This window comes from Schistocerca gregaria, chromosome 8 (assembly GCF_023897955.1).
Source record: "Schistocerca gregaria isolate iqSchGreg1 chromosome 8, iqSchGreg1.2, whole genome shotgun sequence".
NCBI classification, from domain to species: Eukaryota; Metazoa; Arthropoda; class Insecta; order Orthoptera; family Acrididae; genus Schistocerca; species Schistocerca gregaria.
Genome location: NC_064927.1, coordinates 100086660 through 100158748, shown reverse-complemented (window position 1 = coordinate 100158748; position 72089 = coordinate 100086660). Strand labels below are relative to the sequence as shown.

General features: G+C 56.3%; 1 protein-coding gene across 1 annotated transcript; it reads right to left on the bottom strand.

The window, feature by feature from the left end:
• Positions 1 to 36309: 36309 nt before the first annotated feature.
• On the bottom strand, positions 36310 to 56064 carry LOC126285047 (uncharacterized). The gene is made up of 3 exons (XM_049984370.1): positions 54929 to 56064; positions 54021 to 54463; positions 36310 to 36446 (listed from the first exon to the last, which is right to left on the bottom strand). Exons 1-3 carry the CDS (start codon positions 56062 to 56064, stop codon positions 36310 to 36312), a joined length of 1716 nt encoding a protein of 571 aa, XP_049840327.1.
• Between the last annotated feature and the right edge of the window lie 16025 nt (positions 56065 to 72089).

Sequence of the window (72089 nt, the reverse complement as noted above, 5' to 3'; positions counted from 1 at the left end):
AATAGGTAAAAATAAAATACACTTTATAACACCAACCGCGCGCCGCCGCCCACGCCCGCCAACGACCCCACAATCCAACCACCGCGGCACGCAAACACCATCCACACATGAAACAAACAAACGCCAGCAAGCAAGACAGACAGACAGACAACAAGGCAACCGACCGACCACGACACGACAATCAACACCTTCCCGACGTGCTTTGATGGCCCTGAGAAGGGCCGTTTTTGTTTTTTGTCCGGGACCGCGCGACAGCCTCTGGTTGCGCGCCGGCCACCAGGCGACGGTGTCAACCGCCAACCCTTCCCTGCCCTTTCTACTTCTTCTTCTTGGGCGAAGCCTTCGCCTTAGACGGCGTCGCCGTCGCCTTCTTCGGGCGCGGCGCCTTCGGCTTCTTCGTCGGAACCTTGGCGGCCTTCTTCGCCTTCGACGGCGACTTGGCCTTGGCCGGCTTGGCCGCAGCCGCCTTCTTCGCACCCGCGGGAGCGGCCGACGCCGCAGACGCCTTCTTGGCGGCGCCCGCCTTCCGACCGGTCGCCGCCTTCACGCCGCCAGCCTTCTTTGCGCCGGCCGCACGGGCCCCCTTCTTCTCCTTGCTGGCCGGAGCGGCGCGCTTCTTCTTCGCACCACCGCCGCCACCACGAGCCTTGCCGCCCTCGGCCGCCCCGCCGCCGGCGCCGGCAAGCTTGAAAGAGCCCGACGCGCCCTTCCCCTTCGTCTGCACCAGCTCGCCAGCCACGACGGCCGACTTGAGGTACTTCTTGATAAAGGGCGCCAGCTTCTCCGCGTCCAGCTTGTAGTGCGCGGCAATGTACTTCTTGATCGCCTGCAGCGACGACCCGCCGCGCTCCTTCAGACTCTTGATGGCGGCCGTCACCATCTCAGAGGTGCGCGGGTGCGCAGGCTTGGCGCGCGGCTTCTTCGCAGACGACGCAGACTTGGCCTTCTTCGTAGTGCCGGTGGCGGCGGGTGCCGCGGCAGTCTCGTTCGTAGCCGCCTGGTCTGCCATCTTTTGCCTGTTCTCTTTTCTTTTTTCCCCTTGGTTTCGCTTCCTTCTCTCCTTCGACGACGCACAACAGCGAGGGGCGCGCAGCAGAGAATAGCCGCGCACGCGCCTGGCCCAGCCAGTGTCGCGGGCGGGCGCGGACGGCCGAGAGAGCGGCCGCCACTCGGCGCGCCGCTGCGCCGCCGCGCCGCGCCTCCCGCGCTTGCTACCGCCCAACGTCCGACAGCCTGCGCGGAGCAGCCCCCAACCTGCGCCGCAACCACCCGCGCCATTCAAACCACCGAGGATGGGGCTACACACACCGACACCACGGTCGCCAACCAGTCGCCGCGGCGGCGCCGCAAACCACGGCCAAACTGCAGCCACCGCGCGCCACAGCCTGGGTCGGCCCGCCGAGAATCGCCGCCCCCGCCCAAATGCCGCCCCCACAGCCCCAGCCGACGACCCGCCACAATGGCCAAACCTTCGTCAAAACTCCCACACCGTCGCCGCGGCAGCCCGGCCACCGCGGCCGGCGCCACAGCCACACGAGCCGAGTCGTGCGGCGATGACGGCCGTGCACAAACGCACCTCCGCCGCCGATCGCGTTCCGCCGTTTTCCCGATCGGCCCGCAGCCGTCGGGCCACGGCCGCGGGCCGTCCTCCTCCTCTCGCCTCGCCCGCCAACACCCACAGCCCTTCCAACAAAATTTTTTTTCTTTTTTCTTTTTTTTTTTACTTTTTTACGATCGCCGCCTGCGCAACATGGCACCGGCCGACGGAGCGCCAACCCCCCCGCCACAGGCGAAAACAAAACAACGATAAACAAACAAACAAAATAAATTACCAGCCAGCCCCAACTACAGACACACCGAATCTGCCCTCACAGCCGACCTTACACGCCTCAACGTCAAAACAAAGGTGGTTTCTTTCTTTCAACCGTTACCTTACCTTAGGTTACGTCAGGTTAGGCTAAGAAGGCGTCAGGGTTAGGTTAAGCGTTGACGTGACGTCACGTCTTAACGTAGGCGTTAAGCTAAGGTTGCGGTCACGTACGTTAGGTTAAGGCGACTTGGGGGTTGGCCTAAGAGCTTAGGTTAGGTTACGTTAGTTTAGGTTAGGTTAGGTGGCTGCGTTAAGGGCTTAAAGAAGTTTAGTTTAGGAGGTTAAGGCGTCGAGGCGGCCGCACCCCCTTAGCTGCTGCGGCTCGGCCACGCCACGCCACGCCACGCCACGCTTTGGGGTTTCATAAGGTCGCGCGGCGGGTCGTCGGCACGCCGCAAAGGACAAAACTGCAAGACGACGTCGAAAAACAAACAACAGGTAAAAAATAAATAAGTAAAATAAACGACGCCGACAGGCGGGGGGATCAGCAGAACGAGCAGATTCCGGAGAGCGAACGAGACACGCACGCACGCACGCACGCACACACACAAACCCCCCCGAGCCGAGAGAGCACAGCACCACCACGTGTCGGCCTCCGCTCACCCGACTCGGCTGGGCTGGGCTGGCGGCCGGGCCGGATGCACGTACACGTACGGCTACAGCCACTACCCGTACACAGCCGCTCTTCACGCAACACCAGCCAAATGGCGCGCCCGCGGCTCGTCGCGGTCGCGGTCGCGGTCGCGGTCGCGGTCGCAACGCCACGCCGGCACACTTTCGGCACCACCGTTTTCGCGCGCACCGCAAACAAAACGCAGCCGACACACACAGAAAAAAAAAAAAAAAAAAAAAAAAACAGAGCGCGAGACGGGCGGCGGCGCACCTTTCGCCAGCCGGCAGGCAATCGACTCGCCCAGTACGACAAACGCGCACGCCACCCCACCCACCAACCAACCAACCAACCAACCAGTCGTCGTCGTCGTCGTCGTCGTCGTCGTCGTCGTCGTCCCGAAATCAAACAAACTCTCAAAAGCACAGCCCCTGCTGCCAACGGACGCAGGGCGCCACGCAGCTCCCTTCCCGCCACACTCGATTCGCAGCGCAACTCACCCGGCACACCGTCAAACGACGGGCTGGGCTCGCCGCATCGCCGCAACCTACACACCTTCCCCGCCACGACGCACAGCCCCACCAGACGCCCGTGCCGCAACGACACTACTGCACTACCACTACCGCACTACTCCTCTCGCCCTTGCCATACACGACACAACACGCCAAAAAATGAAAATCCAAATACAAACAAAAACACCGCCACCACGACCCAAACACATGCACGGCGCGCCAACACACGCGAGGCAAGGCACGCAGCAAACGGCGTCCCCTCCGCGTCGCGCCATCAACCTACACACACAAGGCAACCAACAACAGCCAGCCAGCCAGCCAGCCAGCCCCACTCTCACGCCGCAAAAACAGAAAACACACCGAAACCGCCAAACGCCACACACCTCTCGGCATCCGTTTCGCACACAACGACGCGACGCACATACATCATCACGGGCTACGCACGCACACCGCGACCCACTTTTTTACGACGCCCTCGGCAGAGCACACGTGCCCACGCCCACACACAGTCGACACAACGACGCAGCGCGCAGCAGACGCGGCCGCAACACATACCTCCCCGACGACGCGCCAACACCGCCAGCCACTGCTCACTCGCCCAAGCAACCCGTGCACACAACTGCCACACGCGTCCACCACGCCGCCGCCAACCACCCGCCCGCCAGGGGGCGCTCACGTCCGCGACAACAGCGCGGCACCGCCGGACCGGACCGGACCGGGCCGGGCCGGGCCGAGCCGAGCCGGGCCGGGCCGCCGCCTCCTCTCCACTCGGCACGCCACGTCCTGCTTGCAAAACACATGGCTCGTCCCTCTGTACACACAACGCGCCTGCCTGCGGTCGCCGCCGGCATCTATCTACCTGCGCATCGGAGCCAGGCCGGCAAGCCCACACTTAAATAATGCACTTCAACCAGCCAAACAAACCCACTCTTCCTTTCTTTGCACAGCGCATGCAACAGCAGCCCCAGGAGCCGGGCCCGCCGCCAGCGTCTCCTCCTCCTCCTCCTCCTCCTCCTCCTCCTCCTCCTCCTCCTCTGGGCACAGCCAGCCAGCCGTTCCCACCGCCCCGCCCCTGCTCTGCAGAACAAGAAAAAACGAAAAAGTACCAACACACGCACCCAAAGCGTAAGCCAGACAAGACCAGCCTCTCCAAGGCCACACACACGCAAAAAAAAAACAAAAAAAAACAAAAACACTACAACAAAATAAAATAAAAAAGAAAAAGCAAGCTGTCGCCTCGCCCCCGCCTGTCCCCCCCACCACATTCGCCCCCTCCGCTTGTTTTCCTTTCTACAATTTCCCTCTTTTCCGCCCAATATCCCGCCGCGGTTTACGGGCACCGGCCGATTTTGCGCCCGCCCACATGTGTGCCTACTCCCCACCACCATTCCCTCCGCAGCCCGCTTTTCCCCCCTCCCTGCCCACACCGCACCACACCGACGGTGCTGACGTCGACACGCACCCAAGACAGGGGCCACGACCGTCTTTTTTCCTGGGCCCATCCCCGCACCGCACCGCACCTCCTTCCAATCAACGCTGTGGCGCCTGTGTCCGCGCGAGACGCGTGCGCGCCGCCTCTCTCAACATCCGTCCGCCGTCCGCCGTCCGCCGGCCGGCCCGTTTTTCGGCCCCCAGGCCATCCCGTCAACCACCACTGCCACTGCCCCTGCCCCTGCCCGCCCCGCACCACACCACACACCGCTGCTTGCCCTGGCCGTTGCCACCAAAGGCGCCAACCGCAGCCCGCGCGCGCCAGAAAGAGATGGCAAAACTACAGGGACCCAGCCGACCGACGAAAATCAGAGCAATTGGCCGGGAGGATCAAAAAGAGAGCTCCGAAAACCACCGTAGCGAGGCGTGGGAGGAAACGTTACGAGAAGCAGAAAGGGACCAGGAAAAATTCTGGAAATTTCTTAAAACTCGTAAACTAAACACGAAACATCTACATCTACATGGGGAAGGAACGACCCCACAGACCGAGCTGAAGCACTGGCGGATTCACTAGAAAGGCAATTCCAAGCACCAGAAGCGGTACATGACGAAACTGATGACCACCAGGAAATGGTACTCAGAAGGGTAAAACCGCATCCTAAGTGCCCCGATCAGAACATCTTTCACAATCCAATAAACGCAGAAACCCCATATCTTATCACATCGCAAACACACACACATCCTAAGAAGGCATCAGGCCCAGATTCCATCAAACCGCAACTACTACATCACCTACCTCCAGCAACTATCAATTATCTATCTAACATCAATATATAATGCTTGCTTCAGACTAAACTACTTGGAAACAGGCCCGAGTCATCACATTACCAAAGCCAAACAAGGACTTATTATTTCCGCAAAACTATAGGCCAACTTCCTTGGAAAGGTTCTCGGAAAGCTCATTCAAACTGAACTGAAGAAATTCAATTCTTAAAGGATAACAACATAATCATCCCACAACAATTCCGATTCCGCGAAGAACACAGCACCACCCACCAGGTGACCAGACTAGTCGAGCACATATGTCAGGCCAGAAACATTAGACACAGTACTCGAGCAGTCCTGCTTGACATTGGAAAAGCATTCGGATAACGCCTTATCTACAAGCTCCACCAGTACAACTGCCCCATCCACATTATTGCTTCTTTTCTCCGCAACAGAGCATTCTATGTCCATGTACCAGGAGCGGCAAGTAACACTAGATCCATAGAGGCTGGAGTCCCGCAAGGCTCAGTGCTGGGGCCCATTCTCTACTCAATATACACAAACAAACAGCTGGGAGGACACTTGTCACTATTTGCAGACGACACTGCAGTCTACCGCAGCAGTTCTAACCTGCAATATAGAGTCACAAAAATAGAGCAACACCTACAATCCATCCAGAAATGGGCTAACCAATGGAAACAAAAAAAACAATAAACGCGGAGAAAACCCAAGCAATACAATACGATTCACATTCAAAAAGAATACCTCCTAACCTGCATATACGCCTCAGAAATGACAATCTTCCATGGTCAGGCACAATAAAGTATCTAGGCATCAAGCTGGACAAGAGGTTGACATTTAGAGACCATGTTACACACGTTTGTAACAAGGCTGCAGCAGCAATATTCAGACTGTACCCAATCGTCAAAGGAAACAGAATAAATATGCGCGCCAAAAAGAAAATCTTCAAAACCGTCATAGGAACCAGCCATCACTTACGGCTCTGAAAATCTGGTCAATGGCCGCAGACACCAACATAACAAGAGTAAAAAAGGGTGCAGAACAAATACTTCAGAATTGCTGCTGATGCCGGCCGGTACCAGACAAACCGAGACATATACACAAACCATAACATACTCAAAATCCCGGAAATCATCCAAAGAAAAATCCATAAAATTTTTATTTTTCCACCAAACCACGGATTCGAACCACCCACTCATCAGAAATCTGGGACAAAATCCACCCGACCCAAGAACGACATTTCCCATCACGACAAAACACCACAAACTACAACATACCATGATAAACAAAAATAAAATAAAAACACCATAACACTCACTTAAACAACAAACATCTACACACACACACACCCAAGAGACCCTATCATCCCATCATTTTGTTACCCAACATAATCAGACATAAGGCAGGGATCAAGGACAGATCCGGTCCTTCGAGTACAGGGGGTAAAAAATACCCATCAGACCAGCTCTCTCTCTCTCTCTCTCTCTCCTCCTCGCTTCTCCGTGCCGACGCTGCCCCGCACACGCGTTCGCGTTCGGCCGACACCACACGACAGGTCTTTGGGGCCCCGCCACTGCGCACACGCACGCCTCCTCCTCTTCCTTAGTTCTTTTTCGCTTTTCTTTTCTCCCCCGCCCCCCGCTCTCACCGCCACATCATCCCGCAACCCTTGGGGGATGTTTCCCAACATCAACGCGCCCCAATTCCACTCTCTGCCCGTGCCGCACTCTCCACTTTGCTTCCCCCCGTCCCCTACACACACGACTACCGAAACCCCGGTTGACACACCTTCTCGTAGGACAGGGGTGCGTGCGTGCGTTGTCTTGACGGTGACAGCAACAGCAACGGATCCGTCCATCCCATTCCCCCCCCCCCACTCGGCAAGGGGGGCACACACGAACGCGAAAGAAAGGGCAGGGCAGGGCAACTATCTCGTACACATTCTTCCTCAGAACCCACATATCACATCAACGAACGGGAGGCCAATTGCGGACTCAGCCGTGTCAGGCAAATCCAACCCAACCAACACCTCCCACGGAAACCCTGACACTGATCCAGCAGTACGTCCACATACATCGCCACACCAAATACGGGTGACGAGTGAGCAACAAATGGAACAATACACAACAAGGCTGACCTAATAAAAACTGCACGTCACGTCATACCTTCCAGACAGACGCAGTTCCGACGGGACGGCGGAACCGTATACATACCTTTCAGCCACAACAACCGACCGACTGGACACGCCCGCGTCTCCAGCCAGCCAACCACCAGGGCCACACAGCCCGCAAGTTTCAGCGTCAACACTTCTTAACATACGTTTCAAACTTTTCAATACATTGCCACACACACACACACACACACCCCACGAAAAGCGTCAACCTCTCTCACACTGGATACACTCAACACTTTTTGTCGGCGGAGCTTGAGGCCAACGGTTGACACACCCCCACCGGCCACACAGGTTTCCCTTTGAAAATTGCAGTGACGGAGACGCGGCATTACGAGAGGGTTGTTTCCGAGAGCGCGAGCTGGACGGAGCTGCGGCGGCGCCGCCGCCGCCGCCGCCGCCGCCGCCGCCGCCGCCGAGGGGTAATGAACGCACGCGATGCCGCATGACAGCCCATCACCCAAAGTTTCACCCACAACTGCACAGGTCGCACCCCCTTTTCGCGCCATACTAGTGTCGATCGTCAATTACAGCTCACGGTGTTCGCATTTGCCACTTGACGGGGGGGGAAAACAAAACAAACATCTGACACGCCATGTGTTTCTCTCTCTGTTATATCTAGGTCATTGGGCAGCCACTGTAAAAAATAATATTTTTACGACATGGTTGGGTAAGTGATTTAAAGACAACAATTGTGGGTCACACACCATAGACCATTTCGATAGTGTTCTTGTTCTTCTCTTTTTCCTTTTTTTATCGCTCAATTGAAATAAAACCTGGGGATGATGCAATGCTGCGATATGGCACAACCGTCGTCCATTGTACACAACTCGGGAACAAAAAGAAACCAATTCAGGGAACGTTCGTTCCTTCACAACGTTTCTTTCAACGCACTTGGTCTTTACCATCCTGTATTCAAACACATTTTCCTTTCATCAAAACTAGGGCATTTCCATAACAGTTTGTTTCCGTTTCTGTGAGCACAATACTGCTTCTTCGACGTCATTTCACCATCTTAACTAGACAAACAACAAAATAGGAAAACAGCCTTGAGAACCCCGTCCACCTAATTTCAGTTAGCACGGCATCCAAGATTCTTTTCCGGGGAGTGCGGTGCAGCTGACGCTGCTCAGACCATATACCGTCGCCAGTCTCACTGCACACCTCCGACACCACGGGAACGCTCACCGTCCCGTTGCCCTACACTGGCGTTTCTTTTCAACCCCCCACACTATTCCTCGCTCCCCGGACATTCGACCGATCACAAAGTGCAACCTCTCCTTACCGTCGGGTGCCCCTCTTCATCCCCGGGGCGCCAACAAAAAAAAAAAAAAAAAAAAAAAAATAAACCACTCAACTGAGCGGAAAATACACGTACATCCAGAATGACGACACCGCCTCCACAAACAAAAACCAGACGTCAGACGTCAGGTCGAAAGAGGGCACCGTACGTCGTGGCGCGTGGTCTCCTAACTCACCTCGCGCGTACAAATACAATACAATACAATGCGTGTCTCCTCACGTTCACACACACCTCCACGCTCCACTTTTACGTCGCCCAACCAACCAACTAACTTAACCCACCCGCTCGGCGTAGAAGCAGCTGTAGGCGGCAACGTGTTGTTTCTCACCCTCGCCACCAACGGTGTGACATCCGACAATCGCGGTTTGCTTTCCTTCCTTTCCGTTCCACACCTCCGGCCATACCATACCAAAAAAAAAATATATCAAACAAGCCAACTCCAGCGATCCGCCCCCCTAACACCAACACGTCTCGAAACACCCACGCCCACGACCCGGCTGTGGCTAAAGTGCGTATCCCAACGTCACACCAAAACCAAAGGCGCCGGCGCCGCACCACAGCTACAGCTGTGCCGCCGTCCACCCGCTCACAACAACAACAACAATTCCGCCCTTCCCGCAAAGGCATTTTGGTGGCCCTGAAAAGGGCCGTTTTTTTCTTTTCTTCGCCGCGCCGCGGACGAGCCTCCTATTTCCAAGAGCCACCTCCTTACTTGGAGCTCGTGTACTTGGTCACCGCCTTCGTGCCCTCGCTCACCGCGTGCTTGGCCAGCTCGCCAGGCAGCAAGAGCCGCACAGCGGTCTGGATCTCGCGGGACGTGATGGTCGAGCGCTTGTTGTAGTGCGCCAGGCGAGAAGCCTCGGCCGCAATGCGCTCGAAAATGTCGTTCACGAAGCTGTTCATGATGCTCATCGCCTTCGAAGAGATGCCCGTGTCAGGGTGCACCTGCTTCAGCACCTTGTAGATGTAGATGGCATAGCTCTCCTTCCTCTTGCGCTTCTTCTTCTTGTCGCCCTTCGAAATGTTCTTCTGCGCCTTGCCAGCCTTCTTGGCGGCTTTCCCGCTAGTCTTGGGCGGCATCACGAACAAACAGGCAGGCAGGCAGGCACGCGCAGTCAGTCAGTCAAGCGCTCCGCTCCAGTCAGCGTCTCCCCACACAGTGGCACCCGCCGCACGCCGCCGCCGCACCTTTACCAGCTCGCCCTGCTGCGGCCGCCGACCAATGGGGCGCGCGCGCAACCGGCCGCCACACCCGAGCCCATAAAGGACCCCCACCCCGCCGGCGCCGGCACGCGTCACTCCACGACACACGGGCACAGCGCGCTGAGCCGCCGTAGCGAGAGGACGCTCTGGCTCTGCGCTGCGCATTGTCTCGCCCGCGCCTTTGTTCACGCATGCCTTTGTCAAGGCACGCGGGTCGACGGCGGCCACGTGGCAAAAACTGCAGCTAACGACTCGCTTGCGAGTGCGGTTAGCGGCAGAATTGTGTGTTATCTCGGCTGCGAATCAAATCGATTCAGTAATCGATTTGTGCCGCGCCTAGGGTCCGCTAGGGCAAGCCGTGAGTCAGGACCCCCTTCACGTGGGACCAGTCCGCGCTCACTCGACTAGTATTTCTTCCCCTATTTCCCACCTCGTGATGGAAGTAGAAAACGCAGCGTCGGATGCGGCGGGACCGGTTCGAGCGGCCCCGCTCACAGCCGAGAATCTCACACCCAAGCAGGTGTACAAATTCATGAAGCGTCTGATGTCGCCTCACGACTATCCAGGACGCGCTGCCGACGAGCGAGCGGAACGCAGAATGCAGATGCACCTCGTTTCTATCGGCTGCGTGGCCAGAGAAGACGTGAGAGTGCCGCCGGGAGCCCCGCCAGGCGTGTCGATAGAAGACGACACTGTCCTGCCAGGGGCGGCCCCGATGGGTGATGCGCCACCAGTCGCAGTTATTGAAGAAACTGCTGCACTGCTGGTTGCCCCTCCGGTCTCTTCCGAGCAAGAGGCCACTACAGCAACGGACACTGTCCCGCCAGGCGTGATGAAAGAAGTTGTCACTGTCCTGCCGGTCGACGCCGGCACCCACAGGGAAGAGGACATTGTAGAAGCCAATCTTGGCGATCTACTGGAAGCGATGGATACATCTCACCCCTCACGAAAGAGGCCTGCGGCCACGGAGGAGGATGACCCCTCCACCTCTTCTCAGTCCTTTCACAGGGGGAGCCTGAAGAAGAAGATGGCAGACGATCCTGCCCCCACAGAAGCAGACCAGGCGACAGAGGATGGGTTTGTCGTCCCGAAGCGGCGACACACTGCTCGGGCCAAACGGCTCGAGACAGTGCAGCCGCTTCCCACGACAAACTCGTTCGTCGACGCCGACGAAGCAGAGGACATGGAGGCCACTGAACCACCTAAAAGGCGGGCACCCGCCCCCCCACCGATTACTGTCTCATGGAAGGAAACCTACAAGTCCTTCCTCAACAAGTTCGAGTCAGTAGCGACCGCTGCCAAGGTCAGGTGTGTCGGGCGAGACCTTTACCGGGTCTCGATCGGCACAATGGAGGAATACAGGGCAGCAATGAAGATTATAGAGACTGAGAAGCTCCACTGCTTCACGCACAACGCGGAGCCAGTGAAGCAGCTGAAGGTGGTCTTCCGCCACCTCCCGCTGCGAATGGAGACTTCTCATCTGAAAGACGAGCTGGCGGGGCTCGGCTACATGGCCAGCTCCGTCACAATTATGAAGTCACCCAGAACGCGACGAGACATGCCACTCTTCCTAGTTGTCCTCCCGGACAACTTCCAAAATAGGAAGATATTCCAACTTCAGATGGTGGCACGGATTGGGGTGGAAGTGGAGCCACTCAAGGCCAAGGGGAGGCGCGCCCAGTGCTTCTCCTGCCAAGGCCTTGACCACGTGGCGCGCTATTGCTCCATGCCGCCGCGATGCGTCAAGTGCGCCGACTCCCACCAGAGCCGGGACTGCACTAAGAAACGAGAGGAGGCACCTAAATGCTGCAACTGTAGCGAGCCACATGTGGCGAGCTACAGAGGCTGCAGTGCATTCAGAAGACGCCCTCGGCAACAAGGCCGCGCAGCACCAGCAAGGAAGGTGCAACCTGGCACCAGCTACGTCTCTGCCACCAAGGGAGAGGCAGCTAGCGCCAACAAGGAACGACAAGTGGCCTTTCCAACACCTCCGCACAAGGACTCGACCGAGTCCACGCCTGCCATCGTTGCGCCTGCCCCGCCGGCCGATCAGGCTGACACCCAGGCCGACCACCACAAGGGACGACGACAAACTGCCCGTCCCCCCACCACTCCCATGCCCCAGCTAGCTGGGCGTGTGGCCTGGCGAACGGATGCGGTCGCAACGCCGCGCCCTGCCGCCCCCGCACACGCACCTGCACCCATGGCGGCACCCTCACCTCCCTCAGGAACAGAAGCTGCAGACCTGGGAGCCCTGTTGAGCTCCCTCTCTGCCCTGCTTCAGCAACTGCCAGTGCTCGTCACGGCAGTAACGGGGGCCCTCCAGGCCGCTACCGTCGCCAATAGTCCACTCCATGGATAATCCGCACATCCACGGGTTGACCGTTTGCGAGTTCAATGCAAACAGCCTGTTCCCCCAGCAGGGAGAGTTTCGGCAGTTCATGCAGGACGAGGCCATCGACCTGTGCCTGGTCTGTGAAACTCACCTGAAGCCGGGGGTCCACGTCAAAGTAGCAAACTATGTTTGCTACCGAAACGACAGGCCAACAGCTGGTGGGGGCACCGCCATATATGTGCGCTCCTCACTTCGGCACCACCAGGTACAACTCCCAGACCTGGCCACCATGGAAGCCACCGGAGTCACTGTCACCTCAGCAGCTGGGCAGATCACTTTCGTGGCTGTGTACAGGCCACCCAGAGGAAATCTCCTGGAGGCGGACGTTGACGCGCTGCTGGCGGTTGGGGGGAGGGTCTTCATTGCGGGTGACTTCAATGCGAAGCACCCGGAATGGAACTCCCGCCTCACGAACGTCAGTGGCCGTCGACTTCTCCGCGCCGCCCAGCGGAACGACGCCCTAGTCGTGGGACCACGTGAACACACCATATATCCGGCCAGGGGACGGTCGGACGTGCTCGATGTCGCCGTCATCAAGGGCATCGGGCACCACACGACCGCATCCACAAGGTGTGCGCTGTCGTCCGACCATCTACCGGTGGTCTTCGGAATAGACGTCGCCGGAGCCACGCTGCCACCACGCCGTCAAACATACCGACGCATGGACTGTGACCGGTTTCGGGATACCATCCTGGAATCGATCACAAACTCCCCTGACCCTAATACAGTGGGAGCAGATGAGGCCCTGCGGGTCTTCTCGCGCCAGCTGCTGGAAGCAGCAGATGCAGCCTCCTCTCCCCAGCCACAAGGGCCCAGGGACCTCTCCCGCAGTCTACCACCTCCCATCCGAGAGGCAATCAGGGAGAAGAACAGACTGTTCCGGGAGTGGCAGCTAACCCGCCAACCCGCAACGAAGAAGCGCCTAAACCGCATGCGGAGAGAAATCAAAGCTGCGGCGGAAGCACACAGGAACCGCGTCTGGTCGGACTTCGTCGCCTCCCTGAACCCAGAGGACGGCAGTATCTGGCGCACTGTAAAAACATTCCTGCGCAGACGACAACGCATGCCACCGCTCACGGTCGGGCAAGACGTCATCTCCAGCCCCGACGGTAAAGCAGGCGCCCTGGCGGACCATTTCGAGGCGTCATTCACCCCGGTGGATGACAACCTAGACGAGAATCACCTCCACCAGGTTGAAGAACAGCTCCCAGTGTTCCTGGAAGCCAGAGACGAAAGGGACGAAATTGACCCCATCTCAGAGGAGGAAGTGGCCGCACAGCTGAAGGTGCTCAACACCAGGAAGGCTGGTGGGGCTGATGGCGTCACCAACCATCTATTGAAGAACCTGCCAGAGGGGGCTCATCTGCTCCTGGCAGGCATCTTCAACCAGGTCCTTCGCTCTGGGGTCTACCCCTCTGTATGGAAACATGCAGAGGTGGTGGCTATCCCCAAGGCAAACAAGGACCCACGAGAAGCCGCCAACTACAGACCCATCAGTCTGCTGCCAGCACTTTCCAAGGTGTTTGAGCGCCTCTACGCCAGGCGCCTGCTTCGCCACGTAACGGCGGAGGGAATAATCCCGGATGAACAGTTCGGTTTTAGGAGGGGACATTCCACAGTTCACCAGCTGATGCGGCTAGTGGAAGAGGCCATGCGCGCCCTGGAGACGCGGGAATTCCTCGGGGCGGTGTTCCTTGACGTCTCCAGAGCGTTCGACTCCGTGTGGCACGACGGCCTCGTGTACAAACTCTTTGTGCACGGGGTACCGACGTCACACGGGGTCCTCCTCCGGTCGTACCTGGCAGACAGGACTTTCCACGTCCGACTGGACGATGGAACCTCCACACATCGACCCATCCGTGCTGGGGTGCCGCAGGGGTCCGTTCTTGGCCCCCTGCTGTACTCCATTTTCACCGCCGATGCTCCGCGCGTGGCGCCGGTGAAGTTGGCACTATACGCCGACGACACTGCGCTCTTCGTGCGGAGCATGAATGCGGTGCAGATGCGTCGGCAGCTCCAGCGAGGCTGTGAGGCCCTTGGTGCATGGTCGACCAAGTGGCGCCTTAAGCAGAATGCTGCGAAGAGCCAGGCAGTGGTGTTCACACGAAGACCACTGCCACCTGATCTACCACCAGTGATCATCATGGGAAGCCCCGTCCCATGGAGTAAGACTGGCCGCTACCTGGGAGTCACCCTAGACCGAAAGATGACATGGAAGCCACATATAGAGGACGTCAGGGGCAGAGCAATAGGGCGCCTACGCGTTCTGTACCCTCTGCTCAATCCGTCGTCTGCCCTGCCTCCCCATCACGGCATCACGCTGTACCTGGCACTGGTACGTCCAGTGCTGGAATACGCGGCCGTGGTGTGGGGCAATGCAGCCGACACTCACATCAACAGGCTGCAGAGGGTGCAGAACCGGGCGCTCAAGCTTGCCCTGCGCCTGCCGAGGCGGTACTCGACTGCTCGTCTACACGAGCAGACAGGAATCCCCCTCCTCCGCGACCGAATCAGACAGTCGGCGCGGTTGTTCTACGAGCGGGCCGAACGGTCCAACAACCGGCTCATTAGGAACCTGGGCCACCCTATTCACCACAGGCCAACAACGCGCTGGCCTGACCTTTTGCGGGTGTAAAACCCCGCAACAGAGCCAGGACATCATCCCCAGCTATCAACCTGAGGCCCATTCACAAAGAGAGGAAGCCATTTCCCAAATAACTAGGTTAACGCAGGAATAGCAACGTATGCTTAGCCTGCAACCCCACGAGTCAGGGCAGACTCGTAAGGTAATTGGCAGTGGCAGTGGCAGTGGCGCCGGCACGCACTCCGCTGCTCGACTCGCTGCGGCTCGCACCGTTTGGGGCGTTGTGCTTTTCTTTCTCGCTTCTTTCCAAACTAGCCCATCGCCATGTCCGGACGCGGAAAGGGAGGCAAAGTCAAGGGCAAGTCAAAGTCCCGCTCAAGCAGGGCTGGGCTCCAGTTCCCGGTCGGCAGAATCCACCGCCTCCTGCGCAAGGGAAACTACGCCGAGCGCGTCGGCGCCGGGGCGCCCGTCTACCTCGCCGCCGTCATGGAGTACCTCGCGGCTGAGGTGCTCGAGCTGGCCGGAAACGCGGCCCGCGACAACAAGAAGACGCGCATCATCCCGCGCCACCTGCAGCTCGCCATACGCAACGACGAGGAGCTCAACAAGCTCTTGTCGGGCGTCACCATCGCACAGGGAGGTGTCCTGCCCAACATCCAGGCCGTCCTGCTGCCAAAGAAGACCGAGAAGAAGGCCTAAAAGAGAGACAGCGCAATCGGCACCGCCGCGTGCTCCCTTGGCACGCAGCGCGCCATTTGCCGCCTCGGCTCAAAAACAAAACACAATCGGCCCTTTTCAGGGCCACCACACAAACCTACGTCCAAAGCAGAATTCCAGTCGTTCGTCGCACCACTTTTTTTTTTTCTGTCTCTCTCTTTCTGTGTACGGTTTTTCCTTCTTACACACACAGGCGCCGCCATCTTGTACACACGTACTTGGCCACCTCCTCCACTCCACTCCACTCCACGCACGCACAGTCTCGCGACCATTAACCAGCACACGTGGCGCACAACAACACACCTCAAAAATAACCCCTCGGCACTCAGCCGCGCCGCGACACACAGCCCATCCACCGACAAGAAGCATACAAGCAAAGAGGGAGGGAGGGGAAGGAAGGAAGGAAGGAAGGAAGGAAGGAGCTCACACAACGCAAGGGGACGCTTCCTTCCCTCCCAACCGCACCGCACACCACGTCAAAAAAACTCCAAACAAAACTAAAAGGCCAAGTAGACTAAAAAGGAAAAGAAAAAAAAAAAAAAAACCAGCAACACAGACTCTTTCGCACTTTTCAACTTCCGAACACTGTGGTGGCCCTGAAAAGGGCCGTTTTTCAATCTCTCTTTCTTTCCTTTCCTTTCCTTTCCTTTCCTTCGGTCTCACACCGCCTAACCGCCGAAACCGTACAGGGTGCGCCCCTGCCTCTTCAGGGCGTACACCACGTCCATGGCCGTCACAGTCTTGCGCTTGGCGTGCTCAGTGTACGTCACCGCGTCGCGGATCACGTTCTCCAGGAACACCTTCAGCACTCCGCGCGTCTCCTCGTAGATCAGACCAGAGATGCGCTTCACGCCGCCCCTGCGCGCCAGGCGGCGGATCGCGGGCTTCGTGATGCCCTGGATGTTGTCGCGCAACACCTTGCGGTGCCGCTTGGCGCCACCCTTGCCGAGCCCTTTCCTCCCTTGCCGCGGCCTGTCATTCTTCTTCTTCAAGCGTCTCAACCACAATAATATAAAAAAACAGAAAGCAAGGCAAGCTCCTCACCCGGCGCTAGCGAGTCGGCTACGGTTGTGGCGCCCAGCGCGCGCGCCGCCCCCCTATATAGACTCTGGGGCCCCGCGGCCCGCCCTCCCCTCCCCCCACCACCGCGCACCGAGGGCATATAAGCGCAGCACCCGGGGCGCGCGGGCCCGTTGTCAAGGCAGCACCGGACGCCGTCGCGCACGCATATCCTCCACGCCGCATCCGCATCCGTAGTAGCCATGGCCCGGACAAAGCAAACGGCCCGAAAGTCCACCGGCGGAAAGGCGCCGCGCAAACAGCTCGCCACCAAGGCGGCGAGGAAGAGCGCGCCCGCCACCGGCGGCGTCAAGAAGCCCCACCGCTACAGGCCGGGCACCGTCGCCCTGCGAGAAATCAGGCGCTACCAGAAGAGCACAGAGCTGCTCATCCGCAAGCTGCCATTCCAGCGCCTAGTGCGCGAGATCGCCCAGGACTTCAAGACCGACCTGCGCTTCCAGAGCTCCGCAGTCATGGCCCTGCAGGAGGCCAGCGAGGCCTACCTCGTCGGCCTCTTCGAAGACACCAACCTGTGCGCAATCCACGCCAAGCGAGTCACCATCATGCCCAAGGACATCCAGCTCGCGCGCCGCATCCGCGGCGAGCGCGCCTAAACCCGCACACCGCCAAACAAACAAAACGGCCCTTTTCAGGGCCACTAACGTCTCTCCGTCGCGAGCAAAACTTTGTCGGTCGCAACGACTAGTTCCCCACTCACTCTCCAGTCCAGTCGTCCCACCCCCGGCCCGGCGCCGCCGTTTCCAAAAAAAAAAGAAGAATAAAAGCACCGCACCGGCCGAGCCAAGTCGCAAGCGTCAATAGCGCCACGGCACAAAACGTGACGCCCGGAAAGCAAAGCAAAGCAAAAAAGACTATTCCAAAACCACCACCAAGACAAACAAACAAACAAGCGCGGCGCAAGATAAATAGGTAAAAATAAAATACACTTTATAACACCAACCGCGCGCCGCCGCCCACGCCCGCCAACGACCCCACAATCCAACCACCGCGGCACGCAAACACCATCCACACATGAAACAAACAAACGCCAGCAAGCAAGACAGACAGACAGACAACAAGGCAACCGACCGACCACGACACGACAATCAACACCTTCCCGACGTGCTTTGATGGCCCTGAGAAGGGCCGTTTTTGTTTTTTGTCCGGGACCGCGCGACAGCCTCTGGTTGCGCGCCGGCCACCAGGCGACGGTGTCAACCGCCAACCCTTCCCTGCCCTTTCTACTTCTTCTTCTTGGGCGAAGCCTTCGCCTTAGACGGCGTCGCCGTCGCCTTCTTCGGGCGCGGCGCCTTCGGCTTCTTCGTCGGAACCTTGGCGGCCTTCTTCGCCTTCGACGGCGACTTGGCCTTGGCCGGCTTGGCCGCAGCCGCCTTCTTCGCACCCGCGGGAGCGGCCGACGCCGCAGACGCCTTCTTGGCGGCGCCCGCCTTCCGACCGGTCGCCGCCTTCACGCCGCCAGCCTTCTTTGCGCCGGCCGCACGGGCCCCCTTCTTCTCCTTGCTGGCCGGAGCGGCGCGCTTCTTCTTCGCACCACCGCCGCCACCACGAGCCTTGCCGCCCTCGGCCGCCCCGCCGCCGGCGCCGGCAAGCTTGAAAGTGCCCGACGCGCCCTTCCCCTTCGTCTGCACCAGCTCGCCAGCCACGACGGCCGACTTGAGGTACTTCTTGATAAAGGGCGCCAGCTTCTCCGCGTCCAGCTTGTAGTGCGCGGCAATGTACTTCTTGATCGCCTGCAGCGACGACCCGCCGCGCTCCTTCAGACTCTTGATGGCGGCCGTCACCATCTCAGAGGTGCGCGGGTGCGCAGGCTTGGCGCGCGGCTTCTTCGCAGACGACGCAGACTTGGCCTTCTTCGTAGTGCCGGTGGCGGCGGGTGCCGCGGCAGTCTCGTTCGTAGCCGCCTGGTCTGCCATCTTTTGCCTGTTCTCTTTTCTTTTTTCCCCTTGGTTTCGCTTCCTTCTCTCCTTCGACGACGCACAACAGCGAGGGGCGCGCAGCAGAGAATAGCCGCGCACGCGCCTGGCCCAGCCAGTGTCGCGGGCGGGCGCGGACGGCCGAGAGAGCGGCCGCCACTCGGCGCGCCGCCGCGTCGCCGCGCCGCGCCTCCCGCGCTTGCTACCGCCCAACGTCCGACAGCCTGCGCGGAGCAGCCCCCAACCTGCGCCGCAACCACCCGCGCCATTCAAACCACCGAGGATGGGGCTACACACACCGACACCACGGTCGCCAACCAGTCGCCGCGGCGGCGCCGCAAACCACGGCCAAACTGCAGCCACCGCGCGCCACAGCCTGGGTCGGCCCGCCGAGAATCGCCGCCCCCGCCCAAATGCCGCCCCCACAGCCCCAGCCGACGACCCGCCACAATGGCCAAACCTTCGTCAAAACTCCCACACCGTCGCCGCGGCAGCCCGGCCACCGCGGCCGGCGCCACAGCCACACGAGCCGAGTCGTGCGGCGATGACGGCCGTGCACAAACGCACCTCCGCCGCCCCATCGCCTTCCGCCGTTTTCCCGATCGGCCCGCAGCCGTCGGGCCACGGCCGCGGGCCGTCCTCCTCCTCTCGCCTCGCCCGCCAACACCCACAGCCCTTCCAACAAAATTTTTTTTTCTTTTTTCTTTTTTTTTTTACTTTTTTACGATCGCCGCCTGCGCAACATGGCACCGGCCGACGGAGCGCCAACCCCCCCGCCACAGGCGAAAACAAAACAACGATAAACAAACAAACAAAATAAATTACCAGCCAGCCCCAACTACAGACACACCGAATCTGCCCTCACAGCCGACCTTACACGCCTCAACGTCAAAACAAAGGTGGTTTCTTTCTTTCAACCGTTACCTTACCTTAGGTTACGTCAGGTTAGGCTAAGAAGGCGTCAGGGTTAGGTTAAGCGTTGACGTGACGTCACGTCTTAACGTAGGCGTTAAGCTAAGGTTGCGGTCACGTACGTTAGGTTAAGGCGACTTGGGGGTTGGCCTAAGAGCTTAGGTTAGGTTACGTTAGTTTAGGTTAGGTTAGGTGGCTGCGTTAAGGGCTTAAAGAAGTTTAGTTTAGGAGGTTAAGGCGTCGAGGCGGCCGCACCCCCTTAGCTGCTGCGGCTCGGCCACGCCACGCCACGCCACGCCACGCTTTGGGGTTTCATAAGGTCGCGCGGCGGGTCGTCGGCACGCCGCAAAGGACAAAACTGCAAGACGACGTCGAAAAACAAACAACAGGTAAAAAATAAATAAGTAAAATAAACGACGCCGACAGGCGGGGGGATCAGCAGAACGAGCAGATTCCGGAGAGCGAACGAGACACGCACGCACGCACGCACGCACACACACAAACCCCCCCGAGCCGAGAGAGCACAGCACCACCACGTGTCGGCCTCCGCTCACCCGACTCGGCTGGGCTGGGCTGGCGGCCGGGCCGGATGCACGTACACGTACGGCTACAGCCACTACCCGTACACAGCCGCTCTTCACGCAACACCAGCCAAATGGCGCGCCCGCGGCTCGTCGCGGTCGCGGTCGCGGTCGCGGTCGCGGTCGCAACGCCACGCCGGCACACTTTCGGCACCACCGTTTTCGCGCGCACCGCAAACAAAACGCAGCCGACACACACAGAAAAAAAAAAAAAAAAACAAAACAAAAAAAAACAGAGCGCGAGACGGGCGGCGGCGCACCTTTCGCCAGCCGGCAGGCAATCGACTCGCCCAGTACGACAAACGCGCACGCCACCCCACCCACCAACCAACCAACCAACCAACCAGTCATCGTCGTCGTCGTCGTCGTCGTCGTCGTCGTCGTCCCGAAATCAAACAAACTCTCAAAAGCACAGCCCCTGCTGCCAACGGACGCAGGGCGCCACGCAGCTCCCTTCCCGCCACACTCGATTCGCAGCGCAACTCACCCGGCACACCGTCAAACGACGGGCTGGGCTCGCCGCATCGCCGCAACCTACACACCTTCCCCGCCACGACGCACAGCCCCACCAGACGCCCGTGCCGCAACGACACTACTGCACTACCACTACCGCACTACTCCTCTCGCCCTTGCCATACACGACACAACACGCCAAAAAATGAAAATCCAAATACAAACAAAAACACCGCCCCCACGACCCAAACACATGCACGGCGCGCCAACACACGCGAGGCAAGGCACGCAGCAAACGGCGTCCCCTCCGCGTCGCGCCATCAACCTACACACACAAGGCAACCAACAACAGCCAGCCAGCCAGCCAGCCAGCCCCACTCTCACGCCGCAAAAACAGAAAACACACCGAAACCGCCAAACGCCGCACATTCGCGCTTCGCACTTACCACACACCTCTCGGCATCCGTTTCGCACACAACGACGCGACGCACATACATCATCACGGGCTACGCACGCACACCGCGACCCACTTTTTTTTTTACGACGCCCTCGGCAGAGCACACGTGCCCACGCCCACACACAGTCGACACAACGACGCAGCGCGCAGCAGACGCGGCCGCAACACATACCTCCCCGACGACGCGCCAACACCGCCAGCCACTGCTCACTCGCCCAAGCAACCCGTGCACACAACTGCCACACGCGTCCACCACGCCGCCGCCAACCACCCGCCCGCCAGGGGGCGCTCACGTCCGCGACAACAGCGCGGCACCGCCGGACCGGACCGGACCGGGCCGGGCCGGGCCGAGCCGAGCCGGGCCGGGCCGCCACCTCCTCTCCACTCGGCACGCCACGTCCTGCTTGCAAAACACATGGCTCGTCCCTCTGTACACACAACGCGCCTGCCTGCGGTCGCCGCCGGCATCTATCTACCTGCGCATCGGAGCCAGGCCGGCAAGCCCACACTTAAATAATGCACTTCAACCAGCCAAACAAACCCACTCTTCCTTTCTTTGCACAGCGCATGCAACAGCAGCCCCAGGAGCCTGGCCCGCCGCCAGCGTCTCCTCCTCCTCCTCCTCCTCCTCCTCCTCCTTCTCCTCCTCCTCTGGGCACAGCCAGCCAGCCGTTCCCACCGCCCCGCCCCTGCTCTGCAGAACAAGAAAAAACGAAAAAGTACCAACACACGCACCCAAAGCGTAAGCCAGACAAGACCAGCCTCTCCAAGGCCACACACACGCAAAAAAAAAAAACAAAAAAAAAACAAAAACACTACAACAAAATAAAATAAAAAAGAAAAAGCAAGCTGTCGCCTCGCCCCCGCCCGTCCCCCCCACCACATTCGCCCCCTCCGCTTGTTTTCCTTTCTACAATTTCCCTCTTTTCCGCCCAATATCCCGCCGCGGTTTACGGGCACCGGCCGATTTTGCGCCCGCCCACATGTGTGCCTACTCCCCACCACCATTCCCTCCGCAGCCCGCTTTTCCCCCCTCCCTGCCCACACCGCACCACACCGACGGTGCTGACGTCGACACGCACCCAAGACAGGGGCCACGACCGTCTTTTTTCCTGGGCCCATCCCCGCACCGCACCGCACCTCCTTCCAATCAACGCTGTGGCGCCTGTGTCCGCGCGAGACGCGTGCGCGCCGCCTCTCTCAACATCCGTCCGCCGTCCGCCGTCCGCCGGCCGGCCCGTTTTTCGGCCCCCAGGCCATCCCGTCAACCACCACTGCGCCCCTGCCCCTGCCCCTGCCCCTGCCCGCCCCGCACCACACCACACACCGCTGCTTGCCCTGGCCGTTGCCACCAAAGGCGCCAACCGCAGCCCGCGCGCGCCAGAAAGAGATGGCAAAACTACAGGGACCCAGCCGACCGACGAAAATCAGAGCAATTGGCCGGGAGGATCAAAAAGAGAGCTCCGAAAACCACCGTAGCGAGGCGTGGGAGGAAACGTTACGAGAAGCAGAAAGGGACCAGGAAAAATTCTGGAAATTTCTTAAAACTCGTAAACTAAACACGAAACATCTACATCTACATGGGGAAGGAACGACCCCACAGACCGAGCTGAAGCACTGGCGGATTCACTAGAAAGGCAATTCCAAGCACCAGAAGCGGTACATGACGAAACTGATGACCACCAGGAAATGGTACTCAGAAGGGTAAAACCGCATCCTAAGTGCCCCGATCAGAACATCTTTCACAATCCAATAAACGCAGAAACCCCATATCTTATCACATCGCAAACACACACACATCCTAAGAAGGCATCAGGCCCAGATTCCATCAAACCGCAACTACTACATCACCTACCTCCAGCAACTATCAATTATCTATCTAACATCAATATATAATGCTTGCTTCAGACTAAACTACTTGGAAACAGGCCCGAGTCATCACATTACCAAAGCCAAACAAGGACTTATTATTTCCGCAAAACTATAGGCCAACTTCCTTGGAAAGGTTCTCGGAAAGCTCATTCAAACTGAACTGAAGAAATTCAATTCTTAAAGGATAACAACATAATCATCCCACAACAATTCCGATTCCGCGAAGAACACAGCACCACCCACCAGGTGACCAGACTAGTCGAGCACATATGTCAGGCCAGAAACATTAGACACAGTACTCGAGCAGTCCTGCTTGACATTGGAAAAGCATTCGGATAACGCCTTATCTACAAGCTCCACCAGTACAACTGCCCCATCCACATTATTGCTTCTTTTCTCCGCAACAGAGCATTCTATGTCCATGTACCAGGAGCGGCAAGTAACACTAGATCCATAGAGGCTGGAGTCCCGCAAGGCTCAGTGCTGGGGCCCATTCTCTACTCAATATACACAAACAAACAGCTGGGAGGACACTTGTCACTATTTGCAGACGACACTGCAGTCTACCGCAGCAGTTCTAACCTGCAATATAGAGTCACAAAAATAGAGCAACACCTACAATCCATCCAGAAATGGGCTAACCAATGGAAACAAAAAAAACAATAAACGCGGAGAAAACCCAAGCAATACAATACGATTCACATTCAAAAAGAATACCTCCTAACCTGCATATACGCCTCAGAAATGACAATCTTCCATGGTCAGGCACAATAAAGTATCTAGGCATCAAGCTGGACAAGAGGTTGACATTTAGAGACCATGTTACACACGTTTGTAACAAGGCTGCAGCAGCAATATTCAGACTGTACCCAATCATCAAAGGAAACAGAATAAATATGCGCGCCAAAAAGAAAATCTTCAAAACCGTCATAGGAACCAGCCATCACTTACGGCTCTGAAAATCTGGTCAATGGCCGCAGACACCAACATAACAAGAGTAAAAAAGGGTGCAGAACAAATACTTCAGAATTGCTGCTGATGCCGGCCGGTACCAGACAAACCGAGACATATACACAAACCATAACATACTCAAAATCCCGGAAATCATCCAAAGAAAAATCCATAAAATTTTTATTTTTCCACCAAACCACGGATTCGAACCACCCACTCATCAGAAATCTGGGACAAAATCCACCCGACCCAAGAACGACATTTCCCATCACGACAAAACACCACAAACTACAACATACCATGATAAACAAAAATAAAATAAAAACACCATAACACTCACTTAAACAACAAACATCTACACACACACACACCCAAGAGACCCTATCATCCCATCATTTTGTTACCCAACATAATCAGACATAAGGCAGGGATCAAGGACAGATCCGGTCCTTCGAGTACAGGGGGTAAAAAATACCCATCAGACCAGCTCTCTCTCTCTCTCTCTCTCTCCTCCTCGCTTCTCCGTGCCGACGCTGCCCCGCACACGCGTTCGCGTTCGGCCGACACCACACGACAGGTCTTTGGGGCCCCGCCACTGCGCACACGCACGCCTCCTCCTCTTCCTTAGTTCTTTTTCGCTTTTCTTTTCTCCCCCGCCCCCCGCTCTCACCGCCACATCATCCCGCAACCCTTGGGGGATGTTTCCCAACATCAACGCGCCCCAATTCCACTCTCTGCCCGTGCCGCACTCTCCACTTTGCTTCTCCCCGTCCCCTACACACACGACTACCGAAACCCCGGTTGACACACCTTCTCGTAGGACAGGGGTGCGTGCGTGCGTTGTCTTGACGGTGACAGCAACAGCAACGGATCCGTCCATCCCATTCCCCCCCCCACTCGGCAAGGGGGGCACACACGAACGCGAAAGAAAGGGCAGGGCAGGGCAACTATCTCGTACACATTCTTCCTCACAACCCACATATCACATCAACGAACGGGAGGCCAATTGCGGACTCAGCCGTGTCAGGCAAATCCAACCCAACCAACACCTCCCACGGAAACCCTGACACTGATCCAGCAGTACGTCCACATACATCGCCACACCAAATACGGGTGACGAGTGAGCAACAAATGGAACAATACACAACAAGGCTGACCTAATAAAAACTGCACGTCACGTCATACCTTCCAGACAGACGCAGTTCCGACGGGACGGCGGAACCGTATACGTACCTTTCAGCCACAACAACCGACCGACTGGACACGCCCGCGTCTCCAGCCAGCCAACCACCAGGGCCACACAGCCCGCAAGTTTCAGCGTCAACACTTCTTAACGTACGTTGCAAACTTTTCAATACATTGCCACACACACACACACACACACCCCACGAAAAGCGTCAACCTCTCTCACACTGGATACACTCAACACTTTTTGTCGGCGGAGCTTGAGGCCAACGGTTGACACACCCCCACCGGCCACACAGGTTTCCCTTTGAAAATTGCAGTGACGGAGACGCGGCATTACGAGAGGGTTGTTTCCGAGAGCGCGAGCTGGACGGAGCTGCGGCGGCGCCGCCGCCGCCGAGGGGTAATGAACGCACGCGATGCCGCATGACAGCCCATCACCCAAAGTTTCACCCACAACTGCACAGGTCGCACCCCCTTTTCGCGCCATACTAGTGTCGATCGTCAATTACAGCTCACGGTGTTCGCATTTGCCACTTGACGGGGGGGGGGAAAACAAAACAAACATCTGACACGCCACGTGTTTCTCTCTCTGTTATATCTAGGTCATTGGGCAGCCACTGTAAAAAATAATATTTTTACGACATGGTTGGGTAAGTGATTTAAAGACAACAATTGTGGGTCACACACCATAGACCATTTCGATAGTGTTCTTGTTCTTCTCTTTTTCCTTTTTTTATCGCTCAATTGAAATAAAACCTGGGGATGATGCAATGCTGCGATATGGCACAACCGTCGTCCATTGTACACAACTCGGGAACAAAAAGAAACCAATTCAGGGAACGTTCGTTCCTTCACAACGTTTCTTTCAACGCACTTGGTCTTTACCATCCTGTATTCAAACACATTTTCCTTTCATCAAAACTAGGGCATTTCCATAACAGTTTGTTTCCGATTCTGTGAGCACAATACTGCTTCTTCGACGTCATTTCACCATCTTAACTAGACAAACAACAAAATAGGAAAACAGCCTTGAGAACCCCGTCCACCAAATTTCAGTTAGCACGGCATCCAAGATTCTTTTCCGGGGAGTGCGGTGCAGCTGACGCTGCTCAGACCATATACCGTCGCCAGTCTCACTGCACACCTCCGACACCACGGGAACGCTCACCGTCCCGTTGCCCTACACTGGCGTTTCTTTTCAACCCCCCACACTATTCCTCGCTCCCCGGACATTCGACCGATCACAAAGTGCAACCTCTCCTTACCGTCGGGTGCCCCTCTTCATCCCCGGGGCGCCAACAACAAAAAAAAAAAATAAATAAAAAAATAAACCACTCAACTGAGCGGAAAATACACGTACATCCAGAATGACGACACCGCCTCCACAAACAAAAACCAGACGTCAGACGTCAGGTCGAAAGAGGGCACCGTACGTCGTGGCGCGTGGTCTCCTAACTCACCTCGCGCGTACAAATACAATACAATACAATGCGTGTCTCCTCACGTTCACACACACCTCCACGCTCCACTTTTACGTCGCCCAACCAACCAACTAACTTAACCCACCCGCTCGGCGTAGAAGCAGCTGTAGGCGGCAACGTGTTGTTTCTCACCCTCGCCACCAACGGTGTGACATCCGACAATCGCGGTTTGCTTTCCTTCCTTTCCGTTCCACACCTCCGGCCATACCATACCAAAAAAAAAAATATATCAAACAAGCCAACTCCAGCGATCCGCCCCCCTAACACCAACACGTCTCGAAACACCCACGCCCACGACCCGGCTGTGGCTAAAGTGCGTATCCCTACGTCACACCAAAACCAAAGGCGCCGGCGCCGCACCACAGCTACAGCTGTGCCGCCGTCCACCCGCTCACAACAACAACAACAACAACAACAATTCCGCCCTTCCCGCAAAGGCATTTTGGTGGCCCTGAAAAGGGCCGTTTTTTCTTTTCTTCGCCGCGCCGCGGACGAGCCTCCTATTTCCAAGAGCCACCTCCTTACTTGGAGCTCGTGTACTTGGTCACCGCCTTCGTGCCCTCGCTCACCGCGTGCTTGGCCAGCTCGCCAGGCAGCAAGAGCCGCACAGCGGTCTGGATCTCGCGGGACGTGATGGTCGAGCGCTTGTTGTAGTGCGCCAGGCGAGAAGCCTCGGCCGCAATGCGCTCGAAAATGTCGTTCACGAAGCTGTTCATGATGCTCATCGCCTTCGAAGAGATGCCCGTGTCAGGGTGCACCTGCTTCAGCACCTTGTAGATGTAGATGGCATAGCTCTCCTTCCTCTTGCGCTTCTTCTTCTTGTCGCCCTTCGAAATGTTCTTCTGCGCCTTGCCAGCCTTCTTGGCGGCTTTCCCGCTAGTCTTGGGCGGCATCACGAACAAACAGGCAGGCAGGCAGGCACGCGCAGTCAGTCAGTCAAGCGCTCCGCTCCAGTCAGCGTCTCCCCACACAGTGGCACCCGCCGCACGCCGCCGCCGCACCTTTACCAGCTCGCCCTGCTGCGGCCGCCGACCAATGGGGCGCGCGCGCAACCGGCCGCCGCACCCGAGCCCATAAAGGACCCCCACCCCGCCGGCGCCGGCACGCACTCCGCTGCTCGACTCGCTGCGGCTCGCACCGTTTGGGGCGTTGTGCTTTTCTTTCTCGCTTCTTTCCAAACTAGCCCATCGCCATGTCCGGACGCGGAAAGGGAGGCAAAGTCAAGGGCAAGTCAAAGTCCCGCTCAAGCAGGGCTGGGCTCCAGTTCCCGGTCGGCAGAATCCACCGCCTCCTGCGCAAGGGAAACTACGCCGAGCGCGTCGGCGCCGGGGCGCCCGTCTACCTCGCCGCCGTCATGGAGTACCTCGCGGCTGAGGTGCTCGAGCTGGCCGGAAACGCGGCCCGCGACAACAAGAAGACGCGCATCATCCCGCGCCACCTGCAGCTCGCCATACGCAACGACGAGGAGCTCAACAAGCTCTTGTCGGGCGTCACCATCGCACAGGGAGGTGTCCTGCCCAACATCCAGGCCGTCCTGCTGCCAAAGAAGACCGAGAAGAAGGCCTAAAAGAGAGACAGCGCAATCGGCACCGCCGCGTGCTCCCTTGGCACGCAGCGCGCCATTTGCCGCCTCGGCTCAAAAACAAAACACAATCGGCCCTTTTCAGGGCCACCACACAAACCTACGTCCAAAGCAGAATTCCAGTCGTTCGTCGCACCACTTTTTTTTTTCTCTCTCTCTCTTTCTGTGTACGGTTTTTCCTTCTTACACACACAGGCGCCGCCATCTTGTACACACGTACTTGGCCACCTCCTCCACTCCACTCCACGCACGCACAGTCTCGCGACCATTAACCAGCACACGTGGCGCACAACAACACACCTCAAAAATAACCCCTCGGCACTCAGCCGCGCCGCGACACACAGCCCATCCACCGACAAGAAGCATACAAGCAAAGAGGGAGGGAGGGGAAGGAAGGAAGGAAGGAAGGAAGGAAGGAGCTCACACAACGCAAGGGCACGCTTCCTTCCCTCCCAACCGCACCGCACACCACGTCAAAAAAACTCCAAACAAAACTAAAAGGCCAAGTAGACTAAAAAGGAAAAGAAAAAAAAAAAAAAAACCAGCAACACAGACTCTTTCGCACTTTTCAACTTCCGAACACTGTGGTGGCCCTGAAAAGGGCCGTTTTTCAATCTCTCTTTCTTTCCTTTCCTTTTTTTTTTTTTTTTTTTTTTAAAAAACTTTATTAATAATACAACATTAATTTAATTATACAACATCTTAATATATAACTAAGTATGATACAAAAGTCAAATACAAGAAACTATTCCCATACTATTAACCCACCACCTCAAATAATTAGTGGGTCCTTATTACAAACTACTAATTGGCAGTGTATTACTTGTATGGCACTAACTACGGGCATGATTAATAAGTTACTTGTTAGACTACCTTACATGACTATTCTAGTGTGATCTGCAGTGTTACAGTATGTGCCAGAAGTTATGCATACAAACCTACTGTTATTTAGCCTGCCCACCGAGCTAACCCCAGTGGGCGTGCCCCTGGCACTGGGCAGGCTACGACTTTTACTTCACTGCAGTCCCTACCTTGTTAGTATGTTAGTATTTCTAGTTCTTACTTAAGCTACTTTCTACTCAAAAAATAGTTGTGCGATAATTCCAATTCCGGGTAGTGCACCTGCCATCCTTGTCCGAAGACGCGGCGGATTCCAGCCATGAAATGGCTGGCCAGATCCGCGCCTGGCGGTAGTGCAGGTGCAACTCGGTCAAGTTCGGTTTGGTACTTGATTAGTTCCTTGCCCTAATAAAGTCCCTCATGACTTTCATCGAGATCTCATTTGCCAGACTGTTGAGGACTCTGAAAGTGTCGGCACGCCGCAGCAAGGTATATGTATCTTGGCTAGGAAGTTGCGCTCTAAGTTCACTTGCCACTCCATCATACAACGTGCAGTTGTAGATGACGTGTTCGGGATTTCCTTCCGGAGCACCACAGTCACACGCTGGTGTCGCCTGTTTACCAAATCGGCAAAGGTATGCCGGATATGGCCCATGTCCTGTCAGGAAGTGCAGCAGACCCCTACTTGGCTGAAAGTATCCCATTTTTAATCTTTCTGCAACATCTGGAAGTAGCTCAAAAACTCGTCTCCCAGTTCCTTCCCCTTCCCACTGACTCTGCCATAGTTCCTCCCCCCTTCTCTTGATTGCGTATTTGTCCCCTACTTGCACACCCATGATTTCCCTAGTCTTTTCAATTTTCCCCTTTGTTACCCAATACCACGCTGCCTGCTCCCTAATTTTTATATCAAGGGGACATAATCCCATAATAACTAGCAACGCCCCCCCAGGAGTAGTTCTGTATGCCCCAGCAGATCTTAGTAGCATACTTCGCTGCACCCTCCTCACGGCCATGGCAGGCGCCACCCTCGTGAGCCTGTGTGCCCAGACCCCGCTGGCATACCCTACTAAGGAAGTCAGAATACTATTATGATATAATTTTATTAGGTGGGGGGGTAAGTGAAATCTTTTGTGTCCTATGTTTATTAAGTTATTAAGGATTTCTATCGCGCGCTGTGCAATCATTTCTATGTGCGTCGCGTAATTCCATTTTTCGTCTATTATTACTCCAAGATACCTAGCTTCGCGTCGCCGGAGAACTGGGGCTCCCGCAATCCTGACAGTTGGATTTCTTATCAGACTGCCTTTTAGTAGAAGATATGTTGATTTGTGTGGTGCAATTCTCATTTTTGCCTCTCGGCACCATTCCTGGAGAATTTGCATTGACCTTTCCACTTTTGGCTCTAAGTCTTCTCGGCTACGGCCACCTACCAGCAGGAGGAGGTCGTCAGCGTAGGCTATCACGTCTAGCACATCTCTACATTGTTGTAACCTGACTAACAGGGGCTCTATGTTTACGTCCCAAAAGAGTGGCCCCAGGACCGATCCCTGGGGGCACCCCTTCGTACAGGTCTTACTTACTCTCTCGCTAGGCGATGATAGCCAGACCTCCCTGTCCATGCAATAGCTCCTCAGACAGCCATACAGGGGCCCTGGACACTCCATCTCACGCAAACGTGAGAAGAGCGAGGGCCACCAGAGGTTGTCAAAGGCGCCACTGATGTCCACCATGATGCCTACGACATACTTGTGCGTGGATGAGCCACAGACCTCAGCCGCCAGGGCGATTGCGTCAGACGCTGATCGCCCCGGCCTAAAGCCGAACTGCCTGTCACTCATTCCACGCAGCATCCTATGTGCGGTCAGTCTGTCCGCCAGCAGCCTCTCCAGCAGCTTCCCCATGGTGTCTAACAGGCATATAGGTCTATAGGATTTGGGATCCATAGGGTCCTTGTCCTTTCCTTTTTGTATGATTACTACATTTGCAGTCTTCCATACTCTCGGAAATTTCCCAGCTGTGAGACACTCATTGAAGAGCCGCGTTAGAGGAGCCACCAGCTGTGGGGCGAGGAACTGTACCACCTCTGCTACAATGCCGTCCGGTCCTGGCGCCTTCCCCTTCTTTAATGATTTGATATGTGCTGCGACTTCTGCTTCAGAGAAAGGGTACACTCTAGTATTATTGGTATATTCTAGAGAATCCTCCCTGCGGATTTGCCTTTGAGAGTCATCATCATCATGTTCATCATCGTCCGGTAGCAGAGTGCGCAGGAGAACTTCAGCAGTTTCCTTCCACGACTCTGTCACTCGGTCTCCATCTCGGATGGTCGAGAGAACCGCGGGGGATTTAACCTTTTCCCTTACGAGTTTGTAGGGTATTCCCCAGGGATCGGTATCGAGCTGATTTAGCACATACTTCTCCCAACTCCTTGTTCTTACTTCCTTTAATTCCCTTTGAAAATTTTCTTTCTCATCTCTGTAACGCTGCAGCCAGTATTGCTTCTCTTGCCAGACGGCACTTCGCTGGTAGTACCTCCTCGCCCGTCTAACAGACCGACGCATACCTTCCAGTTCGGCAGTCCATGGTGATGGTGAGGCCGCCACGGCCCTCCTCCTGGTTGGCACGGCGACCTTTACCGCCCTAACGATGGAGCCTACCAGTTCTTCGGCGTACCTGTCGACATCCAGGCCACCCTCAGGCAACGGAGGAACGTCACACTCCTGAGCCAGGCATTCCCAATTTGTCTTGTGAAAGTTGTATTGAATCTCCCACCCCAGGTCCCAGCGGCACTCTTCATCTCCTATGCAAAAAGTAATCAAGTTGTGATCGCTTGTGGTAGCGTGCTCTATCACATTCCAGCTATGGATGAGGTTTATAGCATTCGGTGATGCTAACGTCACATCGATGTTGGTGCCTTGTCCCCCTCCTCCCGCATAGGTGGGGGGGGTTCCCTGCTTTATTTACTACCACCAGCTGTGACGCCATTATTGCTTCCTCTGCCCTTTCACCATTTTCGTCCCTGGTGCCGCTGTGCCATAGGGGGGATTTCGCGTTCATGTCTGCTGTGACTATTACCTTACGCCCACGTAACGCCATCATTACCCTAGAGAGATGTTCTATGAAATGTTCGAAATTTCCCCCGTACTGAAAGTACATATTAACAATATATAATATCCCGGCGGGTGACTGCAACTCGATGACGTTACAGTGGCAATCAGAGAGTTGCGCTATTTTTGTGGCTCTGAGGGCCTTATTTGTTATTACTATTAACGCCCTTGGCTCCTCTCCTGTAAAGATGGTTTGCCATGTTTTCGACATGAATGATATTTGCCCGGCCCAGTAGTATGGCTCCTGTAGACAGACTACATCTAGTCTCCTCTCCTCCACTACTTTTCGGAGTTCCTGCATGACCAACCGACTATTATGAGTGTTTAGCTGCCCTACCGTGATTGAATTTAGGGTTGTCATTAAGGAAAATAAGTGTGAAAGTAACATTCAGGCCATGATTTGTTAAAGTCGAATGCTACTCTACCATTAGCTAGGACAGCCTGTGCATAAATTTCGTCCAGCTTGAATTCTTCACCTCTTCTCTCAAATACTTTCTTCACCAGGTCACGCAGGGCTCCGAAATCAGTGGGAAGATTCACTGACTTCAGCTGTATTCTATCTACAGCCTCCATCGCCGTGAAGGTGACCATTCTGCCATGTTCATGACCTACGCGTACGACGTGCCTCAAAGCTGTAGTGAGGATCGCTGGTTGCTCCAGACGCGATAGCTGCATCGCGAACTCCAAGTTGGGATAGATCCGTCTTGGGTCCGCTCCTACAGCCGGTTTATCGTCTTGCAGCTGTGCCATACTTGTGCTCGTAGTGGTGCTTGTGACTGTGCTGTCTTGCAGGGTAAAAGTTGGAAGACTCCCTGGGACAGGAGCAGAGCTGTTCCTTCCGGGTAAAGATTGAGGCTGTGAGCCTGGGTTAACTGCTTTTCCGTCATGTTCCTCATTTTCTTCTTCAGGTTCTGTTTGAATACAAAGATCAACCATTTTTACTTCCTGTGTCCCTTTTAATTCAAGCTTTGAGACGAAAGTTTCAGCTTCAGGGTTTAATTTTGAGTGAGGAGCTGGAGATGTTGAGGGTGGAGACTCACTAGCAGCCCAGAAGTCGTCTACAATTACCTCAATTTCTTTTATTTCGTGCATTATTTCTCTTATCTCTTCGAATCTCGGATCAGAGTCAGTTTGTGTACTGAAGTCAATCATCGTTGCTTTTCGTTCTTGCATTTGTTTTAGAGACTTCAAGAATTTATTAAACCTTTCTGCCCTTCCAGCGTCCCTTTTTCTTTTGCTGGGAGACTTCCTTTTGATGTTCGTCCTTCTTATGTTACCAGCATCAGCCATAGTCAATTCGGGATATGAGTCTCTGCTCTAGCAGTTTGTAGGTCGGGCAGTTTCTTCCTGCCATACCACAGGTTTTCTTTCCTCTCCGTGTGCAGGGAATGCACACCACGGACTTCTTACATTCCTTCCTCATATGTTCCTCCTCTCCGCATCTGGAGCAAGCAGGTTTCCTACTACAGTATTTGTGTATGTGATCAATATCCCCACAGTTCTGACACCGGGGGACAACAAGGTAGTCCTTGACATTAACAGAGTGAAAACCTATGTATACCCTGCCCATAGCTGTCAATTTCCTCCATAGGGATCCTGTGACTTCTGCTACGTGGTGGACTGTATCTTTATCCTTAGGCCCAGTTTTAAACCTAAGTTTAAAGTCTTTTAGGAAAGTTTCCATGTTGCCTTCTGAGTCAAAGTTTTGCTCATAGATCGTCTTACACAGGTCCTCGTCCGTTATGGACTTTGGCACATCATAAAGAATGACCAAGGGGTTCTTCTTACGGGGGGGTTCACATCTGACTGCCTTACATAGCTGTTGATTCGCCAAAAGCTTGTTCTTGTCCTCCTCAGTGGCAACATCGACAATCACTACATTCTTTGTAGCCTTAATCCTGTTAATTTTAATTTTGTCCTTAACTGGGTTGACTGAAGTCGCGAAGACTTCTTGGACCTTCTTTATGTTCTGGCCAGGCATTGGTCTCAAAAAGACCGCTGTTTCCGGCCGCTTGGACACCTTGACGATAGTTTCTCTAGTTGTGGGAGCCTTGGGTGCAGCTTGCGCCGCGACCCCGGCCCATGTCCTAGCAGGCTGTTTCCGGAGCCTTTCATTCTCTCTTTCGAGCTCCTCTAGTCGTCCTTCGAGTTTGGCGTTGGCTATTGCCCATGCCGCCAACTCGTTTTTCAATGCCTGTACCGCGGTTTGACTAATTTTACCGTTCTTTACGTTATGGTCCAGGAACTGGCTTAATCTGAGATGCCTTTCCATGCTGCATTCTACCATTGCCTGACCCAGGCCTTCCTGTGGCGAGGGATCAGCTAGCGTCGAAAGCCTCGCAGGCGCACTCAAATCGCTTGTCTCGTTTGTAGCCATCATCATTATTTGACAAGCGAAAAAAAAAAAAAAAAAAAAAAAAAAAAAAAAACGTCCATGGCCGTCACAGTCTTGCGCTTGGCGTGCTCAGTGTACGTCACCGCGTCGCGGATCACGTTCTCCAGGAACACCTTCAGCACTCCGCGCGTCTCCTCGTAGATCAGACCAGAGATGCGCTTCACGCCGCCCCTGCGCGCCAGGCGGCGGATCGCGGGCTTCGTGATGCCCTGGATGTTGTCGCGCAACACCTTGCGGTGCCGCTTGGCGCCACCCTTGCCGAGCCCCTTTCCTCCCTTGCCGCGGCCTGTCATTCTTCTTCTTCAAGCGTCTCAACCACAATAATATAAAAAAACAGAAAGCAAGGCAAGCTCCTCACCCGGCGCTAGCGAGTCGGCTACGGTTGTGGCGCCCAGCGCGCGCGCCGCCCCCCTATATAGACTCTGGGGCCCCGCGGCCCGCCCTCCCCTCCCCCCACCACCGCGCACCGAGGGCATATAAGCGCAGCACCCGGGGCGCGCGGGCCTACACGAGTCGAGGGACCACCCTCTCCTGTGCAGCGTGGCGTGGCGTGGCGTGGCGCGCGGGCCCCATTCCGAGCTGCGATGTCGAACCAATCGAACGCATGTACAGGAGCTGAGGGTGTGGCGGATCGCCGCCAGGCGGAGCTTGCTTCGTCGGCGGCCCCATCCGGCCCCCCACTGAAGACAACCCGGCGCATTCACCCGGCTCACGAATTGGACGATTCTCCGGTTCTTCCAGCTGCAGAAGGAAGTGCTGCGTCCCCCGGCGGCGAACTGCCGCCGTCGCAGCCTACACTGGACGTCACAACTGGGCGATGCGGCATCGATTCAGGAATCGATGAAGCCGCCCTTAGGGAGTTAGATAGGGCAAATGGCGCGTCAGGGCCCCCTTCACGTGGGACCAGCCCGCGCACGCCGAGGCAAAGGCAGTGTTCCACGAGTGTCCCCCGCCCCTCGCCCGCCCCACTCGATATGCCAGACATTTCCGATGCCGTCTGCGTCTCTGAGTCGGACAGTGACTCCGTCACTGGCTACATCGACGACAGCGACATCGCGGAGGGCCTAGAAGAGAGTCTTATCGCCCTCCGCGACGCCGCGGAAGAGGAGGGACTGCCCTGTGACCCCGCTCTGCGGGCGCGGATTCTCTTCCCTAACGCCGCTGCCGCTGACGCCGACGGCGACGCCATGCAATGCGAGATGGAGTCGCGTAAGAGGAAACCAGCGGCCGCCTCTTCCGACTCCGAAGCTGCCCCCTCCGAGGCCGCTCGTGGGAAGAAGCAGAAGGCCGCCGCCGACGCTGAGGGCTTCGCCGTCCCCAGGAAGACGGCACCCCGCCGCCGCATTGTCAAGACGCCGGTCCTCCCGGTGCACAATCAATTTGCGGCGCTTTCCGACGGTGCGGCGGACTCCTCTCCACCCCCTCCACCCCCATCCACAACTCCCCACCCCAATCCTACCCGTCCCCCTCCCCTCACAATCGAATATGCGGAGTCCTACAAATCCCTGCACGACCTGCTCATTCACGTCACTGACTCCGATTTCCGAGTGAAGACGATTGGCGAAAACTTGTACCGCCTCTATCTCCAGACGCCTGTTGACCTCCAGAAGGTCTACCACGTCCTTGGGTCCCACAGCATCGGCTACAGCACCCCCCCTGAGAGGTCCAAACGGATTAGGGTCGTCGTCCGCGGGCTCCCCTTTAAATATACGGACGACGACCTCCGGGAAGCGCTGACAGCTCTCAATATTACTCCTGCTGTCATTTCCCGAGTAGTCTCCCCCCGCACTAAACTCCCCACCCCCCTTTTCTTCGTCTCAGCCGACGATACCCCAGCCAACCAAGTCCTTATGCACCTGACCTCCATTGACAATTGCACGGTCACCATGGAGAAGCCCCGTTCCAGGCGCCTCATTCTAATATGCTACCGGTGCCAGGGCCTGGCGCACTTTGCGAGTAATTGTACTCGTGCGGTGCGCTGTGTCAAGTGCGCCGGCGGCCACGCCTCCTCCACTTGCGTCAAACCCCGCGAGGTCCCCCCTACCTGTGCTCGCTGTAATGGGGCGCACACGGGCAACTACTTGGGTTGTCCGGCAGTCAAAGCCCACCGCGCCAATCTGCGTCGCTCCGTCGCCCCTCCAACGATGGAGCGTCGTGGACTTACTTATGCGACTGCCCTTGGTCGGTCGGAACCCTCTCCCGCCCATACCCCCCGCCCCCCCCCGTTTCCCACGATCATACCACCCTGCCCCGCCCCCACTCCTCTCTATCCCCATCCCCCCTCCTGACTCCCACACCCCCTGTCCCTACCCCCAACACTCCGTATCCACCCCAATTCCTCCCCCACCCCCTCCCCTCCTTCCTCACGTCCATCCCGGTCCTTCCCCGCACCCTCCACCCTCCTCCCCTGTCCACCCGGTCTTTGGTGATCTCATTTCCAGTGTTGTGGAGGCATTGACCTCTGCACTCACTGGGGCACTAGACACCATCCTCACCTCCATTCCCCAGCAGATTGCTACTGCCCTTTCCCATTCCATCTCCCCCATCACCACCGCCCTCCCCACCACCCAACATGGCCATTAGACTCCATGGCCTTACCGTACTAATCTGGAATGCCAATGGCATCTACCGCCAGCAAGGTGAGTTTCGGCAGTTCCTCCTTGATGAGGGGGTAGACATCTGTCTTGTTGCCGAAACCCACCTTAAACCTGGGGTGAACGCCAGGGTACCAAACTTCTGCTGCTACCGGTCAGACCGGCCGACAGCACGAGGCGGCACGGCAGTATACGTACGTGCCTCCCTCCGCCACCACCCCGTCACCCTCCCTGCCCTTGCCACAATAGAGGCCACTGGTGTCGTGGTGCACACCGTGCGTGGCCCCATCACCTTTGTGGCGCTTTACAGGCCGCCCCACCGCGGCGTTCTCCACGGCCCTGACTTTGCTCAGGTCCTGTCACTTGGCCACTCCCTCTTCGTTGGGGGCGACTGTAATGCCAAGCATGCCGCCTGGCACAGTCGCCTAACCAACAACGATGGCCGTCGCCTCCTCCATGTGGTGGAAGCCCACGCCGCCCATGTTGTTGCCCCCTTCGACCCCACCATCTTCCCGACAAATGGCCCTCCTGACGTCCTTGACATTGCATTGGTTAAAGGACTCCCCCTCCCTATCACTGCCACTACCCGTGCTGCCCTTGCCTCCGACCACGTCCCAGTAATTTGCACGGTCGACCTTGTCGGCTCCCTAGTGCCACCACGTGACACCTTGGACCTCCGTGGCATCGACTGGGCGTCTTATCGGAGATGGGTCGAGGCAGCACTCCCTACCATACCCGACGCCGCCAGGGTGGGGGCTGACCTCACCCTCGCACAGTTCACGGACGCCGCCATCACTGCTGCAGTTGCAGCAACGCCTCCACATCCCCCGCGCCCTCCGACCCATGTGCGCCCTCTCCCCCTAGCCCTCCGCGCACTCATCACCGAGAAAAACAGGGTCATCCGCGAATGGCAAAGAACACGAGACCCTGCCACTAAGCGCCGGATAAATCGCATGCAGCGGGAGATCCGTGCTGCCATTCAGACCCACCGCAGTCAGGACTGGGAGCGAAAAATCTCCGCCCTTGACCTGAGCGATGCATCCGCATGGCGCCTGGTCTCCCGCATCATCCACAAACGCCCGCAAATTCCCCCCCTCCTGGTCGGCGCTGAGGCTGTGTGCGATCCTGATGCTAAGGCCAATGCCTTGGCTGATGTGTTCGCACGCAGCTTCACCCCTGTCACCGACCCCGTTGACCCCGACCATATCCAAATGGTCACCGCACGAGTCCACCAGTTCCTCACCGCCCAGGATCCAGAAGACCATATCACCCCCGTCACGGATGAGGAGATTGCCCGGGAGCTTAAGTCCCTCCACTCCCGAAAAGCCGGTGGCCCAGACAGACTCACCAATCAGCTTCTCAAGCAGCTTCCCCCAGCCTCTGTTCCCGTCCTTACTTCTACTTTCAATTCCATCCTCTCCTCTAGGCAGTTTCCTTCCGTGTGGAAACACGCGGAGGTGATTGCCATCCCCAAACCTGGGAAAGACCCTCGATCCCCTTCCAGCTATCGTCCCATCAGCCTCCTTCCCGCCCTCTCCAAGCTGTTTGAGAGGCTGTATCTCAAACGTGTCCTGATCCACGTCGCTCGGGAGCGGGTACTCCCCGACGTTCAGTTTGGCTTCCAGCGAGGACACTCCACCACCCACCAACTCCTCCGTCTTGTTGAGGAAGCACTGGAGGCCATTGAGCGTCGGGAGTACTTCGGGGCCGTCTTCCTCGATGTCTCCCGGGCGTTCGATTCTGTCTGGCACGAGGGGCTACTTTACAAGCTCTTCGGGCACGGCTTCTCCATCTCCCATGTGCGCCTCATCGCCACCTACTTAGAAGGTCGTACATTCCATGTCCGGATCCCGGGAGGTACCTCCACCAGGCGTCGTATCAGGGCGGGTGTTCCACAGGGGAGCGTGCTCGGCCCTGTTCTATACAGTCTGTTCACAGCTGACACGCCCACCGTGCCTCGTGTGCATCTCGCCCTGTATGCGGATGATACCGCGGTTTTTGCTCGCTCCCGGAGCAAGGCGCTCCTCCGGCAGAAACTACAACAGGCCATCGACTCTGTTGTCGATTATGCCACACGTTGGCGCCTGGCCTTCAACCCGGCAAAGACGCAGGCACTCATCATTTGTCGGCGGCGGTGGCCGGTCGCCTATCCCCCTGTCACTGTGCTCGGCACCCCCGCCCCCTGGGCCAGAACAGCTATGTACCTGGGGGTCACCCTGGATAGGGCCCTCACCTGGCGTCCCCACATAGAGGCCATCCGGCGGAAGGCCTTGGGGCGCATCGGCCAACTCTACCCTTTTATGAACCCTACCTCTACCCTTCCCATTCCTCTTGCCCTCCTCCTCTACACATCCCTCATCCGCCCCCTCCTGGAGTATGCCTCGGTTGTGTGGGGCAATGCCGCGCCTACGCATCTCCACCGCCTGCAGACAGTACAGAATCGTGCCCTTCAAATTGCCCTTCGCCTCCCTTACCGTTTCCCAACCCGTGAACTTCACCTCCTTGCCAATATCCCCCTCCTTCAAGACCGTGTCCGATCCTCCGCCATCTCCTTCTATGACCAATCCCGTCATTCCCCCAATCCACTCATTGTCTCTCTTGGCACCCGCCTCCATCGCCTGGCCACCACTCGCTGGCCCGACCTCCTTTCCCGCCCCCCCCTGACACCTCCCATCCACCCCCCCGTCCTGTTACTTCTTCCTCTTCCTACCACTTCACCTTTTTTGTCACACCATCCTGAAATATCTGCCGCCACCGTCATCGCCGTCGCCAAGAAGATCTGGCCAGGACGAAGGCCTTTCGTTTTCTTCATCCTCTTCCTGTCATCTTTCACTATTCTTTCGTCTGTCACTCAACGTTTCTTTTCCGGCTAGTCAATGGAGCCGTTCGTTTTCCTCTATCTCTCACTATTCCTTTTACTGTTCTGTCACCTGTTACTGTTAATTACCTTGCAACGGCCAGTCAATTGGGCCTTTCGTTTTCCTGCTTCTCTAACTATCCCTCTCACTATTCTTTCATCTTATTAAAAAAAAAAAAAAAAAAAAAAAAAACCCAAAATGCACAACGTCAAGCGCGCCAGCGCTAGTACTTCCTATACGAGTCGAGGGACCACCCTCTCCTGTGCAGCGTGGCGTGGCGTGGCGTGGCGTGGCGCGCGGGCCCGTTGTCAAGGCAGCACCGGACGCCGTCGCGCACGCATATCCACGCCGCATCCGCATCCGCAGTAGCCATGGCCCGGACAAAGCAAACGGCCCGCAAGTCCACCGGCGGAAAGGCGCCGCGCAAACAGCTCGCCACCAAGGCGGCGAGGAAGAGCGCGCCCGCCACCGGCGGCGTCAAGAAGCCCCACCGCTACAGGCCGGGCACCGTCGCCCTGCGAGAAATCAGGCGCTACCAGAAGAGCACAGAGCTGCTCATCCGCAAGCTGCCATTCCAGCGCCTAGTGCGCGAGATCGCCCAGGACTTCAAGACCGACCTGCGCTTCCAGAGCTCCGCAGTCATGGCCCTGCAGGAGGCCAGCGAGGCCTACCTCGTCGGCCTCTTCGAAGACACCAACCTGTGCGCAATCCACGCCAAGCGAGTCACCATCATGCCCAAGGACATCCAGCTCGCGCGCCGCATCCGCGGCGAGCGCGCCTAAACCCGCACACCGCCAAACAAACAAAACGGCCCTTTTCAGGGCCACTAACGTCTCTCCGTCGCGAGCAAAACTTTGTCGGTCGCAACGACTAGTTCCCCACTCACTCTCCAGTCCAGTCGTCCCACCCCCGGCCCGGCGCCGCCGTTTCCAAAAAGAAAAAAAAAAAAAAAAAGCACCGCACCGGCCGAGCCAAGTCGCAAGCGTCAATAGCGCCACCCACACAGGCCACGGCACAAAACGTGACGCCCGGAAAGCAAAGCCAAAAAAGAGTATTCCAAAACCACCACCAAGACAAACAAACAAACAAACGCGGCGCAAAATAAATAGGTAAAAATAATAAAAGTAAAATACACTTTATGTAACACCAACCGCGCGCCGCCGCCCACGCCCGCCAACGACCCCACAATCCAACCACCGCGGCACGCAAACACCATCCACACATGAAACAAACAAACGCCAGCAAGCAAGACAGACAGACAGACAGACAACAAGGCAACCGACCGACCACGACACGACAATCAACACCTTCCCGACGTGCTTTGATGGCCCTGAGAAGGGCCGTTTTTGTTTTTGTCCGGGACCGCGCGACAGCCTCTGGTTGCGCGCCGGCCACCAGGCGACGGTGTCAACCGCCAACCCTTCCCTGCCCTTTTTACTTCTTCTTCTTGGGCGAAGCCTTCGCCTTAGACGGCGTCGCCGTCGCCTTCTTCGGGCGCGGCGCCTTCGGCTTCTTCGTCGGAACCTTGGCGGCCTTCTTCGCCTTCGACGGCGACTTGGCCTTGGCCGGCTTGGCCGCAGCCGCCTTCTTCGCACCCGCGGGAGCGGCCGACGCCGCAGACGCCTTCTTGGCGGCGCCCGCCTTCCGACCGGTCGCCGCCTTCACGCCGCCAGCCTTCTTTGCGCCGGCCGCACGGGCCCCCTTCTTCTCCTTGCTGGCCGGAGCGGCGCGCTTCTTCTTCGCACCACCGCCGCCACCACGAGCCTTGCCGCCCTCGGCCGCCCCGCCGCCGGCGCCGGCAAGCTTGAAAGAGCCCGACGCGCCCTTCCCCTTCGTCTGCACCAGCTCGCCAGCCACGACGGCCGACTTGAGGTACTTCTTGATAAAGGGCGCCAGCTTCTCCGCGTCCAGCTTGTAGTGCGCGGCAATGTACTTCTTGATCGCCTGCAGCGACGACCCGCCGCGCTCCTTCAGACTCTTGATGGCGGCCGTCACCATCTCAGAGGTGCGCGGGTGCGCAGGCTTGGCGCGCGGCTTCTTCGCAGACGACGCAGACTTGGCCTTCTTCGTAGTGCCGGTGGCGGCGGGTGCCGCGGCAGTCTCGTTCGTAGCCGCCTGGTCTGCCATCTTTTGCTTGTTCTCTTTTCTTTTTTCCCCTTGGTTTCGCTTCCTTCTCTCCTTCGACGACGCACAACAGCGAGGGGCGCGCAGCAGAGAATAGCCGCGCACGCGCCTGGCCCAGCCAGTGTCGCGGGCGGGCGCGGACGGCCGAGAGAGCGGCCGCCACTCGGCGCGCCGCCGCGCCGCCGCGCCGCGCCTCCCGCGCTTGCTACCGCCCAACGTCCGACAGCCTGCGCGGAGCAGCCCCCAACCTGCGCCGCAACCACCCGCGCCATTCAAACCACCGAGGATGGGGCTACACACACCGACACCACGGTCGCCAACCAGTCGCCGCGGCGGCGCCGCAAACCACGGCCAAACTGCAGCCACCGCGCGCCACAGCCTGGGTCGGCCCGCCGAGAATCGCCGCCCCCGCCCAAATGCCGCCCCCACAGCCCCAGCCGACGACCCGCCACAATGGCCAAACCTTCGTCAAAACTCCCACACCGTCGCCGCGGCAGCCCGGCCACCGCGGCCGGCGCCACAGCCACACGAGCCGAGTCGTGCGGCGATGACGGCCGTGCACAAACGCACCTCCGCCGCCCCATCGCCTTCCGCCGTTTTCCCGATCGGCCCGCAGCCGTCGGGCCACGGCCGCGGGCCGTCCTCCTCCTCTCGCCTCGCCCGCCAACACCCACAGCCCTTCCAACACATTTTTTTTTCTTTTTTCTTTTTTTTTTTTACTTTTTTACGATCGCCGCCTGCGCAACATGGCACCGGCCGACGGAGCGCCAACCCCCCCGCCACAGGCGAAAACAAAACAAAACAAAACAAAACAACGATAAACAAACAAACAAAATAAATTACCAGCCAGCCCCAACTACAGACACACCGAATCTGCCCTCACAGCCGACCTTACACGCCTCAACGTCAAAACAAAGGTGGTTTCTTTCTTTCAACGGTTACCTTACCTTAGGTTACGTCAGGTTAGGCTAAGAAGGCGTCAGGGTTAGGTTAAGCGTTGACGTGACGTCACGTCTTAACGTAGGCGTTAAGCTAAGGTTGCGGTCACGTACGTTAGGTTAAGGCGACTTGCGGGTTGGCCTAAGAGCTTAGGTTAGGTTACGTTAGTTTAGGTGGCTGCGTTAAGGGCTTAAAGAAGTTTAGGAGGTTAAGGCGTCGAGGCGGCCGCACCCCCTTAGCTGCTGCGGCTCGGCCACGCCACGCCACGCCACGCTTTGGGGTTTCATAAGGTCGCGCGGCGGGTCGTCGGCACGCCGCAAAGGACAAAACTGCAAGACGACGTCGAAAAACAAACAACAGGTAAAAAATAAATAAGTAAGTAAAAATAAACGACGCCGACAGGCGGGGATCAAGCAGAACGAGCAGATTCCGGAGAGCGAACGAGACACACACGCACGCACACACACAAACCCCCCCGAGCCGAGAGAGCACAGCACCACCACGTGTCGGCCTCCGCTCACCCGACTCGGCTGGGCTGGGCTGGCGGCCGGGCCGGATGCACGTACACGTACGGCTACAGCCACTACCCGTACACAGCCGCTCTTCACGCAACACCAGCCAAATGGCGCGCCCGCGGCTCGTCGCGGTCGCGGTCGCGGTCGCAACGCCACGCCGGCACACTTTCGGCACCACCGTTTTCGCGCGCACCGCAAACAAAACGCAGCCGACACACACAGAAGAAAAAAAAAAACAAAAAAAAACAACACAGAGCGCGAGACGGGCGGCGGCGCACCTTTCGCCAGCCGGCAGGCAATCGACTCGCCCAGTACGACAAACGCGCACGCCACCCCACCCACCAACCAACCAACCAACCAGTCGTCGTCGTCCCGAAATCAAACAAACTCTCAAAAGCACAGCCCCTGCTGCCAACGGACGCAGGCGCCACGCAGCTCCCTTCCCGCCACACTCGATTCGCAGCGCAACTCACCCGGCACACCGTCAAACGACGGGCTGGGCTCGCCGCATCGCCGCAACCTACACACCTTCCCCGCCACGACGCACAGCCCCACCAGACGCCCGTGCCGCAACGACACTACTGCACTACCACTACCGCACTACTCCTCTCGCCCTTGCCATACACGACACAACACGCCAAAAAATGAAAAACCAAATACAAACAAAAACACCGCCCCCACGACCCAAACACATGCACGGCGCGCCAACACACGCGAGGCAAGGCACGCAGCAAACGGCGTCCCCTCCGCGTCGCGCCATCAACCTACACACACAAGGCAACCAACAACAGCCAGCCAGCCATCCAGCCAGCCAGCCAGCCCCACTCTCACGCCGCAAAAACAGAAAACACACCGAAACCGCCAAACGCCGCACATTCGCGCTTCGCACTTACCACACACCTCTCGGCATCCGTTTCGCACACAACGACGCGACGCACATACATCATCACGGGCTACGCACGCACACCGCGACCCACTTTTTTTTTTACGACGCCCTCGGCAGAGCACACGTGCCCACGCCCACACACAGTCGACACAACGACGCAGCGCGCAGCAGACGCGGCCGCAACACATACCTCCCCGACGACGCGCCAACACCGCCAGCCACTGCTCACTCGCCCAAGCAACCCGTGCACACAACTGCCACACGCGTCCACCACGCCGCCGCCAACCACCCGCCCGCCAGGGGGCGCTCACGTCCGCGACAACAGCGCGGCACCGCCGGACCGGACCGGACCGGGCCGGGCCGGGCCGGGCCGAACCGAGCCGAGCCGCCGCCGCCTCCTCTCCACTCGGCACGCCACGTCCTGCTTGCAAAACACATGGCTCGTCCCTCTGTACACACAACGCGCCTGCCTGCGGTCGCCGCCGGCATCTATCTACCTGAGCATCGGAGCCAGGCCGGCAAGCCCACACTTAAATAATGCACTTCACCAGCCAAACAAACCCACTCTTCCTTTCTTTGCACAGCGCATGCAACAGCAGCCCCAGGAGCCGGGCCCGCCGCCAGCGTCTCCTCCTCCTCCTCCTCCTCCTCCTCCTCCTCCACCTCCTCTGGGCACAGCCAGCCAGCCGTTCCCACCGCCCCGCCCCTGCTCTGCAGAACAAGAAAAAACGAAAAAGTACCAACACACGCACCCAAAGCGTAAGCCAGACAAGACCAGCCTCTCCAAGGCCACACACACGCAAAAAAAACAAAAAAACAAAAACACTACAACAAAATAAAATAAAAAAAGAAAAAGCAAGCCTGTCGCCTCGCCCCCGCCCGTCCCCCCCACCACATTCGCCCCCTCCGCTTGTTTTCCTTTCTACAATTTCCCTCTTTTCCACCCAATATCCCGCCGCGGTTTACGGGCACCGGCCGATTTTGCGCCCGCCCACATGTGTGCCTACTCCCCACCACCATTCCCTCCGCAGCCCGCAGCCCGCAGCCCGCAGCCCGCTTTTCCCCCCTCCCTGCCCACACCACACCACACCGACGGTGCTGACGTCGACACGCACCCAAGACAGGGGCCACGACCGTCTTTTTTCCTGGGCCCATCCCCGCACCGCACCGCACCTCCTTCCAATCAACGCTGTGGCGCCTGTGTCCGCGCGAGACGCGTGCGCGCCGCCTCTCTCAACATCCGTCCGCCGTCCGCCGGCCGGCCCGTTTTTCGGCCCCCAGGCCATCCGTCAACCACCACTGCCCCTGCCCCTGCCCCTGCCCCTGCCCGCCCCGCACCACACCACACACCGCTGCTTGCCCCGGCCGTTGCCACCAAAGGCGCCAACCGCAGCCCGCGCGCGCCAGAAAGAGATGGCAAAACTACAGGGACCCAGCCGACCGACGAAAATCAGAGCAATTGGCCGGGAGGATCAAAAAGAGAGCTCCGAAAACCACCGTAGCGAGGCGTGGGAGGAAACGTTACGAGAAGCAGAAAGGGACCAGGAAAAATTCTGGAAATTTCTTAAAACTCGTAAACTAAACACGAAACATCTACATCTACATGGGGAAGGAACGACCCCACAGACCGAGCTGAAGCACTGGCGGATTCACTAGAAAGGCAATTCCAAGCACCAGAAGCGGTAGATGACGAAACTGATGACCACCAGGAAATGGTACTCGGAAGGGTAAAACCGCATCCTAAGTGCCCCGATCAGAACATCTTTCACAATCCAATAAACGCAGAAACCCCATATCTTATCACATCACAAACATACACACATCCTAAGAAGGCATCAGGCCCAGATTCCATCAAACCGCAACTACTACATCACCTACCTCCAGCAACTATCAATTATCTATCTAACATCAATATATAATGCTTGCTTCAGACTAAACTACTTGGAAACAGGCCCGAGTCATCACATTACCAAAGCCAAACAAGGACTTATTATTTCCGCAAAACTATAGGCCAACTTCCTTGGAAAGGTTCTCGGAAAGCTCATTCAAACTGAACTGAAGAAATTCAATTCTTAAAGGATAACAACATAATCATCCCACAACAATTCCGATTCCGCGAAGAACACAGCACCACCCACCAGGTGACCAGACTAGTCGAGCACATATGTCAGGCCAGAAACATTAGACACAGTACTGGAGCAGTCCTGCTTGACATTGGAAAAGCATTCGGATAACGCCTTATCTACAAGCTCCACCACTACAACTGCCCCATCCACATTATTGGCTTCTTTTCTCCGCAACAGAGCATTCTATGTCCATGTACCAGGAGCGGCAAGTAACACTAGATCCATAGAGGCTGGAGTCCCGCAAGGCTCAGTGCTGGGGCCCATTCTCTACTCAATATACACAAACAAACAGCTGGGAGGACACTTGTCACTATTTGCAGACGACACTGCAGTCTACCGCAGCAGTTCTAACCTGCAATATAGAGTCACAAAAATAGAGCAACACCTACAATCCATCCAGAAATGGGCTAACCAATGGAAACAAAAAAAAAAAAAAAAAAACAATAAACGCGGAGAAAACCCAAGCAATACAATACGATTCACATTCAAAAAGAATACCTCCTAACCTGCATATACGCCTCAGAAATAACAATCTTCCATGGTCAGGCACAATAAAGTATCTAGGCATCAAGCTGGACAAGAGGTTGACATTTAGAGACCATGTTACACACGTTTGTAACAAGGCTGCAGCAGCAATATTCAGACTGTACCCAATCATCAAAGGAAACAGAATAAATATGCGCGCCAAAAAGAAAATCTTCAAAACCGTCATAGGAACCAGCCATCACTTACGGCTCTGAAAATCTGGTCAATGGCCGCAGACACCAACATAACAAGAGTAAAAAAGGGTGCAGAACAAATACTTCAGAATTACTGCTGATGCCGGCCGGTACCAGACAAACCGAGACATATACACAAACCATAACATACTCAAAATCCCGGAAATCATCCAAAGAAAAATCCATAAAGTTTTTTTTTTTTTCCACCAAACCACGGATTCGAACCACCCACTCATCAGAAATCTGGGACAAAATCCACCCGACCCAAGAACGACATTTCCCATCACGACAAAACACCACAAACTACAACATACCATGATAAACAAAAATAAAATACAAACACCATAACACTCACTTAAACAACAAACATCTACACACACCCAAGAGACCCTATCATCCCATCATTTTGTTACCCAACATAATCAGACAGAAGGCAGGGATCAAGGACAGATCCGGTCCTCTTCGAATACAGGGGGTAAAAAATACCCATCAGACCAGCTCTCTCTCTCTCTCTCTCTCTCTCTCTCTCTCTCTCTCCTCCTCGCTTCTCCGTGCCGACGCTGCCCCGCACACGCGTTCGCGTTCGCGTTCGGCCGACACCACACGACAGGTCTTTGGGGCCCCGCCACTGCGCACACGCACGCCTCCTCCTCTTCCTTAGTTCTTTTTCGCTTTTCTTTTCTCCCCCGCCCCCCGCTCTCACCGCCACATCATCCCGCAACCCTTGGGGGATGTTTCCCAACATCAACGCGCCCCAATTCCACTCTCTGCCCGTGCCGCACTCTCCACTTTGCTTCTCCCCGTCCCCTACACACACGACTACCGAAACCCCGGTTGACACACCTTCTCGTAGGACAGGGGTGCGTGCGTGCGTTGTCTTCACGGTGACAGCAACAGCAACGGATCCGTCCATCCCATTCCCCCCCCACTCGGTAAAGAACCATGTTCAACCCACACTACACAACAAGGGGGGCACACACGAACGCGAAAGAAAGGGAAGGGCAGGGCAGGGCAGGGCAACTATCTCGTACACATTCTTCCTCAGAACCCACATATCACATCAACGGACGACAGGCCAATTGCGGACTCAGCCGTGTCAGGCAAATCCAACCCAACCAACACCTCCCACGGAAACCCTGACACTGATCCAGCAGTACGTCCACATACATCGCCACACCAAATACGGGTGACGAGTGAGCAACAAATGGAACAATACACAACAAGGCTGACCTAATAAAAACTGCACGTCACGTCATACCTTCCAGACAGACGCAGTTCCGACGGGACGGCGGAACCGTATACGTACCTTTCAGCCACAACAACCGACCGACTGGACACGCCCGCGTCTCCAGCCAGCCAACCACCAGGGCCACACAGCCCGCAAGTTTCAGCGTCAACACTTCTTAACGTACGTTGCAAACTTTTCAAAACATTGCCACACACACACACCACGAAAAGCGTCAACCTCTCTCACACTGGATACACTCAACACTTTTTGTCGGCGGAGCTTGAGGCCAACGGTTGACACACCCCCACCGGCCACACAGGTTTCCCTTTGAAAATTGCAGTGACGGAGACGCGGCATTACGAGAGGGTTGTTTCCGAGAGCGCGAGCTGGACGGAGCTGCGGCGCCGCCGCCGAGGGGTAATGAACGCACGCGATGCCGCATGACAGCCCATCACCCAAAGTTTCACCCACAACTGCACAGGTCGCACCCCCTTTTCGCGCCATACTAGTGTCGATCGTCAATTACAGCTCACGGTGTTCGCATTTGCCACTTGACGGGGGGGAAAAGAAAACAAACATCTGACACGCCATGTGTTTCTCTCTCTCTGTTATATCTAGGTCATTGGGCAGCCACTGTAAAAAAAAATATTTTTACGACATGGTTGGGTAAGTGATTTAAAGACAACAATTGTGGGTCACACACCATAGACCATTTCGATAGTGTTCTTGTTCTTCTCTTTTTCCTTTTTTTTATCGCTCAATTGAAATAAAACCTGGGGATGATGCAATGCTGCGATATGGCACAACCGTCGTCCATTGTACACAACTCGGGAACAAAAAGAAACCAATTCAGGGAACGTTCGTTCCTTCACAACGTTTCTTTCAACGCACTTGGTCTTTACCATCCTGTATTCAACACACATTTCCTTTCATCAAACTAGGGCATTTCCATAACAGTTTGTTTCCGTTTCTGTGAGCACAATACTGCTCCTTCGACGTCATTTCACCATCTTAACTAGAGACAAACAACAAAATAGGAAAACAGCCTTGAGAACCCCGTCCACCAAATTTCAGTTAGCACGGCATCCAAGATTCTTTTCCGGGGAGCGCAGTGCAGCTGACGCTGCTCAGACCATATACCGTCGCCAGTCTCAGTCAACTCTTGCGCATTCCATTCTACGCTACGTGACAATGCAAAAATGAATGAATCAAACCCGCCCAGAGAGCGTCTTGTGCGAGGGGACACACGATATAGAGAACAACAAAACACACAGGGGACACCACCAAAGTTGGAGAGAACGTTTCCACCACGGCAGCCGCGCCGTTACGCGCTTTTTTTTTTTTTTTTTCCTCCCCCCCACTGCACACCTCCGACACCACGGGAACGTTCACCGTCCCGTTGCCCTACACTGGCGTTTCTTTTCAACCCCCCACCCTATTCCTCGCTCCCCGGACATTCGACCGATCACAAAGTGCAACCTCTCGTTACCGTCGGGTGCCCCTCTTCATCCCCGGGGCGCCAACAACAAAACAAAAAAAAAAACAACAAAAAAAAAACACCACCGACGCCGTCGTCTCGCGTCACCTCACTCAACTGAGCGGAAAATACACGTACATCCAGAATGACGACACCGCCTCCACAAACAAAAACCAGACGTCAGACGTCAGGTCGAAAGAGGGCACCGTACGTCGTGGCGCGTGGTCTCCTAACTCACCTCGCGCGTACAAATACAATACAATACAATACAATGCAATGCGTGTCACCTCACGTTCACACACACCTCCACGCTCCACTTTTACGTCGCCCAACCAACCAACTAACTTAACGCACCCGCTCGGCGTAGAAGCAGCTGTAGGCGGCAACGTGTTTCTCACCCTCGCCACCAACGGTGTGACATCCGACAATCGCGGTTTGCTTTCCGTTCCACACCTCCGGCCATACCATACAAAGGGGACAAAAAAAAATATATCAAACAAGCCAACTCCAGCGATCCGCCCCCCTAACACCAACACGTCTCGAAACACCCACGCCCACGACCCGGCTGTGGCTAAAGTGCGTATCCCAACGTCACACCAAAACCAAAGGCGCCGGCGCCGCACCACACCACAAGCTACAGCTACAGCTGTGCCGCCGTCCACCCGCTCACAACAACAACAACAACAACAACAATTCCGCCCTTCCCGCAAAGGCATTTTGGTGGCCCTGAAAAGGGCCGTTTTTTTTCTTTTCTTCGCCGCGCCGCGGACGAGCCTCCTATTTCCAAGAGCCACCTCCTTACTTGGAGCTCGTGTACTTGGTCACCGCCTTCGTGCCCTCGCTCACCGCGTGCTTGGCCAGCTCGCCAGGCAGCAAGAGCCGCACAGCGGTCTGGATCTCGCGGGACGTGATGGTCGAGCGCTTGTTGTAGTGCGCCAGGCGAGAAGCCTCGGCCACAATGCGCTCGAAAATGTCGTTCACGAAGCTGTTCATGATGCTCATCGCCTTCAAAGAGATGCCCGTGTCAGGGTGCACCTGCTTCAGCACCTTGTAGATGTAGATGGCATAGCTCTCCTTCCTCTTGCGCTTCTTCTTCTTGTCGCCCTTCGAAATGTTCTTCTGCGCCTTGCCAGCCTTCTTGGCGGCTTTCCCGCTAGTCTTGGGCGGCATCACGAACAAACAGGCAGGCAGGCAGGCACGCGCAGTCAGTCAGTCAAGCTCGCTCGCTCGCTCGCTGTAAAACGCTGGCTTCATATGCCAGGTGTAGGGGCAGGTTAAGCAGCGGTGCTGCTGTTCCTGCAGTGACATCTTCAGGGTGCTTTATTCCTAACAGAGTGAGCTGTCCTCACTAGGCGTCAGTCATTGCGACGCCATATTTGTTACCGACATCGTGCTGCGAGAGAAATTACTCTCGCAGTAGATCTGGCCATCGAGTCGTTGGCCTGTGGTGGACCTGGCGGCCCAGACCACGAATCAGGCGACTGGCAGAGTGTTCTGCATCGCTGTAGAACACCCTGGCGATTTGCCGGAAGCGGTCCCGTAGGAAAGGGATGCCCGCTTCCTCATGGAGCAGCCTTGCTGGGTAGCGAGGCGGCTTGTGGAGCGCAAGTCGCAGCGCCCTATTTTGCACGCGTTGAAGCGTCGCAATGTGCGTCGCTGCCGCGTTACCCCACACCACGGCCGCATATTCCAGTACCGGTCGGACGAGGGACAGATACATGGTGAGGCCGTGGCGTGGAGGAAGCGTCGATGAGGGATTGAGGAATGGGTAAAGCGCACGAAGGCGCCCCACTGCCCGCCCTCTGACGTCGCGGATGTGTGGCAGCCACGTCAGGTGTCTGTCCAATGTCACCCCGAGATATTTGCCGGTCCGCAACCATGGAATGGGGCCCCCCATGATCGTGACCGGCGGTAGGTCCGGTGGCATCATCCTTCTGCTAAAGATGACAGCCTGGCTCTTCGCAGCGTTAAACTTAAGGCGCCATTTCGTGGACCAGGCACCCAGGACGTCACATCCGAGCTGGAGGCGGCGGCGCATCTCGGCCGCGTTCATGCTGCGGGTGAACAGCGCCGTGTCGTCAGCATAAAGCGCCAACTCCACGCGTGCCACCCGCGGGGCGTCGGCGGTGTACAGGGAGTACAGCAGGGGACCGAGGACCGACCCCTGCGGCACTCCCGCCCGAATCTGCCGGTCGGTGGATGTGCCCTCATCAGCTCGGACGTGGAAAGTGCGCCCCGAGAGATACGAGCGCAGCAGGACCACGTGCGACGTCGGTACCCCCGTGCACAAAAAGTTTGTACACGAGGCCGTCGTGCCACACGCAGTCGAAGGCTTTGGAGACGTCGAGAAGTACCGCCCCTAGGTACTCTCGCGTCTCCAGCGCACGCATCGCCTGCTCCACGAGGCGCAACAGCTGCTGTGTGGTAGAGTGGCCCCGCCGGAAACCAAACTGCTCCTCGGGAAGGAGTTGCTGCTCTGTCACGATGCGCAGCAGCCGCTCCACGTACAACCTCTCAAACACTTTTGAGAGGGACGGGAGCAGACTGATCGGCCTGTAGTGCGCTGCCAGTCGCGGATCCTTGCCGCTCTTGGGGATGGCAACCACTTCCGCATGTTTCCATGCGGAAGGGAAGGTCCCAGTGCGGAGGATACTGTTAAAGATGTCCGCCAGAGATTGGTGTACCTCCGGCGGTATCATCCTCAACAGGTGGTTGGTGACACCATCGGTGCCACCCGCCTTCCTCGGATTGAGGCGACGGAGCTGCAGGTCCACTTCCTCGGGTGTTATCTCCTCGATCACATCGTCAGCCTCCCTTGCAGCGAGGAAGACCGGCAGGCGATCCTCCACCAGACGAACATGATCGGGATCGAGCACACCATCAACAGGACGAAAATTTTCTGCGAACGTGTCCGCGAGGATGCTGGCTTTAGCATCCGGCTCGCAGACAACGTCCGCGCCCGCATGGAGAGGCGGGACTCGCTGGCGACGACGAAGGAAGCGCTTGGCGGTCCGCCAGGCACTACCATCCGTCGTAGTTAGGGTGGCCACCAAGCCCGCCCAGTCCCGATTCCGATGTTCATCGATGGCTGCCCGAATCTCGCGTCGCTCCCTGTTGAGGCGGCGCTTCGTTTCTGGCTGCCGTGTGAGCTGCCACTCCCGGAAGAGGCGATTCTTGTTTGTTATCGCCTCCAGGATAGGCGGCGGGAGTTGGCGCGACATGTCTCGCGGCCGCCTCCGCCGCAGCTAGTGTGTGCCGCGTGAAGAAGGCTAACGCTTCTTCAGCCCCAAGCACAGCGGGATCTGGCGCGCCCTCGAGTCGGGCAAGGACCTCGTCACGGAAGCGCGTCTCGTCGATGCCACGGAAGTTGCGGCGGACGGACGGCAGAGATGCACCGATGACGTCCATGTCGAAGACCACCGGGAGGTGATCGGACGACATGGCACATCGAACGGTGGCCGAAGTGAAGTGCCCAACACCTTTGAGCACGGCGATGTCGAGCACATCTGACTGGCCTCGATGGGGGAAGACAGTGTGATCATAAGGCCCCAGTACTATCGCGCCATGCCGCTGTGTGGCGCGGAGGAGTCGGCGGCCGCTGGCATTGGTAACGCGGGAGTTCCACTGCGTGTGCTTGGCATTCAAGTCACCCGCAATGAAGACTTTCCCGCGCAGAGCCAGCAGGGCGTCGATGTCGGCCTCCTGAAGCAGTCCCCTCGGCGGCCTGTAGGCCGCAACGAAGGTGATCACCCCTGCCGTCGTGGTGACAGCCACCCCAGTGGCCTCCACTGCAGTGAGGGGCGGAAGCGGGACGTCATGGTGCTTGAGGGACGCCTTGATATAAATAGCCGTCCCCCCGCCATGCGTCAACCTGTCGGTGCGGTAGCACCGATAGTTGGCCACCTTGACATGTATCCCCGGCTTCAGAAAGGTCTCGCACACGAGGCAGATGTCAATTGCCTCGTCGCGCAAGAACTCCCTGAATTCCCCTTGTTGGGGGACCAAACTGTTTGCGTTGAAAGCGCAAACGGTGAGGCCATGGATGTGGCGATTATCCATGACGCGGCGGGGTTGCAACGCCGGCCTGAAGGGCCGACGTGACCGCGGTGACGAGCACCGGTAGCTGCTCTAGCAGCTGGCTCAACGACCGCAAGAGCGAACGGAGCTCGGCTGCATCGGTGGCCGAGGGGGCGGCGTTGGCCGCTGGGGCGGCCTCCGCCACTGGGGAGGCCGGTTGCGGCAACTCCGTAGTAGACGACTGCCGCGGAGCGTCGGCAGCCGGTTGCGGCGTAGCACGAGGTGCCGTCGTCTGTTGCGGCAGTGTGTCATCGGCAGTCCGGCGTGCAGCGGCATGGGTGGCCCGGCCCGCGCGCCGGCGACGCCTGCGCGGGGCGGCAACCCGCGCGCTCTGCGTGGGTGTTGGGTTGGCCTCCCCCCCGGGCGAAGCCGGGGACGGCGCGGCCGGTTGCCTCGTCTCGCCCGCCGCCAGTTCCGAACGTCGGGCGGTGGCGGTTGATGGTCCGCCCTTGGTGGCGGCAGCAAAGCTGGTGGATGGGTGCACCTTACGAGAGGGAGCAGCCCCTCCGCTCCGGTGGTTTCGGCCCCTTTTAAAGGCCGAACAGCCTCTGTAGCTGGCAACGTGCGCGCCGCCGCAGTTGCAGCACGTCGGCTTCTCTTCCTTGGCAAGTCCGCAAGACTTGCTCTCGTGCTGTCCCGCGCATTTGACGCAGCGGGGCAACATAGAGCAGTAGCGGGAGACATGGTCGAGCCTCTGGCAGGAAAAGCACTGGGCCCTCTTGCCTTTGGCTCGGAGAGGTTCCACCGCGACCCTGACCCGGCCGACTCGCTGCACCTGGAAAATCTTCCGATTTTCCAGGTTGTCGACGAGGACAACCTGGTACAGTGGCATGTCGCGGTGCGTGCGTGGGGACTTCATCAGTCCGGTGGACCGGACGCCGAAGCCCATGTCTTCGAGTTCTTCTCTAAGATAGTCCGCCCCAAACTTGAGTGGAAGGTGGCGGAACACCACCTTCAGAAGTTTGAGCGGCTCAGAGAGGTGCGTGTAGCACGGGAGGCCATCTCTGGAGATGGTGTCCATCACCGCGCGGTACTCCTCGTTGGAGGACACCGTGACCTTGTAGAGGTGACGGCCAGCAGTCTTGACAGTGGCGGACGTGGCCGCCCTGTCTAGTTTTTGCTGGAACTCCTTGTACCCTCCCGCCCATTGGATGACGATGGGCGGGGGCTTCTTTTGGGCCGACACAGGAGGCGCGGCACCATCTTCAGTCGCGTCCACACTGGCCCCCGCGAACGCGTTGGCGGTCGGCAGCGGCGTCGGTTGCTGCAGCGCAGCAGCCCTGGCAGTGCGCCGCCTGGGAGGGGCGACAAAACCATCCTCATCCGGCTGCCGGGAGGTGGCAGGTGGACGAGTGGGCCGCCGCGTCTTCGTCGGTCTCGGCGAGGCGGCGCTCGCGGAGGAGCCCGCGACAGTCGTCCCAGACTCCGTGGTGGAAGGGCGGGAAGCCCTCGAGGCCTTCTTCCGCGGCCTCGCTGTGTCGGACGTCTGAGAGGGAGTGTCGGAGTCGTCATGCGTCATAGCCCGGCGCTTTCTGGGCGCACGGGCAGCGTCAGAGTCAGTGTCACGGCGCTCTGACTCGGCAATGGCCTCAGCCAAATTTGCGTCAGGCAGGTCGATATCCTGCATCTCGGCGGCCGCAGCTAGCGTAGCCACGGGCTCTTCTCGTGTCTTGGGGACCAGGGGTGCAGCCGGGGGCACATCGACCTCTTCAGTGGTCGAGGCCAGCGGCGCAACTCCCGCCGAGGCCGCCACCGCCGGGACCGCAGACTCGCGCGATTCAACCGGCGGGGCTCTCGGTGGCACACCCGACACTTGCTGCCTCGTGTACGGCAGAGTGGCACCCTTCCGAATGTGACAGAAGGCGAGTATAGTCGCCTCGTCGTCCTTTCGACCCGGGTAGGAACCCCCGTGAGCGAGTTTGTTCATAAGGATGAACACTCGATCACGAGAGAGCACATCAGAATCCGAAGAGTCATTCCTGTCGTGGTCAGTTGTCGTAAGCCGGTTCGTCATAAGTGGGGGGCCGGATGGGGCCGCCACCGGGATCAGCTCAGTCGCCCGAGCTGGCCCCGACGGGCGGCGATCCGCCACACCCTTCGCAGGTAAAGCAACCTCTCTCAACGACATCTCGAACAGCACTCGCCGCGTGCGTGTGCGCGTGCGTAGTCAGTCAAGCGCTCCGCTCCAGTCAGCGTCTCCCCACACAGTGGCACCCGCCGCTCGCTGCAGCTCATCGACGAAGACTTCTGTGATGTCCTCGGTGGCTGTGAAGTATTAGCATTCCTGCTTCGCCTTCAACATAGAAATTCTTTACATTATATGAATAAAATAATATACATAATTTTTGTGGAAGCATAGATGATGTTTCCTTACTGCTGTGATTTTCATAGGGTGCTACTTGCAGTAGCGGTTTTTTTTTTTTTTTTTTTTTTTTTATGTGGCCTTACGTACTAGTATGTGCATGAGGTGGTTGGTCCTTAGAGCATGATGCTTTACAATTGTCGGACCTTTACAGCGGACAATATCGCTGTCTGTGCTTGGATGGATGTGAGTGATTGGTTGTGATGTGATACTAATGCCTAGGGGGGGAGGTTTGTGCTTACACTAGGATGGATATGAGGTGTCCATGTAGCTCTAGGCTTTACAAAGTTCGGACGATTACAGCGGACAATATCGCTGTCTGTGCTGTGATGGATATGAATGATAGGGTGGTGGTGGTGGAGGCATGTGCATTGTTATCTATTCGTCCTCCACCTGTAGTAGGTCTGGCCATCTGGTCGTGGCCATGCGGTGTACTTTTCTTCCCAGCTGCTGGATGAGGGGGTTTGGGGATTCCCTCGTCTTTTCGTAGAAATTCCTCGCCGACTGTCGGAATCTCTTTGTTAGTTGTGGGACTTCCGCCATACGGTGCAATTCTTCTGTGGAAAATCGGTGTGGCAGCTTTAGGGCACGTTTTAGTGCGCGGTTTTGCACGGTTTGCAGCTTTTTGAGTGAGGTTGCAGCGGCGTTGCCCCACACAACTGCGGCGTATTCGAGGATGGGCCTCACCTGCGTGAGGTATAGTATTACCCCGATTCTTGGTGGTAGTGTCGACGTTGGGTTCATCACAGGGTACAGCGCCTGTAGTTTGTTGAGTGCTTTCTTCCGGACCTCTTCAATGTGAGGGGCCCATGTGAGTCGTCGATCGATTGTGACACCCAGGTATTTTGCTGTTGTCCCCCATGGGACTGGGGTGCCCCTGACTTGGATTTGCTGGTAGTCTGCTCGTATTTGTTTTTTCCCTATCGGGATGGCTTGGGTTTTGGTGGCGTTGAAGGTTAGTCTCCACTTTGTGGCCCATTCTGTTAATGTGTTGCAGGCGTTTTGCAGCCTCCTTTGCAGGTGGTTGGCGTTGGTGCTTCGGGAGTACAGGGCAGTGTCGTCTGCATATAGGGCCAGGTGTACTCTGTCGACTGTAGGTGTGTCGGCAGTGTACATGATGTACAGGAGTGGTCCTAGGACGCTGCCCTGTGGTACTCCTGCATTGATGTGGCGCACAGTGGATGTTCCGTCTTGGGCACGGACGTGGAATGTTCTTCCTTCTATATAGCTTTTCAGGAGCGCTACGTGTGACACTGGTACCCCCTGTACTAGGAGTTTGTACAGGAGGCCCTCGTGCCACACTGAGTCGAACGCTCGTGATACGTCTAGAAATACGGCTGCGAAGTATTCCTTCCGTTCGACGGCGTCTAGGGCTTCTTCTATCAGTCTTAGTAGCTGGTGGGTGGTAGCATGTCCGCATCTGAAGCCGAATTGGACGTCCGGTAGTACCCTTTCGTCACTGATGTGTCTCATGAGCCTCCTCGCATATATTCTTTCGAATATTTTTGACAGGGCGGGCAGGAGGCTAATGGGCCTGTAGCTTGCTGGTATTCGGTGGTCTTTGCCTGGTTTGGGGATGGCCACTATTTCTGCATGCTTCCATGAAGTTGGATATTGGCCAGTCGATATGATGATGTTGAATATGGTTGTTAGAATAGGGATGACTGCTGGTGGCATTTGTCTCATTAGCTGGTTGGTTAGTAGGTCTGGTCCCCCAGCTTTCTTCGTGTTGAGGCAGCGGATTTGGGCCTCTACCTCTTCTGTGGTTATTTCTTCGATGACGTCGTCCTCTGCGCGGTTTGCTAGGTACAGTGGCAGTCTTTCTGTAACCATGGCGATGTGTTCTGGGTCAATGGGGTCATTGACTGGCTGGAAGTTTTGCTCGAATGTGTCCGCTAACGCATCGGCCTTGGCGTCGGGTTCGCAGACTACGTCGTTTCCTACAGTTAGCGGGGGTATTCTGCTTGTCTTGTTGAGAAGTTGTCTCGTGACTTTCCATGTGGATTGGTCGTGTAGGTTTAATGTGGCGACTTTGTTCTCCCATTCTGTGTTCCTGTGTTTCTGGATTTCGTATTTAACTTCACGCTGAAGTCTATTTACCTCTCTCTTTGTTGCTGGGAGTCTGGTTTCCTGCCATTCCCTTATTAGGCGGTTTTTGGTGCGTATTTTGTCTAGTATTTCTGGAGGGAGTTGTTTGTAGTTGTCCCTTTCTTGTTTTCTTCTTTGGGGGACCGCTGTGGCTGCTGCATCTAGTGCCAGAGTTGTTATGTGTAGCAGTGCAGCTTCCGTGCCTGCCGCTTGCGGATCGGGAACTGTGGTGAGTGTGTCTTCTAGTGTGTTCTGGTAGGTTCTCCAGTTGATGCCTTTCAGATCAATGCCTCTGTGTTCTTTCTTGGTGCCATCTAGGTTGATGTGGAAGATTACTGGTGCATGGTCTGATGTGAGTTTCCTGACTGTGGTTGCTTCTGTGTCCAGATAGATCCCTTTGATGATTGCGAAGTCAATTATGTCCGGTTGACCTCTGTTTCGTGGGTATATCGTGGGCCCGTGGGGTGCAACAGTGACTGCGTCGTGTCTGATGATACTTCTGGCCAGTCTTCTGCCACAGAGATTTGTCAGGCGGCTATTCCACAGTGTGTTTTTGGCACCCGCCGCACGCCGCCGCCGCACCTTTACCAGCTCGCCCTGCTGCGGCCGCCGACCAATGGGGCGCGCGCGCAACCGGCCGCCGCACCCGAGCCCATAAAGGACCCCCACCCCGCCGGCGCCGGCACGCACTGACAGCGGGAATGCCTTTCACGCAAGTGTAAGCGCACTCACGCCTACCGAATTCGAAAAAAAGCAAGAGAAATTGTCGTGTTCCACACTATATTATAGGCGAGATGTTTCGGAAAGCCGGAACGTAGGGCGCACGATAGTCAGGGATTGTCGCAAGCCAGGGCCCTGTCTGCGGACAGACCAGCCCGCGTTTGCAGCGCAAAGGCCTCAAAATTAGGGTTGTGATCTCACACAAACAGTTACAAAACAGGCACTCACATTTAACAAGACGACCCGGCACCCGGCACTGAATACGACATGTCAACTCACGCTCAAATAAACATAAACCAAGACTCACGAATCATAACGGTCGAAAACATAACGGGAGCAATGACCACCACCACACCGGCGACCGAAATGGCGACAACACAAACACAGATAGAGGCTCAAGACAAACAGACCATGCCCCCACCGAACACCATAACACTGGACCCCAATAATGCGGACAACCAACTTACCGACGCCACTGACGACGAAAGCTCCCAACCCGGAGATCGAAAGCGGCAAAGGAAAACAACAGCTACCTCAAAAGCCAGGCCAAGGAAAGCCACCACGGAGAAATCCGAAACAAAAGCGAAATCTACAAAAACGGGATCAACCACAGAAAAAAACACAGCACGAAAAATTCCTGCTGATGAACGTCTAACCCAAACCGCGAACGGAAATGGCACACCTCAGGACCTCGCGGAGAACAAACACACACAAGTCCCCACAAGGGAAATTCTCGATATCAACACAAACGAAGATGACGATGAGGACAGTAATTGGCAAACAGTCGAGAACAAAAAGTCAAGACGCAACTCAATGCCAAAAAAGGCTGACATCCACACAAACACACCTCAGGATAACCTAGCGGGAACAGAAACAAAACTAAAAATTGAAAATCTCAATACAGGAGAAACTCAGAAATCACTTTACGAACAACTAAAAATACTTAATGTGCTGCAACATGTGCAAGACATGGCGGTGTACACAAACCGCACAGCCACAATCACGAGCTTCCACCCTGATATTGAAACACTCATCCGCAGAACCATCGGGACACAGTACAGACCAGAAGCGAAAATAACAAGACTGACCAAACAAAACAAACTTACGCAAAACAAACAATTAACTGAACCATCACTGAGTGTAGTGATAACTAAGGTCACTCACGACGTAACTGAAAAAGACATAGAGGAGGAGCTAACTAACCTGGGCCTCGAGTTCACCAAAGTAAAAAGAATCATCTCAAGAGAATATGGAAAGCCAATACAGAAAGTCAGAGTCATCTCGCGAAATAAAAACACAATAGACGAACTCCTAACAAACCATTTCAGGATATTCCGCAAGTTCCATCCAGTGGAACAGTCACATGTTCCCCCACCACAACCAGCCCAATGTGCAAAATGCCACACATTTGACCACACAACAGAGAACTGCCGCAACAAACCAGTATGCAACAGATGCGGAGGACAACACCCAATTGCGGCATGCCAACAGGAAATCAGCAAACCCACTTGCGTAAATTGTAATGGAGAACACCTGTCGACAGACATCAACTGCCCAAAAAGGCCGAAGGCTCCCGTATCGATAGAGGCAACAGCAAAAATCGTATGCACCGACAAGCCTACAAAAAGAACAACTGATGAAGAAACAACACCACAAGCAGTAGTTTGCGAGGACTTCATCCGCGCAACGACACTCGCGCTCATAAATATTCTTCCAGACAGAAAAAACCTAGTCATAACAGCCATGAAAGACATATCCAGGGCCTTTTTCGGGCGCCAAATGAACGTGTCACAGGCCTGGAACCGGATACACTTTAGCATCTCCCCAGCCGGCAACTACCAAAATGAACAAGGACAGGACCGCAAGCAAACAGAAAAACCAGCACGTTCACGGGAATAAATAGAACGAAAGCAAAAATCGGGGTAGTGAACGCAAATGGTGTCAATACGAAAATACCACTCATCGAAAATATAATTAAGAAGGAGAATATACAGATCCTGGGACTTACCGAAACCAGAATAGGACAGGCACCATTAAATATACTAGATTTCACCTGTTACCGCAAGGACATAATAACCGAAGCCAGACATAGAGGATGGGCACACGGCGGAGTTGCCATCGTACTCAACAGGAACATACCATCAATACAAGTAGAAATCCCACAACAGTTCGATAAACACCAAGCGATATTAATAAAAATAGCATCAAGAACGTTCAAAACAATATACATCGCTGTAATGTATGTACCACCAACGGAAGAAATACCAAAAGAACTAATAACACACATCTGTAATCTCGGCCCCAGCATCATCCTCGGCGACCTCAACGCGCGATCCACTAACTTTGGAGACAAACGCACCACAAGAAATGGAACGCAACTAGAAGAACTACTTGAGGAAAACAACCATATAATAAGAATACCAAATGACAACCCCACATTTATAAACCACATGGGTGACTCAATTCCCGACCACATACTTCATACAGCCAATCTCGCGAGACACATCGGAGACATAGAGATAGGAGATAGCATAGGAAGCGATCACCTCCCAATATTTACTACAACGACGATAATAAATAACACACGCACAAAGCGGAACATGAAAACGTACAAAGATAAGAAAAACATAGACAAAGCGAAATTCGTCAACCATATCAAACAAAACCTAAGAACTTATAATGAAGAAATCAAAAACGAAAACGAAATGGAAGAAGTAAATAAGCACATTACAACAATAATACACGATGCTATAGAAGTCAGTGCCCCAACAAGGAGAATAGTGGAAGGAAGAACAAATATCCCAAGTAACATCCTCGACCTTATAAAACAGAAAAGAAAAGTATATACTCAATTCAAAAGAAACCGCGACCCCACAATAAAAAACGAATGGAACAGGCTAAACGACCAGGTGAAACACCTTCTGAGACAACATAGAGCAAGAACACTAAACAACAAGGTCCAAAGCCTAGACCCGAGAAACCCTGCAGACTTCTGGCGGAAATTCAAAAGGATAACGTGCCAAAACCAAGAACAAGAATCACCACTTGTCATCGATGGAGAAATAACCACAAGTGAACAAGCAAAAGCAAACGCATTCATGAAAACTCTAAAAGAAATTTACACTCACCCCGAAGACGAAAAGTTTAATAGAGAAAAAGAAAAAGAAATAGAAGCGAATACAAAGAAAAAGCTAGAAGAAACACGACACACAACATACGATGAGGATCAAACATCGTTAATCAATGAAATCTCGAATACTGAAATACAAATTGCAATATCAAGCGGAAAAGTCACGGCCCCAGGGGCAGACGAGATCACACGACAACACCTCAGACTCATACCTTCACAAATCATCATTCCACCTCTCCAAAAACTCTTCAACGCCGCCCTGAAACTCCAAAAAACTCCAAGACAATGGAAAGACGCTCAAATAATAATGATACCGAAACCAAATAAACCAAAACAAGACCCAAAATCTTACCGTCCCATAACACTACTACCGGTAATAGGAAAGACCTTTGAAGCCATACTCACCAACAGGCTGCAAAAATTTATAGATAAAAGAAACATATTACCAGAAGAACAAGCGGGTTTCAGGAAAAATAGGAGTACAATCGATCCGATATTCAGGCTGACCAGCAACTGCACGGAAGCCATCAATAACGGAAACGTAGCAGCGACGTTACTGCTCGACATAGAACGAGCTTTCGACAAAGTATGGCATGCTGGACTACTAAATAAAATAATAAAACAACAAATCCCAATAGAAATAGTGAAACTAATAAAAAACATGATCACCGAAAGAGACATAAAAGTAAGAGTAGGAGACAAAACATCAGAGAAATTCAGGCCACGAGCAGGAGTACCACAAGGAGCGATCATATCACCACTTTTGTACAACATCTACACTTCCGACATCCCGAAGCCAACCGGACTAAACGAGGAATTGGCACTATACGCCGATGATACAGCGTTCTGGTGCCAAGCCCCAACAACAGAATTAATCGCAAACAAAACAAATAGATACGTCAAGACCTTGGAAGAATGGATGACAACGTGGAGGATACGTCCGAACCCGAACAAGTCACAACTACTAATAATACGACACAGAAACCTCGTGCAAAACAAGCAACAAAACCCGGACAACATACAAATAACGCTCTGGGGACAAAACATAGAACCACAAAAAACAGCAAAATACCTAGGACTCGAATTAGACAACCTATTAAATTGGGAGAAAAACACATCACAAAAAATAGGTATAGCTAGCACAAAACTGACTAAAATAAAAATGCTGCAACACAGAAACGGAGGAGCCGCTACCCCAATAGTCTTACATATTTATAAAATGTTTGTAAGACCAATTTTAGAGTACGCAGCAATTGCGTGGAGCGGAAACACCACACAGTGCAACAGAATCAGATCATCAGATAGAAGAATGCTAAGAACAATAGCAAAGATACCTTACGAACGGACATCGACGCTTCACACCACACTTACAACCAACTCCATGGAAGAGAGAATTGTGAAACAACTGGCCTCATACGGCGATAACAGAATACAAACAAACGAAAACATCAAAGCATTGATAATAAAAACACCTTTCCAACTCAACCTACCAAAATACAAGTACCCATATCCACCGGAACTAACAGCAACAGCAACGGAGAAAATCTTCCCCAAAAAACACAAAGAACTAGCACAAATCACAACAGGAAAACAGCTACCACAACATCTACAGAGCAATGAAATATAAAATATATATATATATAAAAAAAAAAATAAAAAAAAAAAAAAGAAGCAAAGAAATACAAACAAATAGGACCGACACCCGACCCTGGCTGAGGTTTTAGGGGGTTTCCCTCAGCTGTAAGGCGAATGCCAGAGTCGTGTATATCCCCCATCCAGGAAAAATCTTTACATACATAAATAGATTATATGTTAGGAAGTACCCTACCATACTTGAAAATAAACAGTGCCAAAACAGCAAACCATAAGTATAAGCTAAGGCTCCAAAGGACATTAAGTCCTCCATGAGCCCGCCTTCACCCATCTGGCGAAGGAATGAAAGTTTAAAAAAAAAAAAAAAAAAAAAAAAAAAAAAAAAAAAAAAAAAAACTCCGCTGCTCGACTCGCTGCGGCTCGCACCGTTTGCGTTGTGCTTTTCTTTCTCGCTTCTTTCCAAACTAGCCCATCGCCATGTCCGGACGCGGAAAGGGAGGCAAAGTCAAGGGCAAGTCAAAGTCCCGCTCAAGCAGGGCTGGGCTCCAGTTCCCGGTCGGCAGAATCCACCGCCTCCTGCGCAAGGGAAACTACGCCGAGCGCGTCGGCGCCGGGGCGCCCGTCTACCTCGCCGCCGTCATGGAGTACCTCGCGGCTGAGGTGCTCGAGCTGGCCGGAAACGCGGCCCGCGACAACAAGAAGACGCGCATCATCCCGCGCCACCTGCAGCTCGCCATACGCAACGACGAGGAGCTCAACAAGCTCTTGTCGGGCGTCACCATCGCACAGGGAGGTGTCCTGCCCAACATCCAGGCCGTCCTGCTGCCAAAGAAGACCGAGAAGAAGGCCTAAAAGAGAGACAGCGCAATCGGCAACCGCCGCGTGCTCCCTTGGCACGCAGCGCGCCATTTGCCGCCTCGGCTCAAAAACAAAACACAATCGGCCCTTTTCAGGGCCACCACACAAACCTACGTCCAAAGCAGAATTCCAGTCGTTCGTCGCACCACTTTCTTTTTCTCTCTCTCTCTCTCTCTTTCTGTGTACGGTTTTTCCTTCTTACGCACACAGGCGCCGCCATCTTGTACACACGTACTTGGCCACCTCCTCCACTCCACTCCACGCACGCACAGTCTCGCGACCATTAACCAGCACACGTGGCGCACAACAACACACCTCAAAAATAACCCCTCGGCACTCAGCCGCGCCGCAACACACAGCCCATCCACCGACAAGAAGCATACAAGCAAAGAGGGAGGGGAAGGAAGGAAGGAGCTCACACAACGCAAGGGCACGCTTCCTTCCCTCCCAACCGCACCGCACACCACGTCAAAAAAAACTCCAAACAAAACTAAAAGGCCAAGTAGACTAAAAAGGAAAAGGAAAAAAAAAAAAAACCAGCAACACAGACTCTTTCGCACTTTTCAACTTCCGAACACTGTGGTGGCCCTGAAAAGGGCCGTTTTTCAATCTCTCTTTCCTTCCTTCGGTCTCACACCGCCTAACCGCCGAAACCGTACAGGGTGCGCCCCTGCCTCTTCAGGGCGTACACCACGTCCATGGCCGTCACAGTCTTGCGCTTGGCGTGCTCAGTGTACGTCACCGCGTCGCGGATCACGTTCTCCAGGAACACCTTCAGCACTCCGCGCGTCTCCTCGTAGATCAGACCAGAGATGCGCTTCACGCCGCCCCTGCGCGCCAGGCGGCGGATCGCGGGCTTCGTGATGCCCTGGATGTTGTCGCGCAACACCTTGCGGTGCCGCTTGGCGCCACCCTTGCCGAGCCCCTTTCCTCCCTTGCCGCGGCCTGTCATTCTTCTTCTTCAAGCGTCTCAACCACAATAATATAAAAAACAGAAAGCAAGGCAAGCTCCTCACCCGGCGCTAGCGAGTCGGCTACGGTTGTGGCGCCCAGCGCGCGCGCCGCCCCCCTATATAGACTCTGGGGCCCCGCGGCCCGCCCTCCCCTCCCCCCACCACCGCGCACCGAGGGCATATAAGCGCAGCACCCGGGGCGCGCGGGCCCGTTGTCAAGGCAGCACCGGACGCCGTCGCGCACGCATATCCACGCCGCATCCGCATCCGCAGTAGCCATGGCCCGGACAAAGCAAACGGCCCGCAAGTCCACCGGCGGAAAGGCGCCGCGCAAACAGCTCGCCACCAAGGCGGCGAGGAAGAGCGCGCCCGCCACCGGCGGCGTCAAGAAGCCCCACCGCTACAGGCCGGGCACCGTCGCCCTGCGAGAAATCAGGCGCTACCAGAAGAGCACAGAGCTGCTCATCCGCAAGCTGCCATTCCAGCGCCTAGTGCGCGAGATCGCCCAGGACTTCAAGACCGACCTGCGCTTCCAGAGCTCCGCAGTCATGGCCCTGCAGGAGGCCAGCGAGGCCTACCTCGTCGGCCTCTTCGAAGACACCAACCTGTGCGCAATCCACGCCAAGCGAGTCACCATCATGCCCAAGGACATCCAGCTCGCGCACCGCATCCGCGGCGAGCGCGCCTAAACCCGCACACCGCCAAACAAACAAAACGGCCCTTTTCAGGGCCACTAACGTCTCTCCGTCGCGAGCAAAACTTTGTCGGTCGCAACGACTAGTTCCCCACTCACTCTCCAGTCCAGTCGTCCCACCCCCGGCCCGGCGCCGCCGTTTCCAAAAAGAAAAAAAAAAAAAAAAAAAGCACCGCACCGGCCGAGCCAAGTCGCAAGCGTCAATAGCGCCACCCACACAGGCCACGGCACAAAACGTGACGCCCGGAAAGCAAAGCCAAAAAAGAGTATTCCAAAACCACCACCAAGACAAACAAACAAACAAACGCGGCGCAAAATAAATAGGTAAAAATAATAAAAGTAAAATACACTTTATGTAACACCAACCGCGCGCCGCCGCCCACGCCCGCCAACGACCCCACAATCCAACCACCGCGGCACGCAAACACCATCCACACATGAAACAAACAAACGCCAGCAAGCAAGACAGACAGACAACAAGGCAACCGACCGACCACGACACGACAATCAACACCTTCCCGACGTGCTTTGATGGCCCTGAGAAGGGCCGTTTTTGTTTTTGTCCGGGACCGCGCGACAGCCTCTGGTTGCGCGCCGGCCACGAGGCGACGGTGTCAACCGCCAACCCTTCCCTGCCCTTTTTACTTCTTCTTCTTGGGCGAAGCCTTCGCCTTAGACGGCGTCGCCGTCGCCTTCTTCGGGCGCGGCGCCTTCGGCTTCTTCGTCGGAACCTTGGCGGCCTTCTTCGCCTTCGACGGCGACTTGGCCTTGGCCGGCTTGGCCGCAGCCGCCTTCTTCGTACCCGCGGGAGCGGCCGACGCCGCAGACGCCTTCTTGGCGGCGCCCGCCTTCCGACCGGTCGCCGCCTTCACGCCGCCAGCCTTCTTTGCGCCGGCCGCACGGGCCCCCTTCTTCTCCTTGCTGGCCGGAGCGGCGCGCTTCTTCTTCGCACCACCGCCGCCACCACGAGCCTTGCCGCCCTCGGCCGCCCCGCCGCCGGCGCCGGCAAGCTTGAAAGAGCCCGACGCGCCCTTCCCCTTCGTCTGCACCAGCTCGCCAGCCACGACGGCCGACTTGAGGTACTTCTTGATAAAGGGCGCCAGCTTCTCCGCGTCCAGCTTGTAGTGCGCGGCAATGTACTTCTTGATCGCCTGCAGCGACGACCCGCCGCGCTCCTTCAGACTCTTGATGGCGGCCGTCACCATCTCAGAGGTGCGCGGGTGCGCAGGCTTGGCGCGCGGCTTCTTCGCAGACGACGCAGACTTGGCCTTCTTCGTAGTGCCGGTGGCGGCGGGTGCCGCGGCAGTCTCGTTCGTAGCCGCCTGGTCTGCCATCTTTTGCTTGTTCTCTTTTCTTTTTTCCCCTTGGTTTCGCTTCCTTCTCTCCTTCGACGACGCACAACAGCGAGGGGCGCGCAGCAGAGAATAGCCGCGCACGCGCCTGGCCCAGCCAGTGTCGCGGGCGGGCGCGGACGGCCGAGAGAGCGGCCGCCACTCGGCGCGCCGCCGCGCCGCCGCGCCGCGCCTCCCGCGCTTGCTACCGCCCAACGTCCGACAGCCTGCGCGGGGCAGCCCCCAACCTGCGCCGCAACCACCCGCGCCATTCAAACCACCGAGGATGGGGCTACACACACCGACACCACGGTCGCCAACCAGTCGCCGCGGCGGCGCCGCAAACCACGGCCAAACTGCAGCCACCGCGCGCCACAGCCTGGGTCGGCCCGCCGAGAATCGCCGCCCCCGCCCAAATGCCGCCCCCACTTCCCCAGCCGACGACCCGCCACAATGGCCAAACCTTCGTCAAAATTCCCACACCGTCGCCGCGGCAGCCCGGCCACCGCGGCCGGCGCCACAGCCACACGAGCCGAGTCGTGCGGCGATGACGGCCGTGCACAAACGCACCTCCACCGCCCCATCGCCTTCCGCCGTTTTCCCGATCGGCCCGCAGCCGTCGGGCCACGGCCGCGGGCCGTCCTCCTCCTCTCGCCTCGCCCGCCAACACCCACAGCCCTTCCAACACATTTTCTTTTCTTTTTTCTTTTTTTTTTTTTACTTTTTTACGATCGCCGCCTGCGCAACATGGCACCGGCCGACGGAGCGCCAACCCCCCCGCCACAGGCGAAAACAAAACAACGACAAACAAACAAACAAAATAAATTACCAGCCAGCCCCAACTACAGACACACCGAATCTGCCCTCACAGCCGACCTTACACGCCTCAACGTCAAAACAAAGGTGGTTTCTTTCCTTCAACGGTTACCTTACCTTAGGTTACGTCAGGTTAGGCTAAGAAGGCGTCAGGGTTAGGTTAAGCGTTGACGTGACGTCACGTCTTAACGTAGGCGTTAAGCTAAGGTTGCGGTCACGTACGTTAGGTTAAGGCGACTTGCGGGTTGGCCTAAGAGCTTAGGTTAGGTTACGTTAGTTTAGGTGGCTGCGTTAAGGGCTTAAAGAAGTTTAGGAGGTTAAGGCGTCGAGGCGGCCGCACCCCCTTAGCTGCTGCGGCTCGGCCACGCCACGCCACGCCACGCTTTGGGGTTTCATAAGGTCGCGCGGCGGGTCGTCGGCACGCCGCAAAGGACAAAACTGCAAGACGACGTCGAAAAACAAACAACAGGTAAAAAATAAATAAGTAAGTAAAAATAAACGACGCCGACAGGCGGGGATCAAGCAGAACGAGCAGATTCCGGAGAGCGAACGAGACACACACGCACGCACACACACAAACCCCCCCGAGCCGAGAGAGCACAGCACCACCACGTGTCGGCCTCCGCTCACCCGACTCGGCTGGGCTGGGCTGGCGGCCGGGCCGGATGCACGTACACGTACGGCTACAGCCACTACCCGTACACAGCCGCTCTTCACGCAACACCAGCCAAATGGCGCGCCCGCGGCTCGTCGCGGTCGCGGTCGCGGTCGCAACGCCACGCCGGCACACTTTCGGCACCACCGTTTTCGCGCGCACCGCAAACAAAACGCAGCCGACACACACAGAAAAAAAAAAAAAAAGAAAAAAACAGAGCGCGAGACGGGCGGCGGCGCACCTTTCGCCAGCCGGCAGGCAATCGACTCGCCCAGTACGACAAACGCGCACGCCACCCCACCCACCAACCAACCAACCAACCAACCAACCAGTCGTCGTCGTCGTCGTCGTCCCGAAATCAAACAAACTCTCAAAAGCACAGCCCCTGCTACCAACAGACGCAGGCGCCACGCAGCTCCCTTCCCGCCACACTCGATTCGCAGCGCAACTCACCCGGCACACCGTCAAACGACGGGCTGGGCTCGCCGCATCGCCGCAACCTACACACCTTCCCCGCCACGACGCACAGCCCCACCAGACGCCCGTGCCGCAACGACACTACTGCACTACCACTACCGCACTACTCCTCTCGCCCTTGCCATACACGACACAACACGCCAAAAAATGAAAATCCAAATACAAACAAAAACACCGCCCCCACGACCCAAACACATGCACGGCGCGCCAACACATGCGAGGCAAGGCACGCAGCAAACGGCGTCCCCTCCGCGTCGCGCCATCAACCTACACACACAAGGCAACCAACAACAGCCAGCCAGCCAGCCAGCCAGCCAGCCAGCCCCACTCTCACGCCGCAAAAACAGAAAACACACCGAAACCGCCAAACGCCGCACATTCGCGCTTCGCACTTACCACACACCTCTCGGCATCCGTTTCGCACACAACGACGCGACGCACATACATCATCACGGGCTACGCACGCACACCGCGACCCACTTTTTTACGACGCCCTCGGCAGAGCACACGTGCCCACGCCCACACACAGTCGACACAACGACGCAGCGCGCAGCAGACGCGGCCGCAACACATACCTCCCCGACGACGCGCCAACACCGCCAGCCACTGCTCACTCGCCCAAGCAACCCGTGCACACAACTGCCACACGCGTCCACCACGCCGCCGCCAACCACCCGCCCGCCAGGGGGCGCTCACGTCCGCGACAACAGCGCGGCACCGCCGGACCGGACCGGACCGGGCCGGGCCGGTCCGGGCCGAACCGAGCCGAGCCGCCGCCGCCTCCTCTCCACTCGGCACGCCACGTCCTGCTTGCAAAACACATGGCTCGTCCCTCTGTACACACAACGCGCCTGCCTGCGGTCGCCGCCGGCATCTATCTACCTGAGCATCGGAGCCAGGCCGGCAAGCCCACACTTAAATAATGCACTTCACCAGCCAAACAAACCCATTCTTCCTTTCTTTGCACAGCGCATGCAACAGCAGCCCCAGGAGCCGGGCCCGCCGCCAGCGTCTCCTCCTCCTCCTCCTCCTCCTCCTCCTCCTCCTCCTCCTCTGGGCACAGCCAGCCAGCCGTTCCCACCGCCCCGCCCCTGCTCTGCAGAACAAGAAAAAACGAAAAAGTACCAACACACGCACCCAAAGCGTAAGCCAGACAAGACCAGCCTCTCCAAGGCCACACACACGCAAAAAAAAACAAAAAAACAAAAACACTACAACAAAATAAAAGAAAAAAAGAAAAAGCAAGCCTGTCGCCTCGCCCCCGCCCGTCCCCCCCACCACATTCGCCCCCTCCGCTTGTTTTCCTTTCTACAATTTCCCTCTTTTCCACCCAATATCCCGCCGCGGTTTACGGGCACCGGCCGATTTTGCGCCCGCCCACATGTGTGCCTACTCCCCACCACCATTCCCTCCGCAGCCCGCAGCCCGCAGCCCGCAGCCCGCTTTTCCCCCCTCCCTGCCCACACCACACCACACCGACGGTGCTGACGTCGACACGCACCCAAGACAGGGGCCACGACCGTCTTTTTTCCTGGGCCCATCCCCGCACCGCACCGCACCTCCTTCCAATCAACGCTGTGGCGCCTGTGTCCGCGCGAGACGCGTGCGCGCCGCCTCTCTCAACATCCGTCCGCCGTCCGCCGGCCGGCCCGTTTTTCGGCCCCCAGGCCATCCGTCAACCACCACTGCCCCTGCCAGTGCCCCTGCCCCTGCCCGCCCCGCACCACACCACACACCGCTGCTTGCCCCGGCCGTTGCCACCAAAGGCGCCAACCGCAGCCCGCGCGCGCCAGAAAGAGATGGCAAAACTACAGGGACCCAGCCGACCGACGAAAATCAGAGCAATTGGCCGGGAGGATCAAAAAGAGAGCTCCGAAAACCACCGTAGCGAGGCGTGGGAGGAAACGTTACGAGAAGCAGAAAGGGACCAGGAAAAATTCTGGAAATTTCTTAAAACTCGTAAACTAAACACGAAACATCTACATCTACATGGGGAAGGAACGACCCCACAGACCGAGCTGAAGCACTGGCGGATTCACTAGAAAGGCAATTCCAAGCACCAGAAGCGGTAGATGACGAAACTGATGACCACCAGGAAATGGTACTCAGAAGGGTAAAACCGCATCCTAAGTGCCCCGATCAGAACATCTTTCACAATCCAATAAACGCAGAAACCCCATATCTTATCACATCACAAACATACACACATCCTAAGAAGGCATCAGGCCCAGATTCCATCAAACCGCAACTACTACATCACCTACCTCCAGCAACTATCAATTATCTATCTAACATCAATATATAATGCTTGCTTCAGACTAAACTACTTGGAAACAGGCCCGAGTCATCACATTACCAAAGCCAAACAAGGACTTATTATTTCCGCAAAACTATAGGCCAACTTCCTTGGAAAGGTTCTCGGAAAGCTCATTCAAACTGAACTGAAGAAATTCAATTCTTAAAGGATAACAACATA

What these genes read in the sequence shown, in the direction of transcription:
- LOC126285047 (XM_049984370.1), bottom strand. Translation starts at nt 56,064, where the DNA reads ATGTCGTTGAGAGAGGTTGCTTTACCTGCGAAGGGTGTGGCGGATCGC. An exon ending in ATCTCCAGAGATGGCCTCCC is followed by an intron (nt 54,464 to 54,928) that starts GTGCTACACGCA and finishes GGCCTTTAAAAG; the next exon opens with GGGCCGAAACCACCGGAGCG. An exon ending in CACCGATGCAGCCGAGCTCC is followed by an intron (nt 36,447 to 54,020) that starts GTTCGCTCTTGC and finishes GCCCCATTACAG; the next exon opens with CGAGCACAGGTAGGGGGGAC.